Source organism: Pleurodeles waltl, chromosome 2_2, assembly GCF_031143425.1.
Source record: "Pleurodeles waltl isolate 20211129_DDA chromosome 2_2, aPleWal1.hap1.20221129, whole genome shotgun sequence".
NCBI classification, from domain to species: domain Eukaryota; kingdom Metazoa; phylum Chordata; class Amphibia; order Caudata; family Salamandridae; genus Pleurodeles; species Pleurodeles waltl.
This window is the reverse complement of record NC_090439.1, coordinates 251,765,044-251,837,132: the sequence shown is the minus strand read 5'-3', so window position 1 is coordinate 251,837,132 and position 72,089 is coordinate 251,765,044.

Sequence of the window (72,089 nt, the reverse complement as noted above, 5' to 3'; positions counted from 1 at the left end):
CAGAGAGATGAAACCTGCGTGTTTCAAACAACCCTCCCCTGTGTCAGACTGTCACAAAACACTCCTATGCCTAAAAAGCAAATCCCTCCAGTCTACTTGGGGTCATGGAGGCTCAAAAATCCACATGTTTTATAGTTGTCAGTCCACTTGTAAACACAGCAAAGAACGTTAAAAACAGCCTAAAACAAAAGTGGCTTGTCAAACTCCTTGAAACTGGCTCCAGCAAGCTAGCTAATGGATTTAAGCGTCCATAGCTCTTAGAAACCCATCCCCGTATACCTTTCTTGGAGGCCAGCCAAAACTCACATGTTTTAAACTGCAATGTTGTTGAGACAGGGCAGTACTTTATCCAAAAGGCCAGAGGAGGTGGCCCTGCTGATTCCTGGTGATGACAGGCGAAGACAGGCTTGGTCTTGACCCGGTCTTTGCTCGGGTGCCACCCAGGCCCATCCCACGCAGCTGGAGCTCTTGAGGCACTTTAATAGTGCTGATGAAAGGGAATCAGCCTCATCCCCATGGTCAAAGTGGTAGCGTGAAGCTGGGACTAGAATTTTCTCTGTAGCATACTCCTCTGTGACCACAATATCCCCCTCAGAGAGGGAGCCTACGAGGTGCTTTAATTGCGCTGATGGAAGTGAACCAGGCTCGTCCCCAGGGTCAAAGCAGTGGCGAGTCCTGGTGCAGAAGTCCCTTGGTAGCGTCCTCCTCTGTGGCCACAATAACCCCTTCTAGATAAACATATATTTAAAATTTTGTCTAAGCTTTATCATATGGAAATCCCGCAGTCAGGGTGGAGATCTATACATGGTAAAGTATAGGAAAATAATAAAAACCTTTAACTCAAAATAAATATTTAAAATATTGGCCCAGATTTATACTTTTTGCTCCAACACTGCGCAAACACAGTTTTGCAGCAAAAAAGTATAGCCCTGGCTTGTGTCATTCCATAGTGCCAGCCAAGCCCAATATTAAAGGAATGGTGCAACCCAGGATAAACTTGGGGTAGGGTCTTAAAAAAAAGAAGTCAGCTGGGTGGGGATGGTGGTAGGGAAGGAGGGGGTTGTGCGTCAAAAAATTACGCTATCCTGGTTAGAAGCAAAAAAATGCCTCTAACCAGACTATCACCATTTCCTGGCACACAACCACCAAAAACATGACTCCTGTCTTAGGAAAGACAAGTGTCCCCTGGGTATGGCCAATGCACCCTGTGCCATGCAGGGGGCCCCTAGTGTAGCCCTTGATGGCAAAAATAAAATAAAATATTATGTGGACTTACCTGGGATGGGGTACCCCATCCTGTGGTGTCCCTCTGATGGGGGTGGGGGTGTTCCTGCGGCATGCGGAGGCCACCTGTGGACCCATTCCATGGTGTTTAACCATGGAAATGGGGCCACAGGTCCCCTAACACCTGGTCTAACACAGGGACTAAATAATGGTGCAAAGCATGATTTGCACCATTCTTTAGCTTCTCCTCCCACCCGTGTGTCACTTTAGCACAGGGGATAAATATGGGGCTATGAGGATAGCACCATTTTTTGAATGGGAACACTTCTCTTGCATCTCATTCACGCAAGGTAGATGCACGCATCCAAAAAATGGTTCAAACTCCTATATTTTGACTTTAGACATATCTAACTTCAAAATATAAATGTGGAGTTACGTTTGCGCTGAATTTGGTGTAACAAAATGACGCACATTTGGCGCAACAGAAGTATACATATGGGCCATTGTCTATAAAATGTTGCATTGAATACCATATAAATGACTACAAAGTTAATTAAATTACAACGTATTTTAAAATAAATAACATTTTAAATCAAGCAGAACATTGGGGCTACTCTTTGAAACATATCTTAAAATATTAGGACCAAAGTACAATAAATGTTTTTGGGGTTAATTTATTTTGGGAACTTGCAGTAGGAAAGATAAGAACCATTTTCTTGCACATATTCAACCATTTGAACAGAAAAGAGCCTGATTGTAAAGCTGTCTTCTCCAACAACATGTCTCCTGGTGCAGGCACCTTCCATAAGCTAGATAAACATTCTAGTGTTTTATTTTCAATTTAACTTTATTCAGTACAACAACCATAAAAGCACACAAAAAGAAACAAATAAAAATCAATTGCATGATATCATATAATGCAAAAACAATCGATCAAATCCATTAAAATCACATAGATAACAATAAAAATATATATAATATAAATATAATATACATACATTAAAAAGGACCCTACGAGTCATTAAGCAAATTACAAAATTATGACTCCCAGTAAATATTAGTATAGCTTTACTATGGGGTAAACAAAATACACACTACTAACCCAGTGTGATATGTAACTCTAAAAAAAAAACCACACATTTCCTCTGACTTTAGCTCTCCTAGCAACGATTACCTAAAAAGGTGGTGCAGCGGTTGTAAACCATTAAGAGCTCTCAGAATCAACTCATTATCCACAACACTGCCTATAGCACCTTGCACCCATGATCTGACCTAATAAATGTATCATATATCAATAAATATAATGCAGCCTGATCATTAAAAACAATAAAAAAATCAATCAGCTTTAGTGAACCCATCGATTCTTCAGAGGCCTTGATACTCAAAAAGTCCTTTTGTTAGTAACTGCATAGCCAGCCATTAGATTGAATGGTTATTAGTGTCCCTTTGAGAATTGGTCTTGGTCACAAACTTATAGTTAATCAATTGATTCTCACCTAAAGATTTGGCACGCTTATGCCATACTGAGACAAGGAATCAGCTTACTGAGTATACAATTGGATCTGCAGTACCACTCGAAAGTCTGCAATCCCTGGAGATAAGCAGAGAGGTCACAGCCATTGATACCTTGCTTTGCAGTAGCCTGGACAGACAATAATAATATGACTCAGTATCAAACCCACATACAGGACATAAAGCAGATACACACCCCTCGGACCAAGCCCTATAAAAAAGTTCAAAGGAAAACGCCCATACCTAAATTGCAGGTAAAGGCTCTTAGCCAGAAGGGGAGATACAATGTCCAGGAAGGACTCAAATAACAAAGCAGCATCAACATCTAGGAATCTTTCTACTAAGTGGCCCAAATTGGTCCTCGAATGTTGGTGCTCCAAAATGTAACACCAATATGCCCACTTGACAACCTGTTTATCCGCCTTGTGAATCCACTCTGGAGATTCTAGGTCTTTATTATAAATATTTGATCTTCATGGGCAACAGTTACAGGAAGGAGGTATAGTGATATGTGTGTGGATACTGCATCGAGGGTTGTCTCTGGTACTAGTTATGAAACTTGTAGATATAGACCAGATAGGAGCTAATCAAAATGCAACATTTTTGGTTGTGCACAGTTGTCTCATTACATTATGTCATATGGCAAAGCACATGCAAGTGCAGCATGCTTTTTGAACTTATATAGAATTTGCTGCTTAGTGTTTTTTTTTTACAAAGGCAGCAGGAGCCGGGTGTTTTTTTTCTGAATAAGATACAACTAGCTTCATGATCTAGTGGTAGGTCTTGTCTTTCTATATGTGTTTTGTTTATTTTACTTCTAAAGCATGCAGTAATGTTTGATAAAAATGCATACAACTTGTAAAAACAAATGTGTGTTTTGATTGCTGTATGAATCAATGATTCTAATAAAGCTTAACTGAACTGAACTATTTTACCATAATAACATACATAGATAGATAAATGACATTTTATTGTATTCATCAAAAAGATTAAAATAAAAAACATAACATATCACAATTAGTGCAGGTAATAACAATATAGGAAGGGGTGCAAAAAAGCAGCTTCAATTAAATTTTGTTTTTTAAAAATGGCTTTGGAGAAGGATTTCACTTGAAAGGTTGAACTGATTTTCTTCATTGACATTCCTTAGTAAAATAAAAACTACTTAGATCAGTAGACCTTGACAGATTCCCATAACTATGTTATCTTTGGAGCATATTGCAAAAAGAGTCTGGCATACTTTTGCTGGTGATCTATTTAAATGACAAATAGAATTTGATTTAAAAAAAATCAGTACACTTTCAAACAAAACAGGAACAGTATTTTGAGATTTGCATTAAATAGTTTTAGTAATTAAATCTAAAAAATAATTTTCTATTTGACATGTATTCATACTATCCCTGTAGTATAAAATAGTTACGTATCAAGCTAAATGTAGGTCTTCTTTTAGGATGGCTTTCTTTAGCTCATAGCCATTACATAGCTACGTATACCAACAGTAAATATTTGTGGGCTAAATGATAGCGTCAAAAGAAGGAAGCCCACGATTTAAAAGCTTTACGGGCAGACATCTTATGCCTATAAGAAATGCACATTGAGTGAGCAAAGAGAAATTTACTAAAATCTCTGGGATTTTCAGTTATAGTGGGAACAACGTAAGAAACCAGGACTCGTGGAATTTCAATTCTGGCGCAACGGCAGGTTTCTTGTTTTAGACTCAGCTCGGCTGATAAACTTTGATGGTGGGTTATTAAGCAGTGCCATAACTCCAAGAGTCCCTTTACACTACTCTCAGTATATGGCTCAACAATGAATGACCGAGCAATCTTTGATTGGCTAACTGTTGAGTTAGTTCTTTGGCTAACACCATCTATATTTGCCAGATATTTTAACTTTAATATGGCTGGGGGTCTTCTAGATGCAGGGGCCAACTCTTATTCTAGCCGGAAATCCAAAGTACTTAAATCAGTGTTTCATTTGGGGAAGGATCATGGACTAACTGACATATGGCATAAAATTAAATCCCCATATACCAGGGGATCGGAAAAAAGTGGCAGTATTTAGTGTCATGTTTTTTTAGTAAGGAGGGGCAGAAGAACGCAATTTAATTTTTGGGATTTCCCTATGACAGGGAGGACATTCAAGCTGCCCTTAATGGGCTGGTTTCTGGGAAAATGCCAGGTACTGATAAAATCCTGTTAGAGTTTTATAAAGTTTTCCTTTCTTCACTCAGGCCAGTTATGGGGGTAATGATTTTGCAGATCCAAAAAAGGGCAACTGACCTCGGAATCATGGTTCTCGCAAATATTGTGGTCTTCCTAAAGAAAGGAAAACCTCCACAGGAGCCTGGGGTTTATAGACCACTTAAGCTTAATAATAGTCATGCTAAAATAGATTCAAAGGTGCAAGCAACAAGGCTAAGTCAAATTATTGGCAGATTGGTTTCTCCTCAATAACATAGATTTAGCTCAGGGCTGGGGACTACGAATTACATCTGCCAAATTATTATGCTTTTTTGATGTTACGCCCGACTTAGGGCACATATCGCTTTAATTTTGTTGGACGCAGAGAAAGCTTTTGATAGGGTTTCCTGAAGTTACTTCCGGTTGCAGTGGTACAGGGTCAGAATCTGTTCATCAATACCATAAGAGCGATCTATCACAGACCTACTGCTAGGATGCAGCTTATTGAGGATCAGTCTGACCCAATACAGATTCAGGGAGGCACAAGGCAGGGGTTTGCTTTTTGCCTTACATATTTATCTCCTGTGCAGGAAATGCGAGTCTAATAGTTTACTATATTTGCCAGATATTTTAACATTAATATGGCTGGAGGTCTTCTAGATGCAGGCGTCAACTCTTATTCTAGCTGGAAACCCAAAGTATTTAAATCAGTGTTTCATTTGGGGAAGGATCATGGACTAACTGATATATGGAATAAAATTGAATCCCCATATCCTGGCTTCACATACTTCTCTGTACTGCTTAAGAAGCATGTTCGGCTTGATTATGTTTTGATTTCCCGCAGCTTACTTAAAGGAGGTAAAATAGAGACATTATTCCAGGTTATATCAGATCATAACCTCCTAGTGTTGCACAACGTGGCCTTAGCCAGTAATTAATGGTATCTCTTCAAGGCAAGTGGCAGAGATGTTTTTATCCTGGAGGCATGAGTACAGTGAAGAGGTGGGGCACCTGCTGTCAGTCCGTTCTAGATGAAAGGAGTCACAAGGGGAGATTGTTGTCATCAGGGATAACCAGGGTGATTTGGTCAATGATCAGGGTGAAATAAGGCAGGTATTCTGGGATATTATGAGAGGTTATATTGAGATGAGCGGCAGGGGATCGGAAAAAAGTGGCAGTATTTAGTGTCATGTTTTTTTAGTAAGTAGGGGCAGAAGAACACAATTTAATTTGTGGGATTTCCCTATGACAGGGAGGACATTCAAGCTGCCCTTAATGGGCTGGTTTCTGGGAAAATGCCAGGTACTGATAAAATCCTGTTGGAGTTTTATAAAGTTTTCCTTTCTTCACTCAGGCCAGTCATTGGGGTAATGTTTTTGCAGATCCAAAAAAGGGCAACTGGCCTCGGAATCATGGTTCTCGCAAATATTGTGGTCTTCCTAAAGAAAGGAAAACCTCCACAGGAGCCTGGGTTTTATAGACCACTTAAGCTTAATAATAGTGATGCTAAAATAGATTCAAAGGTGCAAGCAACAAGGCTAAGTCAAATTATTGGCAGATTGGTTTCTCCTCAATAACATAGATTTAACCTGGGTCGGGGGACTACGAATTACATCCACCAAATTATTATGCTATTTTGATGTTACGGCCAATTTAGGGCCCATATCGCTTTAATTGTGTTGGACGCAGAGAAAGCGTTTGATAGGGTTTACTGAAGTTACTTCCGGTTCCAGTGGTACAGGGTCAGAATCTGTTTCATCAATACCATAAGAGCGATCTATCACAGATCTACTGCCAGGATGCAGATTATTGAGGATCAGTCTGGCCCAATACAGATTCAGGGAGACACAAGGCAGGGGTTTGCTTTCTGCCTTACATATTTATCCCCTGTGCAGGAAATGCAAGTCTAATAATTTACTAGCACCAGAGCCAACCTAAGGTTGTAATACCAAGGTTCTTGCTTATGTGAGCGATGCGGCTATTGTCACATCTAACCCTGGTATGACATTAAAAGAGATTGAATAGGAGGCTTTAGCATTCAGGGAATTGTCTGAGTAGTCACTGAATCAGGGCAAAACTCAAGTTGTGATTAAGAAATATACACAATTTAAAGATATACGGATTGTGTAGAAGGCTATCTAAGGGCAGTCAATGAATAGTATTGTAAATATCATGCATCTGTTGTTTTTATTTCCCAGTTTTGCATTACCAACTTGGAACAACAATGAAGCCCGTCCTACTCTTTACCACTTGAACTCGCATTCTTTTCTTTTTATCTTGGCTGAATTCCAGTAACGTTAGGGGCACGTTTTGCACTTTAGGTTGTGAACTGCACTTTTCATTTTTCAAGAACACCAATGATGTAATATTCAATTTCGAGTTCCGGACGTCTTGGAAAAAATGTTATGCCACATTTTGTACCATTTAGCACTTTACTCTTTGATTGGGAATTTCTCCGTTTTTTTTAATTATGAGCAATGTATCTGATATCATTATTTTTTCTGCTATTATGCTGAGCCGCTTTTATAGTTATGGTATCTGTCAGGCCAATGGTATGTTTTCTTTTTGTTATGCTCTTCTTGTGTTCCATTGTGAAAACTTGTAATACGTTTTTTAAAGAAGCAAATTTTAACTAAAATGTGGTACTGAATAAACCAGTTTAGAGTAACTTGAAGTCGTGACCTTCAAGTAAGCTCGTATTTGGGTATTGGATCTGTGGTCCGGGTGATTTATGGGAAGTTCGTTCACAATCGATTGTAGTTCTCTGCCTGTCTGGGAAGAAGGTGCAAAATGTTCAGTGTTGGAGAGAGATGTTGGAGGGCCTGATGAAGTTCTGGATTCTTCCAAAGAGTAAGGTCAACAAGGAGACAGAAGTGAATGTTTGAACATAGGGACAGGTTCAGAAAATGTATGTGTGCACATTATTTCAAGGTAGGTGTGCAAATTTGCCATGTTAAGGCACAACTGTCTGGTCCTGATTGCCGTTGTTCAGTATATATGAACATTTATTCTGAGCTGTGGAACAACAGATTCCAGAACATATCCAAAGACTGAAGATTTTCTGCAGTCCTTTTTAGCTTCAGGATCAGAAATATATAGTTTCCTGATTAAGTGCAAGTGGGTGGCAATTGCAGTGTGGTGAGCAATCACAAAGGCATATCATTCTGTCTATTCGGAGACGGTTGCAAATGATTTGCATACCCAGTGTGTCCACTTACACATTGAACCACAAATAAAGGAGCAATTATATATTGTGTAGTCCTTGTAGTGTGCAATTGACGGTATCTCCTTGATTCTCCCTAATTGGTTGTGCTGTGTGCAAGGAGTGCTTGGCCACATGGAGGTGTGGCAGCCTTAAAACTAGGTTTCCCCTTCGAAGCATGTAGCTCATAAAGCTGAAAGGTGATCAATAAGGTTAGTGGTAGTCAGAGGTATTGTCTCCATTTCCTTGGCTGCCCATCTGGCCTACTCTTGTCTTGTTTTTCTCCCAACAGAAACCATAGTAAAATCAATGGAAATCAGTGCAGGTAATGGATGCCTTTGGAAATGGTGGAAAAATCCCACAATGTTTGTCACTATTGGTCTTTTTTATTTGGAAAATGGTCAAAGTTATGCTGATTCTCAAGTGCATGCATTTTGATTTTAGGGAGCGTGCCCAAAAGACATAGGGCCTCATTATGAGTTTGTTGGTGGGACCAACAGACCTCCAAAGTGGCGGTTGCCAAAAGACAGCCATATTGGAAGTCTGACAGACCGCTGTATTATGAGTTACAGTCAGAACTTCCAAAATCCAGACAAAAATGCCAGCCCACCAGTATAGTTGAGGACAGGAAATAGGCAGTCTTACTACCAGCACTGACAGCCCATGAAGTACCCACCAACCATATTACAATTCAAAAGTTGCAGTGGTGGTCAGCCATGCTGGTCCGCCAATGGTGGTCTGAACCACAGTGGTTCGCGGCCACCAAAGTAACATTGGATGGATTTGAAAACAATGCAGATGACACACATTGCCACACTTGACACAACTGCAAAGCACACTATAAAACACACCCCTTAACACACCACAATCCTTTGCATCTCCCATGCCTAACATAGAAGACAGAGTGCATCCAAAAACCACTAAACAGCAGAATAGGCACCCCTCCAGCTTTGCCTCAACCCACCTATATTCCTAATCACAGCCATTTGATTATAAACTCACTGTTACTTGCTCCTTACTTTTTATCACCACAATGTCACCACAGAAAAATCCTTGTTTTACTGAAGATGAGTTTAGAGTCATGGTGGATGAAATCATAAGAGTAGAGCCACATTTATTTGGAGCCTAAGTCTAAAACACTACTATCACAAGGAAAAGGGAAATGTGCCAAAGGATTGCTGACAGAGTGAATTCTGTAAGGCCCATCCCACGCACAAGGGACCACATCAAGGAAGAGGTGGAACTACCTCAGGGTGAGGGTCTGTCCCATAGCATCAAGGTACCAGCTGCAGGTCCAGAAGACTGGAGATGTTCCCTCCCCTCCCTTACAGCTCACATCCTGGGAGGAGAAGGTCTTGGCCATCCTGCATCCTGATGGCTTGACAGGAATACAGGGGAAAGTGGAGTCTGGTAAGTCACAACACAATCCTATCTCACTAAAATGTATTGTCATGAGTGCTCACTGTTAACCTTTTGCCACCTTCACTTTCATCACACTCACCAGCCCAGAGTCCATCTACCCATAGTCCCCTGTCTGGCATCTCACTTGTGAAGTAGACTTACCCGGGGGAACAACATCTGTGTATAGCGTGTGTAGTACAGCACTACAATTCCTAGCAGGCACAGTTCTACAATTACAAAAACCCAACCAGAACAGTGTAATATTCTATAAATCAACTTGTTTGTCAACTCCCCATTGAAGTGTACACACCTGAGAGGATGACCTTTGTATAGTGTGTGTAGTAAAGGCACTGACATGACTACAACTCCCAGCAGGCGCTGTTTTTCTGACTTCACTCACCCAGCCCAGTGTTCTCTGAACCAAATACCCTTGTCACCTGGTTGGATAACATCTGTATACTGTGTGTAGCATAGGGACTGACAAGACTGCTAAGGCCAGGAGATTCTGTCACTGTTAATCCACTCAGCCAGCCCAGTGTCCCCTGCAACTAATACTCCTGCGTCACAACTCTCTGTTGAAGCCTACTCACCTGGGAGGATACCATTTGTGTAGTGGGTGTAGTACAGGGACTGACAGGACTGCTAAGGCCAGTAGGCTCTGTCACTGTCACTCCACTCAGCCAGCCCAGTGTCCCCTGCAATAAAGACCGCTGTGTCACAAACCACTGTTGACTTCTACTCACCTGGGAGGTTAACATCTCTATACTATATGTAGTACAGGGACTGACAGGACTGCTAAGGCCAGGAGGTTATGGTATTTGTTTGTCAACTCCTAATTGAAGTGGACTCACCTGTGAGGATAACATATGTATGGTATGTATAGTACAGGGACTGACATAACTACAACTCCAAGCAACTCTAAATACCAGAACAGTGTATCCTACTCAAATGTAACTTGGTTGTCAACTCCACATTTAAGTGTACTAACCCTGGTGGATAACATTTGTATAGTGTGTGCAGTACAGAGACTGACATGTCTGCTACGGCCAGGAGGCTCTCCACTCAGCCAGCCCAGTGTCCCCTGCAACAAAGACCCCACTGTCACAACCCTGTGTTGAAATCTGCTCACCTGGGTGGAAAACATCTGTTTAGTGTGTGTAGTACAGGGACTGACAGGACTGCTAAGGCCAGGAGGCTCTGTCACTGTTACTCCACTTAGCCAGCCTAGTGTATCCTGCAACAAAGACCCCTGTGTCACAACACTCTGTTGACGTCTGCTCACCTTAGAGGATGACATTTGTATAGAGGGTGTAGTACAGGGACTGGCAGGACAGCGAAGGCCAGGAGGCTGTGTCACTGTTACTCCCCTCAGCCAGCCCAGTGTACCCTGCAGTAAAGACCTCTGTGTCACAAACCATTGTTAAAGTCTACTCTCCTGGGAGGTCAACATCTGTATACTGTGTGTAGTACAGGGACTGATAGGGCTGCTAAGGCCAGGAGGCATTGGTACTGTCACTACACACACTAGAACAGTGTCATCTTCTCTAAAGTCCAGAATACTTTTAACTCTCATATGATGTGTACTCACTGGAGAGTAGATATATGTGAGGTATTGGGGTGCAGTGAGAGTGACAGGACTGCAACTCACAGCAGGAACTGTACCCCCAACTCCAAGCAACAAAACAGTGTTCTCCCCCAAAATACCCCTGTGTACTAAATCATCACTGAAGTGTATTCACCTGGGAGGAAACCATAAGTATAGTGTGTGTGTAATACAGGAAGTAAAATGGCTGCAAATCATAGGAGGCTCCCTCACTGTCACTCCAACCACCAGTCCAGAGTACACGTGGAGATATACCATTCTGTGAGAATTCATATGTGAAGTCCACTCACCTGGGGGGATGACAAATAACAAGTACATGAAGTACGGGGAGTGACATGACTGCTAAGACCAGGAGGCTCTGCCTTTCCAACTCCAACTCCAAACACAAGCACAGTGTGCATCTGTTCAAATGTCCTTGTTTGTTAACTCGCAATGGAAGTGAGCTCACCTGGGAGTATGACTTATGCATACTGTGTGTAGTACATGAAGTAACATGACTGTAAATCCCAGTAGGGCTAATCCCTACAACTCCAATTACCAGGTCAGTGCCCATATTCCATAAGGCATTTGAAGGTTAACTCCCAAATGACGTTTACTCACCTGGGTGGGGCCAAAATACAGATCATGGTGCTCTCTGTGATGTGGCTAACCACCTAGATCCATCTGCCAGTCAGGTAGGCCTTAAAAGGATCAAAGCCACATCCTGCCAGCCACAGTTTTGCCTGCACTGGTGGTAAGATGTAAGTCTATGCCCCTCCTCCCAAGTGCTAATGCATTCATACATCCTAAAACTGGTTTACTGAAATGGAATTGGTATGTTTCACTTATGTTAGGTCACTTCAATTTATACCATATGTACCTGTCACATAATGGAAACCTGCTAATCCCATGTGTAAACAGCATTTGTTAAATGTCACTGTCAACTATTGGAGGTAGATTTCAAAATATAACCTGTAACATTGTACATCTCACATCAACAGGACGAGCTACTACTGGTGACTCCGAGACTACTGAAGAGACTGCCACTACCCCCATGAATGAAACTTTCAGTGAGGACAAAACTCCTGGAGCATTGGATGGCAAGACACCAACCACTGCCAGCAAGCAACCTCTTCCTGAAGGAAATCCGGTGTGCCACATATTCACTCTGTTGACTAGTCTTTAACCTCCTCCCATTTTCATGGTAGTAGGACACTTGATGTTGGACTTAAAATCTTGTGGCATCTACTAAATGATTAGATTCTCCATGACTGATTCCTTCACATTCTGTTTGTGTTACATCACATTATTTCCTGCACCTATGTCAATGAACTCCCATATCAGAAAAACATTGCTTGCTTGCTTCTGTACGACATTTTGAAATGTTGAGATATAAGCCCATGTGATGCACATGAGGAAGACACAAGATGGTAATGGAAGGAGGAACATGTCACAGGCAGTTCCATGCTGAGGATTACTAGCAACACACTGATACAAGTGTCTGGTCACACCAAATATTTTATTGCACTGTACAACACATAAACTGTTAAAATGTCACGACTGTCATAGCCAAGATATACCAAGTTACTGCCTCATTAATGACTCATAATCCCCAAATCTGTGATGAACCTTACCTGAATCAATCCATGTCCACTTCCTATGTCACAACAGCATCAGTTACCTGCCAATGTCACAACTCTGAAGTGCCCTCATGAGGACGTCAGGGGGAAGGTACCTGAATAAAACCACTACAAGTAGTTTAGGTCTGAAATTCATATCTATGACCAAATGCTCATATCAAACATCAGATGATACACTTACATTGCAATGGGACTGACACAAATGCAGCAGATTATCAAGGTAGTGAATGTTCACGTATGATTTAGCAAATAACCCTTAGCTGTATACTGCAAAGCATGAGATCCCCTATCTATTGGAAAAACACCCTACTCCACACATCCTGACAACTACAGTCATTCATACAGTCACAGTAATCACATCACAATACATACTTACACTCAGGTAATGTAGTGATTGATGAGATCTGCCCTCAAGTCATCACTTTCATCCTCATCAGTGTCATCCTCACTTGGCATTTCAAGATTCCCACCTGGTGGCACTGATCGCGCCATCATCTCAGACGTATGGGATATTTCTCCTCAGAGCAGTATTGTGGAGCATACAGCAGGCCACAATTATCGTACACACTTTTTCAGATGAGTAGAGGGGGGCTCCACCTGTTTTGTCCAAACACCTAAATGTGGCCTTCAGGAGCCCTAGAGCCCGCTCCACAACACGCCATGTTTTTCTATGAGCATCGTTGAAGCAGACTTCTCCTGGCATATTTGGATTCCTCATCGGCGTCAACAACCATGGACGGTTTGGGTGTGCAGAGTCCCCTGTAATGGAATGGGACAAATCTGCAACTTTGAGTCCCTCTCATCAAATTTGTTGCAGCAGGCATTATACACACAGAAACAAGACCAATGTGACTTACCAACTAGCCAGGCCCTCTATGGGTACAGTAGTGACATAAGTTGGGAGATTGTGCTGTTCTGCCTAATTTAAGCATCATAGACTGAATCCAGAAAACTGGCACACACCTGTGAAATATAGCGATCCCCAAACAAACAACTTGGACATTGATAGAATGGAAGCCCTGCTGTTGAGGTACACTTGTTTATTGCCATGCGGTGGGACCAAGGCAACATGTGTACCATCAATGGCTCCCACCATATATGGGATGCATGCCAAACCACATAAGGCAGCCTTCACTTGGATGAAATCCTCATATTGAGAAAACCTTTTATAGCTGTCCAGGTGTTTCAACATTGCAGAGAGTACATCCTTCAAACCCAGAATGAACATGGGCTAGGACATCCCAGCAGGTAGGGCCACTGTATTTTAGAAGGACCCTGTGGCTAGGAAGTGCAACACTTCAATGACTTGCACAATGAATGTTATGCTTGTTGGATTATGAATGGCAGGCATCAGATCTGGCTCCAACTGACAACATAGGTCAACAATGGTTTGCCTATTCAGATGGTAGATCTGGTAGATGTGGCGATCTTCCATTGTCTGAATGTCTGGCAGTGAACGATAGGCAGGAGGTTTTCTGATCCTCCCCCTCTCTGGGTACCTATTTATGACAAGAAATTAGTATTGTCATTATCCAATGTGTCCCTTGCTAAATACAGGATGTATGTCAATGAGAATAGGTGACAAGGCATGTATTAAGGTGTAGACATGATACTCAGTAAACATCACAACTGATAATCACACAGAAATTACACTTTACTCCCTTGTTTTGCAACACATGTGCTCACATCACATATCTGGTATTCAATATTTGGTGTATTAAAAATGTCACTCAGACTGTGAATTGATGTCCCAAGCTTACAAAAAATGACCTTTGTCGGTATAGGGGAGACTGTGCCCCAATCCAAACTGCCATATGTGCCTAGCAATGTACAACAATGATGTTTGAGTAGTAGGAACTACATGGCAGGACAAGACAAGCACTCATTACTGCAAATACAAACATTTTCGGAGGTGTGACAAATCATTTTAGGCTTCTAAAATGGTGGCTGCCTGACCTACTTCACTGGACAATAGGAGATGCCTATGACTGGCAATGGAAGTCGTCAAGGTGGTAGGTGGTTGCCACTGCAGCGGACACAGCCATAGGCGAACGATGTTGTCAATGGTGGTTGCAGGCCAATGGCTGTGTCTGCCAGTGGTGACAGCTGTGTATATGGCAGATGTGACCGCCAGGATCTGCAAAGTCCCTCATTTGGCTCCTGACACTGCTGCCAGCAAGATCTCCACTGCCTGAGCTGCTGTGTACTGCCTCTGGGAGCAATCATACACATACACAAGGAGATAGGGCCCCAGCCTTCTCACCAGAGAAGTTGAGAAGCTGGTGTCTGATGTCATACCCCTTTATGGACAAATCTATGATGCACCAGAGGAGCTGGTAAGTACAATATGTGCACATATTGGGTGGTCATTACAACCCTGGCGGACGGTGTTAAAGCGGCGATAAGACCGCCAACAGGCCGGCGGTAAACATTTTGCAATTACGACCGTGGCAGAAACTGCCAATAAAGACAGCCACTTTAACACTCTGTCCGCCATGGCGGTACAAACAAACACCGCGGCGGTAACCACCAACAGACAGCTGGGAGACAATGTACCGCCCACACTATTATGACAGGCCAATACGCCACTTTTTCCGGGGCGGACTCACCGTGGATAAAAACACGGCGGAAACAGCCATTTCGAAGGGAAAATGCTCACCTCTACACACTCCACGAGGAAGGAGGGCACCATGGAGCCGGAACTTCATATTCTCCCAGCGCTAGTCTTCCTGCTCTTCTACGAGGAGCATCAACTGCGGAGGCGTAGACCACGGTGAGTACTGCACCTACGACATAGGGGAGGCAAAAACAAAGGGACACACACTCTCAACACCCCAACCCCCACCCCGACCCTCACCCACTAAAACACACACACCAATGCTTATCTATACATTACAGTAACACCCCCAACCCCCCAGGAAGAATGCAAAGACAAAAGGAAATGAGTGTAACCATTGTAATATATCTACAGTAAGCAAATATATACGTATATATATATACACAATAAACAAAATATACACCACGATTAGTAGTGCAGGTTTTGCACCATTCATAGTCCGGTGACCACTGGGCCCAAAATGCATGGGCGAGGCCCACACAAGATACCCGCACATGACGGAGAGAACACTGCAGGGACATCAGATAGAAATACAACAGGCACCTCAGGGGGAAGGGAAGGGGGGGCACCTCAGCCGGATGAGTGCACCACGCTAGATCCACGAGTGGCCTCCATGCCCATTGATGTATCCTGGGGAGTGCAAAGCCCCAGTGTCACAAGTCTCTACAGTGGGTGGTTTGCCCGCTGTACCATCCTGGAGAGTGCAAAGCCACAGTCTCACAAGTCTCTACAGTGGGTGGGTTGCCCACTGTTCCATCCTGGGGAGTGCAAAGCCACAGTCTCACAAGTGGATGCATGTCTCCACTGGTTCTGGAGGGGGACTGGTGCCCAGAGTGCTTCATCCTGTGCAGGACAGATGGAGTGGATGCAGGTCTCCACTGGTTCTGGAGGGGGACTGGTGCCCAGAGTGCTTCATCCTGTGCAGGACAGAAGGAGTGGATGCAGGTCTCCACTGGTTTTGGAGGGGGACTGGTGCCCAGAGTGCTTCATCCTGTGCAGGACAGACGGAGTGGATGCAGGTCTCCACTGGTTCTGGAGGGGGACTGGTGCCCAGAGTGCAGCACTCACCCCGTGACGGTCCCAGTTGCGTCACTGCTCCTGCCGCAAATGGGCTAGCGGTGCTTTCCATGGCGGTCTTTGCCCTGTTCAGCGGTGCTTGCCATGGCGGTCTTTGCCTTGTTCAGCGGTCTTTGCCATGGCAGTCTTTGCCCTGTTCAGCGGTCCTTGCCATGGGGGTCTTTGCCCTGTTCAGCGATCCTTGGCCTGTTCAGCGGTGCTTGAGTTGCCAGTGTCTGAACTGTTCAGCGGTCCTTGCCATGGCGGTCTTTGCCCTGTTCAGCGGTCCTTGCCATGGTGGTCTTTGCCCTGTTCAGCGGTCCTTGGCCTGTTCAGCGGTGCTTGAGTTGCCAGTTTCTGACCTGTTCAGCGGTCCTTGCCATGGCGGTCCATCATTGCCCAGCTGGCCTGTGGATGGCGGTCCTTCATGGGTCAGCTGGGCTATGGCTTGTGGGGCCCTCCTGGCCTACTGGGCTGTGGCTTGCAGGGCTCTCCTGGCCAGCTGGGCTGTGGCATGCGGGGCCCTCCTGGGCAGTGACGATGGGGCTGGCGGTGGCCTCCTGGGCAGTGGGGATGTTGGCGGTCTTCTCTGCCGTGCTGCTCCTCCCAGACTTTGGAGATTTCTTCTGCCCCTTCCCCACCATGGGAGGAGTCACAGCTGAGTCCACACTCCCCCCGGGACCCCTGTGAGCAGCTTGGCTGAATGGAGTCTTCCCCCTCTCCCGCCGGGCACTGTCCAACTTCTGGTGCTTCACGGGGGGGACTGGCTGTGCTGTGGCTCCGTGCCACACTGGCTGCCCTGGTGGCCGGTGCACTCCACATACCTGTAACAACAGGCACCGCTGGTCCCGGCGATTTTTTGGCTGAGTTGCAAGTACGGGACCTATGAGTTGGATGGGGGGTGGTGGGAAATAGGTTAAGGGGGACAGGGAAAGTTGTTTGGACACACTGGGACGGGTAGCTGGAGAGGGTTTGGGAGTGGAGGAAAAGGTGGTGGTTGTAGGAGGTGTAACTTTTGTGGATTTGGGTGCAGGTGCATGCGCTGGAGGCTGTCGTGAGGTGGATGGCTGTTGGGTGGGTGTGTGCCTGCGTTTGTGTATCTTCGGAGGGGGCGTCACAGACACACTGGGAGAGGACACAGGGGACGTGTAAATGGTAGTGGGGGTGGTGAGTGCACGTGAGCGGGGTATGCTGGTGGGTGTGCTGGTGCGGGACGTAGTGGCTGTAGTGGTAGTGCATACAGGTGTGAGTGTAGACGAGACTGGGAGGGAGGAGGGAGACGAGGAGGAGGGGGACACAGTGGAGACAGTGGATGTTGGTGTGTCTGTATGTGTGTGATGCTTGCGTGAGTGCCTGTGGGATGTGTGGTGCTTATGTTTGCCTGAGCTTCCCTCTTGTGGTGAGGTGTGTGCAGGCTGGTCTGATGGTGTGCTTGGGATAGGCAGAGGTACAGGGGATTGGGTCTGGGTGGAGGAAGTTGGAGGGGGGAGGCTAGACACAGGGACAATAGCTGCCATCAGTGCTGAGGCCAGAGTCTGAACGGTTCGATGAAGGGAAGCCTGACCAGAATGAATGCCCTCCAGGAATGCATTTGTGTTTTGCTACTCCCCTTTCTACACCCTGGATGGCATTCAAAATGGTAGACTGCCCAACAGTGAGGGACCTGAGGAGGTCAATGGCCTCCTCACTGAGGGCAGCAGAGGTGACAGGGGCAGGGGCTGAGGTGCCTGGGGCGAAGGTGATGCCCACCCTCCTGGGTGAGCGGGCACAGGGCGACGGCAGATGGGCTGCTGGGAGGGCGGTGCTGGTAGGGGGGGTGGCGGCTGTACCTGTAGAAGGGGGGGCACAGATGTTGCTGCCACCACAAGGGAGCTCCCATCGGAGGATGAGTCTGTGTCGCTGGTTGCAGATCCTGTGACCGCCGTGGTGCTCCCCTCGCCCTCCATCCCACTGATGTATTCTGAGTCTGTAGTATGGGCCTCCATGCCCATGTGGGATGCAGCTCCCTCGTGCTCCGGTGCCACTGTACCTCCGCCTGATGATGCTAATGCACACAAGATCAGGGAAACCACAGAAAAGGGGGGACGACAGAAGAAAGATAGTTTGAGTTCATGGCTTACCGCTACCGTTGGCAGGCAATACAAACACAGCAGCCCCCTGCACTACGTCGCGCTGTTGGGCTCTACAGTGCAATTCCTGGGAAATGGCCTACAAGGCTATGGACAACATCTGCATACATAGATGACACAGGGGCATGACTAGCTGTACTTGGCACTCTACAGAGGTGGGGTGGGGTGCCACATGGCCTGCCTTACGGAGGGGCCTTGCCTACGGGAACTTGCCATGGCCTAGGGAAACCCACAGCCCACCTCCCCCACCAAGACACCTCCACTGCGCGCAAAGTCAGCAGAATGAGAGTGTACTCACCCCCTTGTGGCTGCTGTGATGCCCTCAAGTGCCCATCCAACTCCGAGTAGGCCACAGCCAGGATCCTGAACATCAGGGGGGTCATGGTGCGACGGGCACACCTCCCACGTTGGGAGGCAGACCCCAGCTGAGCCTCCGCCGTCTTCTTGCTCCAGCGGCGAATGTCCTCCCATCTTTTACGGCAGTGGGTGCTCCGTCTGTGGTAGACCCCCAGGGTCCAGACGTCCTTGGCGATGGCACACCAAATATTATTTTTTCTGGTGGGCTCTGACCTACATGAAATGTACAGGGGAAAAATAGAAGTTATTACCAACTGCACTGTCAAAGTGCTTGGCCCCCATCCCTACCCTTGCCATGTGGCACATGCATTCACCATCTTTCATGCACGCAGCACTCTCCCCCCTTCCTTCTTACATCCAGCCCTCTCCACACAGGCATGGCCCATACAACATGCTCCCTGTGTACTTACCTGTTTGTCTGGAGGACTGTAGAGTAGCGTGTACTGGGGGAGGACCCCATCCACGAGCTTCTCCAACTCCTCCGATGTGAAGGCAGGGGCCCTTTCCCCGGACACTCGAGCCATTGTCTCTTCCAGACCGAGGTCACAGCAGCACTTGCAGTGTCGGTCCTCTTCTGTCGAAGATCAGGTATCGAGTGATTGAACAGATAGAAAATGGCGGTCACGTCCGCGGCGGTGCGTAGTTAGTGCGTGTCTAACAGTTGTCCCTCACCATTTGCAGGTGACTCTGGTTACCCCAACCTGTCATGGCTACTGACCCCAGTGAGGAATCCCAGGACAAGGGCAGAGGAACGCTACAATGAGGCCCATGGGCGAACTAGGAGGGTGATCGAGCGCACCTTCGGCCTCCTGAAGGCCAGGTTCCGATGCCTCCATATGACAGGTGGATCCCTATTCTACTCACCAAAGAAGGTGTGCCAGATCATCGTGGCCTGCTGTATGCTTCACAACTTAGCTTTGCGATGACAGGTGCCTTTTCTGCAGGAGGATGGTCCAGATGGCGGTATTGTGGCAGCTGTGGAGCTTGTGGACAGTGAAGACGAGGAAGCAGAGGAAGAAGACATGAACAACAGGCACTCCGTGATCCAGCAATATTTCCAGTGAGACACAGGTAAGAGTACAGACCTGCCTACTACATGTACTTTAACACTACTACCTCTCTACTGTCTGTCGTTTTCACCCGGTGTATGGCCACTGAGTTGTCACTTTCCCTTACGATTTCACAGATGTGGGTCCCACTGTGTGACATCTGCTTAGATTCCTCATGGACTAGAGCTGTGTGACATAGGTATGTTGACATTACAATTGAAAGAGCATTTTGTCACTGTAATTGCTAATACACTATTTCTAAATCACAGACAGACTCCAGATTGTTTTGTGCTGTAAGTGTGTTTATTTAAGTGCTCAATATTGGAGGGGTAGTGAAATGGTGAGGGGTGATGGTGGAGAAATGTCCATGGCAGAGTCCAGTCTATTAGTCTCACAGGTGCATTGCCCAAATGGGCATAGGGAGTGGAACTGGGCAGTTTAAGTATGGACAGGGTGACAAAGTGAGACAGTAGGATGACAATCAGGGTGGTCTCATTTCTTGGCTGGGGTCCTGGAGCTCAGGGACCGTTTGCGGGTTGGTTCTCCCTCTGCAGGGGGTGGGGTGCTGGTGTGGTGGTCCTGTGGCGGGGCGTCCTGTCCACTAGCGCCGGCAGAGGTGGTGGGCAGTTCATTGTCCATGCTAGTGTCAGGGGCCCCTTGTAGTGCCACAGTGTCCCTCCTGGTGTTCACAAGTTCCTTCAGCACCCCTACGATGGTGCCCAGGGTGGAGCCGATGGTTCTGAGTTCCTCCCTGAAGCCTATATACTGTTCCTCCTGCAGGCGCTGGGTCTCCTGAAACTTGGCCAGTACCATTGCCATCGTCTTCTGGGAGTGGTGGTAGGCTCCCATGATGGAGGAGAGGGCCTCGTGGAGAGTTGGTTCCCTGGGCCTGTCCGCCCCCTGTCGCACTGCAGCCCTCCCAGTTCCCCTGTGTTCCTGGGCCTCCATCCCTTGGACCGTGTGCCCACTGCCACTGCCCCCAGGTCCCTGTTGTTGTTGGGTTGGTGGGTTATCCTGGGTTCCCTGTAGTGGTGGACACACAGCTGATTGACGTGACCTGGGGACGGAGGTATGGTCCCGCTGGATTGGTGCTGTGCTGGTGTTTCCAGAGGGGGGAAGGTCTGTGGTGGCCTGTGACTGGGTGAGGTGAACCGACTGTCCTGAGGTCCCCGATGGGCCGGGCTGGTCATCTATATCCAGTTGGACAGAGGTGCTGTCATCACTGTGGGCCTCTTCTGTTGGTGGTGTGGACATGTGTGGACCCTCCTGTCTGGTGACGTTGGGTAGGGTCCTGCAGGGGTATAAAAGGATGGTTATTACATCTGTGTGTGTCATGGTGTGCAATGGGTGGGTGAACGTGTACCCCACTGCTTGCATTCCTGTGTGGGACCTTGTGTGATGATGGTTTAGGGGGTTGTATGGGTATGTGCAGTGGGCATGCTTTAGTGATGTGTGTCCATGCTTTGTTGCATGCAGGGCTTGGTGTTGGGATGGGTGGTTTGTGATGTTGTTGGGGTGCTGGGGGTGAGGGCATGCAGGTAGGGTGGGGGATGTAATAATTAAGATTTGTCTTACCCGAGTCCATTCCTCCACCTACTCCTGCGAGGCCCTCAGGATGCAGAATCGCCAAGACCTGCTCCTCCCATGTTGTTAGTTGTGGGGGAGGAGGTGCCCAACTGCCAGGTGGTGTCTTGAGACCACGGAACGCACCTTCCCCCGTAGGTTGTTCCACCTCTTCCTGATGTCCTCCCGATTTCTTGGGTGCTGTCCCACTGCGTTGACCCTGTCCACTATTCTTTGCATAGCTCCATCTTCCTTGCTATTGAGGTGTGCTGCACCTGTGCTCCGAATAGCTGTGGCTCTACCCGGACGATTTCCTCCACCATGACCCTGAGCTCCTCCTCCGAGAACCTGGGGTGTCTTTGCCGTGCCATGGGGTGGTCTAGGTGATGTGTGGGGTGGAGTGTGTGGTGATAACTGTGCTGATATGTAGTGGGGTGTGTGTGAGGTGTGTGGAAGTTCTGTGGGTGATGGTGTTGTGTCCCTGTGGATGCTGTTGTTTTTGCTGGTGATGTCTCTCTCTGGCCTTCTTTTGGAATTTTTGGTTGTAGGGGTTTCTGGGTGATGTGGGTTTGTGTTTTATATTGTAATGGGTGTGGGGGAGGGGTGTGTGTATGTGTATCAGGTGTGTGTATTTTGAATTGTCCAATGTGGCTGTGTTTTGTAAGAGTGTGTGTATTTTGAGCGCATGGATTCGTGTGTCGTGATAGTGTGGGCATATTTCTGTTGGCGTGACAGTGGAGGTTTTGTTTTTGCCAGTTTATCACTGACCTTTGGTGTGGCGGACTTGTGTGGGTGTCTGAATTTTGGCGGATTCTGAAATGTGGGTCATAATAGCTGTGGCGGAATTTCGCGGCCGCGGCGGTGTGTTGGCGGTCTTCTGCACGGCGGTAAACGGCTTTTACCGCCAATGTTGTAATGAGGGCCATTGTGTTGAGCTCTCCTTGACTGGAGGAAGGCTGTCCTGGGTGATTTACTGTGCCTGTTGGTAGATGAGGTCTCCTCAATGGTAAGGAGAATCTACAGGATACATGCAAGGCATGGAGGTGCTGTTTCTGACAATGGCAGGTCGGTAACGGTGGTGGTGCAATCACAGGACACATGAAACAAATTATACACCTGGCCATACAGAAAAAGATGGAGGAGTGGGGAAAGTGAAATGTTTGTGCTTCCCAGATATGCATGCACCTTACCCTGCCATGGAAGAAAGAACTGTTAGATATTGAAAAGGCTGTGATACAGGAAGGGATAATGGCTGTGGTGGGTTTCCCAAACTGTCTGCAGGGAGATCACAAGTGAAAATATACATTTTCACATAGGCAGTTTTAGCCAGAGCTTTCATCGATTGACTATGTCTTGATGATGGGTGACCTGAACACTGATTTACAAAGGTAACTTACACTTTGGAGTGAGTTTACACATTTGGAAAAGCTTTCTACTTTCTGATATTCACAAACTCTAAGTGCAAGTTTGTTAGACCTGGCATCGTAAGGGTGGTGTTCATTTTTTTGCCTTTAACTCCTGTTTTGTTGCTGCATCTTTGTGTTGGCCTTAAAACTCTGAGCACTTTACCACTGGTAACCAGCACTAAAGTGTGGCAGCTTCTCCCCTAAAACATGGTAACATTGGTGCATCCACAATTGGCCTATTTAATTTACATGTAAGTCCCTTGTAAAGTGATTTACGATATAGCCCAAGCCTGTAAATTAAGGCCCAGATTTAAGAGGGCCTAGCGCCTCCTTGCACAATATTAGCGTAATTTTTTGTTTTTACGCTAATGTAGCCCAATGAGACCAAATTTGTCGCATCATATTTACAAAGTGGAGCAAGGCATGCATTGCCCCACTTTGTAGCCCCTTGCACTATATTATGCATTTGCCAGATATAATGTAAGCAAGGGGAGCATTACCCCGTTAGGGGGAGCGCAAAAATAGTGCAGTGGAATCTAGGATATTTAATTGCATCATGTTTTGTGGCTACTTTTAAAGCCTGAACAGAGTAGGCATTAAAAAGGGGCATACCATTGCTTTCAATGGGCCCTGTGTAGTGAGCAGGATTAGCACCAGAATTTTGGTGCAAATCCTACACAGTACATCAATAGTACCAAAAATGTTGGCTCTATTGCCCCTATCCTGCATATATTAAATACGGTGCACACATGGTGGTGGTAGGCTGGGTGCTAAAGGGTGCTAAACAAGTGGCAATGCATTAAATGCAGTGCCACCTTTCTTAAATCTGGCCCTAAATGCTACCAGTGGGCCTGCAGCACTGATTGTGCACTCACTTAGGTAGCCCTGTAAACACGTTTCAGGTCTGCCACTGCAGACCCTGTGAGTGCAGTCAACTGCCACCCTGACTTGGCATTTAAAACTTCTTGCCAAGCACAGAACTCCCCTTTTCTTACAAATTTCACCCCTAAAGTAGGTCCTAGGTATCCCATAGCGCAGGGTGCCATGCAAGCAAAAGGCAGAATATATACTTTTAAGGTACCCTGTCCTGATAATGAAACACTCCCCAAAGTTGTTTTTCATTACTGTGAGGTCTGCCCCCCTTATAGGCCAGCATGGGAAATCTCTTATAATACCTTTAAGCTGTAATTCCTAATCAGAGAGGCATCATTGAAATGGTAATAATAAATCCTCTTTACTTGTAAAGTTGGATTTATTATTACTATTTTAGAAATAACACTTTTAGAAAGTAGGCATTTCTCTGCTTGCACTGTCCTATGTGTCTACAGTCTATCTCCAATACAGGCCTGACTTGGGCTAGGTGACAGCAACACTTGTGCATTCCCTTCAGACATCCACAACACAGGATACTCAGTTGCATACTGATGGTCTTCCTGGGATGGAGGTTGGGAAGGGCTCACACTTATTTCTCAAACAGTAGTGTCTAGAGTCGACACAAAGAGGTTGATTACTCTCCACTGATAGTCTGGAGCCAAGACTGACCTGAAAGGGGGACCTTTGCAGTTTTCAAGAATTCTCTGCAGTCATCCCCCTTACATCAAAGGCTCTTACTAGCATAAGTACTGGGTCTCTGACCCTCTAAAATCAGTTCACTTCCAGACTCAAGGAAACTCTTCTGGAGTAGACACTGCTGTGCTGAAGGACTGTCACTTTGCTGTGTCTGACAGTTCCAAGAAACTGCTGCCCTGCCATGCTGAGCTGCCCTGCTACCTGCTTATCTATGCCTGCAACTCAAAACTCAATCCTCACCCAAATGTGACTCCAAGGACTTGCCAACTTGCACCTAGTTCAAAGCCAGGTCTCCGGGACATCTAAGTACTCCAGCGGAGCTTCATCACAGCTTGCCGCTCATCAAACCAAGATTTCAGCACAGCGTCATTGCAGCTCGCCACTCATCTAACCAAGATTTCAGTGCAGCTTCATCGCAGCCCGCTGCTCAGCTACCCAAGATTTCAGCACAGCTTCATCGCAGCTTGCAGCTTACCTAACTGAGATTTCAGTGCAGCTCTGCTGCAACCAGCCACTCCCTTTTATGCAAGAATTCAGTGGGACCCTGTTGCAGCCTGCCACCCTTCCAACCAAGATTTCACTGCAACCTTGTTGCGGCCAGCTGCTTACCCCTCTCAGATTTCTGAGCAGCATCACGGCATAGCAACAACCCACCCCTCATCGCACCGGGACCGCAGAGCTTCTTTAGTGTGGGTCGTCACCCATTTTGCTAACTGACGCACATGTGCACTATGCGCTGGCCTTCTTCAACCAGTGAGTTGCGCTTGTGTGCAACCCTGCTTTTTGCCCTCATGACAGGGGTGGTGTTTTAAACATACTCTATTTTTCAGTAGTGTTAAGCATACATAATTAGATTTTGTAATTGTTAGAAGAGACATCTTTTTGCTATATTACAATTTTTTTTTAGCTCTAAACATCTGGTATTTGACCTCAGGAGAAGCTGTGCCTCCTAAGTGGACCCCAGCTGAACGAGCTCTATTTTGCAAAGAAATCCATTTCTGCCTGAATGTTGCTATAGCTATTTTTGGTAAGTGAACCGTAAGCCAATTGAAACCACTCACAATGTTTTTGTGCTATTACACAGAGTTTAATCAAGGAATGCAGGAGTCAACCACTATTTTCCTACTTGCACCTCAAAATATGCGGTGTGCTTTTAACTTTCTATGATTCTTGCATCATTCTGTGCAGCGTGCTGTATCCTGCAGTGTACAGGTAATCCATTATGGGAAAATTCAATGGAACAGCACTCAGGCAGTGTTTAGCAAATGAATTGAATTACCTGACTGACCTCAATTTAACTTCTGTGAGGGAGCCAACACCCGAATTTGGTATGAAGCCCACATAAATGACACTGGGAAGTTTCTGAAATTAGCAAAAGCCTTGCAGGTCAAATCTCTTTGACAACACCTCTAGAAGAAACAGTATTCTTTGAGATGAGGACCTGCCTCATAACAGTTTACTAGACACCAACATAGAAATGAACAGAGATGGAGGATTTGTGGTGGTTGCTGTCTTTGATCGTTAGTGACAGTGACTGTCTTGACCTAGGCGAGGTTTATGGGGAAATGGAGATGTAATGAAGGAGCAAATGAGTTAGCATTTTGGATTTCTGTGGGTTCTGTAGTATAGAGAACACAAGCAGCTTTCATCAGAAAGAATATCCAAGGACAGTGTACTGTAAAATGTGAGTGTACAAGGCACAGAATTTAAGATTGATTTTCTTCAAGCTCAGGCACAGTCACAACTTTGTTCCACTCTTTAAATGGACCCATTCCCAGCATTTTGTGCTTACATCTGAATCTAACCCACTGATCTACTTCACTATGAAGGGAGTTATAGTGGTATTTTGGCTACTTTAACCAAGAATGCTATTTACCTGGTTGCCTTTTTCAGAGGTTCCTGTGTACTTTTTCGGATCATCATGTGTTTGCTAACATGTAAAGATTATGGGGGTCATTCTGAGCTTGGCGGGCGGCGGGAGCCGCCCGCCAAGCGGGAACCGTCAGAATACCGCTGCCCGGTCAAAAGACCGCCGTGGTTATTCTGAGTTTCCCACTGGGCTGGCGGGCGACCGCCAGAAGGCCGCCCGCCAGCCCAGCAGGAAACCCCCTTCCATGAGGATGCCGGCTCCAAATGGAGCCGGCGGAGTGGAAGGGGTGCGACGGGTGCAGTGGCACCCGTCGCGATTTTCAGTGTCTGCTTGGCAGACACTGAAAATCTATCTTGGTGGGGCCCTGTTAGGGGGCCCCTGCAGTGCCCATGCCATTTGCATGGGCACTGCAGGGGCCCCCAGGGGCCCCACGACACCCGTTACCGCCAGCCAGGTTCTGGCGGTCAAAACCGCCAGAACCAGGCTGGCGGTAAGGGGGTCGGAATCCCCATGGCGGCGCTGCTTGCATCGCCGCCATGGAGGATTCCCTTGGGCAGCGGGAAACCGGCGGGACACCGGCGGGATTGTTCCGTCAGAATGCCCATGGGAGCACCGCCAGCCTGTTGGCGGTGCTCCCGCGGTCGTTGGCCCTGGCGGTCCATGACCGCCAGGGTCAGAATGACCCCCTATGTGTTTATGCTACCTGACATCTACATACTTCAGCCTTAAAAAAGTCGTCTAGGACGAAACAAGTGTTGACTGTCTGCTTTTGCTGGAAATATAATAGCGGCTTTCTGCACACTTATTGGCAAATGGTCTAATGGCCCAGAGGTGTCAAGTCACATTTGTTGTTGAGGTTCATCCAGCCTACAGAACAGAAACATTTTATTCTTGGGTAACTTTTCCAGCAGTTGATGGGAACACAAACACATTTCATAAATATACACCTGCAAACATATCTGCACAATACAGAGCTTATGCATATTTAGAAATATCTCTATCTTATCAAGACATAGCAATCGGCTTGTTGGCGCCCTACCACATACAATATTACATGTTAGGTTAGGTCCTCTGAGCAATGACGGTCCAACTTGGCTTTTATTGGCCACATATACACCGCACCCTGATGCAGCAACCTTAGCAGTAGCCAAGGTCTGCCGCTTATATACAGAACTCAACAAAATATATAGACTATTAGTACAGTTTGCAATGCAAACATTAAATACTGACCCAGCATGTGCTGCCCCAGCACAACCACACACAGTTACGCCAGGCATTAACCCTGCAATTGTCCATTCACCCGCCAAACAGGAGAAAATTCTGTTTTGGTTAGCTGAAAAACCAACCGTGCTGGAAGCAGTTTTTCCCCATATTGGTCCTCAGGATTAACATAGAATCCTCACTATGTGCTTGCCATTTGGGATGGTTCCCACATTAGACAACTGCAACGCATGGGGCACAGTATTTGCCATGCTCTATACTACCACACATGGTACACCAACACTTGCCAATCTTCTGGTGGTGTTAAAACAAATTCAATCAATATGGGGCTGCCCCGGCCCTGGACTTGGGAATGTAATTAATGGGATTTTTTGACAATGTGTCTTCAATTATATTAAGTAACTTTAAAGGGGAAGCATTTGCACTAGCAGTGTGAATGTGGCTCCGGAACGTTCTTGTACAGGATCAAGAAAGTGAGCTGCAAAGATTATTGCTGAGACCTACTCCAGCATTGGTCGAGATAGTCCGGTGGCCTGACCAATGAAACCACAATTACAAGGTAGTTCTAATAAAGATTCTACTAAGCAACACCTGAAGGTTCTAAAAAGTGCTGGGATAAAAAATAACAAACACCTAAAAAACAAAGGGGAGAATATCTGCATTTGGAGACCCCCCAAAATAGATATAGGGGGTCATTCCGACCCTGGCGATCCGAGACTGCCAGGGCCGGGGACCACGGAAGCACCGCCAACATGCTGGCGGTGCTTCCCAGCCCATACTGACCGCGGCGGTAAAGCCGCGGTCAGAAAAGGGGATCCAGCGGTTTCCCGCCGGATTTCCCCTGCATGGGCTGAATCTCCATGGTGGCGCTGCAAGCAGCGCCGCCATGGAGATTCCGACCCCCTTCCCGCCATACTGTTTCTGGTGGTTTTTACCGCCAGGAACAGGATGGCGGGAACGGGTGTCGTGGGGCCCCTGGGGCCCCTGCACTGCCCATGCCACTGGCATGGGCAGTGCAGGGGCCCTCTAACAGGGCCCCATAAATATTTTCACTGTCTGCTTAGCAGACAGTGAAAATCGCGACGGGTGCAACTGCACCCGTCGCACCCCTGCAACTCTGCCGGCTCCATTCGGAGCCGGCTTTCTTGTTGCAGGGCCTTTCCCGCTGGGCCGGCGGGCGCTCTTTTAGCGGTCGCCCGCCGGCCCAGCGGGAAAGCCAGAATGGCATCCGCGGTCTTCTGACTGCGGAGCGGCCATTTGGCGGTTCCCGCCAGGCGGGTGGCTCCCGCTGCCCGCCAGGGTCAGAATGACCCTCATAATCTTAGAAATAGAGATAGTATAAAATCGCCTGACAGATATCCATATACAGAAACACGCCAATCTCGTTCCTTTAAGGACTCATTGGAAAAACGCAGTGAGAGGGTGGGCAGTTAGAACAGCGAATAGAGTATGTGAAATTGAGAAAGGACTCACAATGCTCGTCTGAAGTTTCTGTTAAGAAAGAAGAGACACTTCCCCAACAGAAACCCTAGTTTCAAATGAAAAAAGTGACAGCAGTTGCAATACCACATGCCACTCAGGAAGAGGGCTTTACTAAAGAACAGGAAGTGGGCACTGGTACTGCTAGACATTGCAGCAGAGGTCACAGTAGTTCACCAGGATCTTCGAGAGCACTTGGAGGTAAAAGCGTGTCTCCACACCCGACAGAGTGTATAAAGTAACTATATAATTGTAGGGAGACCTTGAACGCATAATAGACACTATCTTTTGGGACTGTATTATCATCATTTATGACATTTTACTGGCCGGAAAAGACTGGCCACCAAAATTTGTCTGTGATCTCCCATATGGAGAAGTTATTGAAAAATCCTCCTCTTCCCTTGTTCCCAGAAAGCTTGTGGAAATTCAAGCCATTGAATGGGCAGTGGCGCAGGCACCTGCATTATATCACAACCACGTAGAGTGGGATAAAGATTCCCTCATCATGTAATTCCAATTAAATCCCAACCTCAACCTCAACCATAATACCCAATAAAACATGAAGCAAAAGCACCCATGAAGAAAATCCTCAAACAATTAAAGTACTACGGCGTAACTGAACCTTGTGTCTCACCAATGAACAATCCATTGTTCCCTGTTGCTAAACCCGACCATTTATATAGAATAGTCTTCGACATTTAAACAGTCATGCATGCACATTTGCTATACAAAATACACACATCACAGCCCTGATAAACAATATAGTGCACAAAAAATAGAAAACAGCCCTGGATATCTCCAACGGGTTCTTTTGCCAAAACATAGCGCCTGAAAGTAGGGACTTAACACATTTCAGCACTTTAGGCTCACAAACAAAATCTTATGTGGATGATATCTATCTTACAGACGATGACCTGATGCAACATATAAGATAGGTATCCTGCATTGTTGTAGGATTTGTTGAATTTGGCTACAAATTTAATTTAAAAAACTAAAATAGTCTTCCTTAGTGTCCTGTTTTTGGGATACGAACTTTCCGATGAAGGCAAGAGCCTTGCGCACCAATTTTTAGAAAATGCGCACAATTACAATCTCCAAACACAATAAAAAAACTCCGGTCTTTATTGGGATTTTTAAATTTTGGTAAAACATACATTCCAGACTATGCACAATGCATTAAACCATTTAATGACTTAATACATCCTGACTTTACCAGTAAATACTGGACTGTCGAACACACATGCATTCTCAGGCATTACAAAAAGACATGTTTGAAGCTAAACACATACATACAAGGGTCAACAGAAAACACCTGGTCACCAGAGTAATTGCTGGTGCCATTGGCTTCACCTACGTAACATTCCATGAGGGCGAGACCGTACGGATTACATACAAATCACATCTGTACTCTACAGCTGAAGAACACTTTGCTCCCAATGAGAACATTCTCACTGCTTTTCAGATGGCTGTCATTAAAGAGAGACCTCTGGCCCAAGGGAAACGTATCATTTTCATTTTCCCCATCACAGCCCTTGAGACTGTTACAAAAGCTAGCGTGCCTAACGCTAAAGCTTTACATCCACGTAGGATCTAATGGGCAACGTCTCAGACTGCCACTGATGTAGACTATGGCGGCTAGCTTTGGCAGTTTGCCTCTCGGCCTATTTTGACCGTTGGCAGCTCTCCGTCCTTTTACGGACGGAGAGCCGCCAACAGCCATACTGGCGGGAGACGGGGAAGTGGAGGTTGCTCCACCTCCACGCCACCCCAACAGAACACCGCCCAGCGAATCACGTCCTGTGATTCGCCGTGGCGGTGTTCTATTGGTGGTGTGGTGTCGGCAGAGCTGCCCCCATGGCTCCCGTCCCCTCCCGGAGGATCGTCGGACCAGGTAAGTTGATCGTCCGTGAGGGGAGGGGGGTGGGGGGGTGCTGTGTGTTGTGTGGGTGCATAGGGGTGTGCATGTGTGTATGTAGAGGGGGTGTGTGAGTGCGTGTATGCCTGCGGGGGTGTTGTGTGTATGGGAATGAGTGTGTGTATGTCTGTGGGTATGTCTGTATGGATGTGTGCATGTATGTTTGAATGTGAGTGTGCATGTATGACTTTGTGTGTGGATGTAGACATGTATGTCGGAGTGTGTGCATGTAAGTATGTAGGTTGTGCCTGCGTTCGTGTCGTGTGGGTATGGGTGAAGTGATTTTGGGGGTCGGGGTGGGGAGGGGGGCCCTGCCACGTTTGGGGGGTGACAGGGGTGGTGGGGGGTAGGGGAGGGAGTCGGGGGGGTGGGGGAGACCCCTATCAGTGCCAGGGAAGGAATTCCCTGGCACTGATAGTGCTTACCGCCATGGATTTCATGAACCGGGTCCAGATACCGCCAGCGGTATAGTGACGGTCGCCGGGCTGGAGACTCAGGTCTCCAGCCCGGCGGGCGGAACAGAAAACCGGCGGATGACCATGGCGGTAACCACCATGGTCATAATTCCACAAAGTAAGACCGCCAGCCTGTTGCCGGTCTTACCACCGGTTCTCCGCTTTCCGCCAGGGTCATAATGACCCCCTATATCTTTGACTCAAAATTAAAAACCCAAGAGTTTTTGCAATATGACCTTGAATATCCAGTTCTGACAAGCACATTGCCTATTGAACAATATCATACAAATTTGTACACTGATGGTTCAGCCCAACCAGCTGTAAGCATTAAACTTTAATATTACACCGCTTGCGCAGTCGTGAGTGGATACACGAAAGATGGCAAGTTCCATCCACAACATACTTACACACATACCCTAGGGGACTGCACTGCGCAACTTACAGTGCTCAAGGCTCCGTGATGGCACTGGAACATATGGATCCTGAGCAGATGATGCTGATTGTCTATGATTTGTACTATATTGGGTGAAGTGATTTTGGGGGTCGGGGTGGGGAGGGGGGCCCTGCCACCTTTGGGGGGTGACAGGGGTGGTGGGGGGTAGGGGAGGGAGTCAGGGGGTGGGGGAGACCCCTATCAGTGCCAGGGAAGGAATTCCCTGGCACTGATAGTGCTTACCGCCATGGATTTCATGAACCGGGTCCAAATACCGCCAGCGGTATAGTGACGGCCGCCGGGCTGGAGACTCAGGTCTCCAGCCCGGTGGGCGGAACAGAAAACCGGCGGATGACCATGGCGGTAACCGCCATGGTCATAATTCCACAAAGTAAGACCGCCAGCCTGTTGCCGGTCTTACCGCCGGTTCTCCGCTTTCCGCCAGGGTCATAATGACCCCCTATATCTTTGACTCAAAATTAAATCCCAAGAGTTTTTTCAATATGACCTTGAATATCCAGTTCTGACAAGCACATTGCCTATTGAACAATATCATACAAATTTGTACACTGATGGTTCAGCCCAATCAGCTGTAAGCATTAAACTTTAATATTACACCGCTTGCGCAGTCGTGAGTGGATACACGAAAGATGGCAAGTTCCATCCACAACATACTTACACGCGTACCCTAGGGGACTGCACTGCGCAACTTACAGTGCTCAAGGCTCCGTGTTGGCACTGGAACATATGGATCCTGAGCAGATGATGCTGATTGTCTATGATTTGTACTATATTATCTAGTCCTTCAATGAAAATCTGCATTACTGGCGCCAGAATGGATTTAGAGATTCAAAAGGAAACACCATTAAGCACAGACTTCTGTGGGGAAAAGTAGCAGATCTGATAGAAATGCTACCCAAACTCCATGTTGTACATACACTAGGACATCAGCATGTTGGAATTCATGTTGCAGGCAGTACCTTGGCTGATGAAGAAGGCAAATCAGGAGTAGCTACGGCTTCTGTTGCTGCAGTAACTCAATCTAGAACGAAATTAGATGATGAAACACTGGCCTCTGTGAAAGCTTCAGCTGACGGCACGCCGTTACCAAAAGCATATCCTGCTAAATATTCCCACTGCATATCCTGCCTCAATACAGCCCTAGCAGTTATACCAGGGGTGGGAAATCGTGTGATTCCCAAAGAAGACCAAAGACCAGAATTGATCAAAGCAGTCCATGAGGGAGTTGCTTCTGCCCATGCTGGTGTGACAGTGATTTCACTGTTACAAGCATGTTGTTGGTGGCCAGGTCTCTACAAACAGACCAAGCAGTGTGTCCTTTGTTGTGACACCTGTATGTAAGTAAAAGGATCCACCGTCAAATGCCCACCACAGAGACCCCTCCTAATCTCCAACAAACCATTAAAATGTGTGTACTTTGACCATTGCTGTCCCTGACATCTCATAATGCATACAAATACATCTTACTCGCTGTTGACTCCTGCTTTACATTTCTATGGGTTTGGCCACAACGCTCAGCTGACGCTCGAGCTCTTATTAAAGATTTGCAAGTCTTTATCGGCACATATGCTGTTGTGGATTTCCACTTGGAATAGGGCCCAGCTTTCCCCTCAAGGGCTTTCAGGGATGCCATGGCTTCATTAGGGGTCCAACTGCATTACTCGTCTTTACTTCATCCAGAGGGAAATAGCATCGTGGAGCAAGGAGACTGAGATTTAAAGCAATCCTTAATAGCCAGAGTATTAGGCATGGGTTGTATCAGGCTTAAACACCTGTATGGAGTCCAGAGAGCACTTAACAATCTGCCCAGAATGTCCCTGGGAGGGCGTACTTCATACAAATGCCTGTTCGGAACACAAATGTATGTTCCAGACCTTCATGGTCCAGGTGTGGAGGCGGCAGAAACATCTTTTAACATAAATGAATGTGTCGCTATCCTGCACGACTTACAACAGCTCTGTGACGACAACACATCTGTCAGTGCCGCCTCCTTGGGAATAAAGGATGTACCAGTAAAATCTAGCAGCTGGATTTTCAAAGGTTGGGGATCTAGTATGTGAACAAAATTGCTGTGAAAAGGAGTTTAGTCCTTCTTGTTGTGCACCGGTTCCACCCCTGGGAATACATGGTACCAGAACTGTCATCTTACCACCGCTGCCTGGTTCTAAAGAAAATTGCTTTGTCTCTATTAACAATGTAAAACTACACCATATGGCCGATCCTGCACAGCAGACCTAGGGGTAGTAGCTTAATCCCTCTCACTACAGACCAGAATGTTCCATTACAGGTTGTAAGCAGCAACGCTGATACCTCTCCGGACTTGGGGAAGGTGGACAATGAGCTTTCATTGGTTCCCCTAACTACTACAACAAATAACACCAATAATATAAATAGATTTTATTCAAATTCTACACAAACAGATGGCATAGTCTACTATAAACCTCCCAGGAAGTCTTCTGCAAGTTCTCCTCTTCCAAACACGGCTCCAGTTTTTGCACTAACTGCTTCTGGATACGTTGCTGACATCAATGACACTTTCACTGACTCATCTGCCTCTACTTCCACAGAACTGTCAAGAGCATGCAAGCTGATAATTTCACTCAAAATTAACTACTTTATTCTTCCATGGAACTATCTATGGCTCTTACTAGCTACACTTGCCTTTGTCCTTTGGATTGGGTTTGTCATTGTTTTCGTCTTACTTAAACATGGTCATTACCTTCCTGAACGCTCTACAGTTGAACTGGTAGATGAGGTCTTAAAACCAAATTTTTCTTCGCACAAAGTCCACAGAGACTTGTCCCTAGTGAACATTTCTGCCATACCAATTCATGATGGGATAGTTTGGGATAAAGTCTTATTTGATATATATGGGCCGATGGAGGTAATTCAAAGTCCATATGTATTCAAACGGGAGTGGTTTCTGATGATTGGGCTGTGAGAACAGTTGATTCTATAATGTCTGAGCTACAGTATTATAAAGTATTTGAAAATGAAGATGTGTACCAATCCAAAGAAAATTATGGAGATATGTTCTGTTATAATTATTATGGACATCATTCAATTCACAGAGCATGTACCCCAAAGACTATTTTTAATTACACACAGTGGAAACACTGTCCAACTCCACCTGTGGGGTGTTCCAAAACGTGTACTGAAAAATTTGCATATTTTTCTGGGCACAATGTTAAAAATGCTGAGTCGTATTATTTCAAATTGCCAGTGATGGAAAGTCAGCATATTTTATTAACAGACACAAAATTGATTTATTCTGATTCCTTTGTTTCCCGGTTAGCTATAGAAGGCCTTGATTAGTGGTTGAAGTTGATAGAATTGAAAAATGTGTGGGGAAGTAAAAATTGGCAAATAAGGGGAGGCAAGCTTTATTTAGAGCATGCCTCATACCTGTTCAAATGATAATTTTAAACAAAACAGTACAACGAGTTGTTTAGGCTTAGCAAAAGAATTGAATGTACCCAGTATTCCTGTCCCTGCAAAATTGTACAAATGGCAAAAGTATATAAATGCATCTGAATGTCAGCTCCATGAATGGGTCCAGAATGAAACATTTAACACATCACTTTCACGTCCTGGTGGGTGGTTATTGTGGCCGTAGACACCAAAGGATATCATACACGTTTTGTAAACTCCATGTTTTTTTTTAGAACAAATAGGTGGGACCCTCGCTATGTGTCCTCAGAACACTCGGGCATTGTGACAACATATAGGGCCTCATTCTCAACCGCCAGGGCAGAGTGCCGCGGAAGCACCGCCAACAGGCTGGCGGTGCTTCATGGGCAATTCTGACCGCTGCGGTAAAGCCGCGGTCAGAAAAGGGCAACCGGCGGTTTCCTGCCGGTTTTCCCCTGCCCCAGGGAATCCTCCACGGCGGCGCTGCAAGCAGCGCCGCCATGGGGTTTCCGACCCCCTTCCCGCCAGCCTGTTCCTGGCGGTTTACACCACCAGGAACAGGCTGGCGGGAACGGGTGTAGTGGGGCCCCCTAACAGGGCCCCATTCAGATTTTCAGTGTCTGCAAAGCAGACACTGAAAATCGGGACGGGTGCCACTGCACCTGTCGCACACCAGCAACTCCGCCGGCTCCATTCGGAGCCGGCTTCATCGTTGCTGGGGCTTTCCCGCTGGGCGGGCGGGCGGGCGGCCTTTTGGCGGTCGCCCGCCCGCCCAGCGGGAAAGTCAGAATGACCGCCGCGGTCATTTGACCGCGGTGCGGTCTTCTGGCGGACTCCGCCCGGCGGGCAGCGCCCGCCGGGGTCGGAATGACCCCCATAGTGTAGGGAAGTTATGCCAGCAATGATTGAAAAATTCCTTACTAGATGCTATTAAAAACACCTCCGTTTTCTGTCGCACGACACAGATTTACAGGATTTCCCGTGAGGCCTCAGAGGACAACGCAGAAAACACTTCTCATATGCACTACATAATGAAATTTGGAAACTTTCCTAACAAAAAGCGACTGTCCGGTTAAGGCAAATTGATCAGGAAAATTTACAGAAAGCATTAGCCTTTGTAGATAATGGTATTAACACCTTGGCCGACAGGATATACACCTTAAATTATACTATATCCTCTGCAATGGACATAATACAGCGTGACATGTCATCTTTACACCACAGACATAGTCAGCTAAGGTCCATTATGTAGTTAGGATGGACACTACAAACACTGAAAGCAGGTCATATTCTCTGGCAACAAGTTAGCTCAAGGTAAATATTGTCAAAATGTAGTTTAACATGATAACAATAAATAATGGCTTAGAAGGAAGGAACTTACCTCATGCTAAACATCGAGAAATTAGAAAAGTTGCCTTTTACTGTGGCTCAAATACCATCTGCTGAATGCCTCATGCATGGGGTTATAAATCTGCCTATTTCAACACTTAAATTTACATCCTGTATAAACACATTCCAACAGGTAGATATGAAACGCTGGAAAATAGTTACATACATGAGTTGTGGGAGCTTCCCTTTTGGTACAAATATTTCAATGGCATGAAAGAGGTCTTCCTTAGAGATAGTGAACATGAGACTTCTGTGAGCCATTCAATGGTTTGTAAACAGCTGTCCTTGCACAGGGCATGTAATGCCTCGGCAGCGAACTTGGCTTGTTATCTGAAGAGAGTTCCATTTCCCTTGATTAGATCTGCATTCCAGGGGCTCTTAAATGGCAGCTATGTGCTCCTCAACAGTGAGAGCTGTTGTGGAATGCGAGCCAGAATAGCTTATGTCGTTTCAGTCTCCCAAATTGTCACATGTTGTGGGAATGTCCTTTTTCCCCCACACAACAAAGAGGAGTAGCAGACATTTGGCTTCATATTGTTACTTCTGATGTGATTTTGACAAGATGAGTAGATTCAAGGCTTTAATGTTTCAAAAGGATGTGGTGCTTACATCTGCATGTAAGAACTATGAGTTTCAAGTTGCAAGGTCATCTGCAGACATTCACTCCCTTTTAAGCACACATTTTCTGGGACACTTTGGTGAACTTGTGGAATGAACATTCAATGCGTCCAGTACTACTGAAATCACATATTTCTTTAAGGCTGTAGGTTCTGGTTTCGTTCACACCTTCTCCTCTACATTTGGCTTAATACATTCAAGTATTTTCAAGTATTTTCGGGGGATTTCCGATTACTTTGGCTATAACAGGTGGCATCTTGATGTTGCTTCTTTTTCTGCGCAATGGCTTTCCCTTCACAGCAAGGAAGATTGAAAGTGCTTTCACCAGCACAACTGTGTCATGAACACATGATGCAGTATTTCAGAGCACCACTCCTGGAGAAATTGGAGTGTGAATGGTCTCTGCCATTCAGACAGGTTTTGGATTGTGTGCAGCCCGTGTTTCAATGCCATTGGTGCCCTTTCAAATGTGCACTGAAAATCTGTCTTTCTACGCAGTGCTTACTTTCTTTGGATGCTGATCTATTGATTTTCTCGATGAGGTTTCTTTACCAGACACTGAGGGTGCTTTTGGTACGGGAAGCTGCCTGTGAGTTGCCCTTTGTGGATACAGCAACTCTTAACTTAACACTGGGCACAACACGGAATGCTTCTGCCTAGGCTGGAGCTCGGGCTTTGAAACACGAGTCCTCTGTGGTTTTCCTAGGCAATGATTTGGATACTTTACCACTGGCAGAATTTGAACATTTCCTGGTGTCAATTGTCCCTAATATAATAAATGACACTGAACTTTGAATTTGGCTTTCTTTGGCACCACTATTGAAGTTTTAAATTGTCCTTTCTTTCCTTCATGCTCAAGTGTCTTTTTAACTTGCCGTTATTGACATTTATTTTTATGTGCCTTTATAAATATATTTTATGAGGTTTTATTTTTTGTTATTAGGCTTTTTAAATCACCTTTCATCCGGCAAGAGGAGGGTGTTGTATAGCTATTTTAGCCATATACTAGAAACATTATTTTAGCAAACTAGGCCTGCCATTGTTCACTCTAGCCTAGGTACATTTTATTCAGCAACGCTTTATTTTTCCAGCAATAGCCACATTTGCTGTGTTGCTTGATTTTTTTCTATCTAATTGTTCTTTCACCTAGGAAAGCATTATGTTCTCAGTAGGACATTAATTTCACAGTGCTTTCTTCAAGGCTGCAGTCAGATAGGTTTGCCAGCAAAAGTGGTACGCTGTGTCTTCAACATTCATATAAACAAACATATTCCTATGTGGGAACCCTTTCTTAAAATGTCAAGTGTTTTATTATAAAAATACTCCTTTGTCCTATACCCGTTAGAGGAAAATTCCACCCAGGTGACCACGACTGCATGCTGATTGCTGATTGCCTCACTACAGCTGCTTGCTTAGACTGCCAACCCCTGTCCTACATGAGGACGGTGTCTTTCTAGACTACAAGCTTCCTTATTTAGGTACAAGGGATGATGTCTTCCCAGGGGGGAACCTGAAGGGTAGACTAAGTCTTATTATGCTGTGCTCTAACATAGCTTAGATAGGAGAGCTATATATCACTCCTAGTGACAACATGGTGGGACTGTTTTTGTGTTTTACTCTCCTTGTCACAATTCTACTTTTACTTTGTCTTAACATCCAAGTTATTGCGATACATGCCATTTTACCTAAGATACAGTTACTTCAATAAATCCCTGTTGAATTATATTGTGCCTCTGTCTGTCTTTGCCTGTGTGAGACTAATGCAACTGAGAGAAAGGGATGAGATCTGTTTGACCACGATTCTCCTGAGGAGTCTTTCTTGTCATGCGCCCGATTGCCACTATCATCCCTGTTCTTGGACAAAGGTGAGGTGCTGCTACTTAGCAGGAAAACATGTATTAGGCTTAAAGGGGTATCATGGTGTGGAATTGTACTTAGTAACTCACAATCTATGCGATTCTGCTGCCAAAATCCAGTACCCTCATTAGGATAATGAAAACCTATTCACTTAATTCTAATTCTGAAAACTATTATGTGCTTCTTTGAGGGTAGATAAAAAGCCATTGAAATTGAATAGGGCTGTTGCTTCTTAGTTGGATATTAGCATGAGAAATCAATTTATTTTACCTTATAATTGTGCCACCACTCAGAACCATCACAATGAAGTTTCACAAGATCTCTAGGATGGATGGTCGACTGTGCAGCATCAGATATGTTAATTAGAAATGTTAAAAAGTGTTTATGCATTTTAAATAATAAGAAAAATTTAGAAATAAATGACATAGAGAATTAATGTGCACGTTTGAAAATGTGCCCACGGAGAGTGGTCACCAAGATTCATGAATTATATTAAAAAGTGACTAAAAATATGTGAAATGTTGAAAATGCGTAATAATGATGTAGTAGTATGTCATATTGAGATATAAAATGTATGTTTTGCATTATATTGTTGAGCTAACTTAGCCGAAGTTGAGGCCTAGTTTTGCCAGGCCTCATGCAGAAGCTGAATAATCATGCAATGCAGAGAAGCTAATGTGCTGAACTGACACTGAACCGTTTGTTGTTTAATAAAGTCTGCTTAGTTCGAATTTTCTACAACGAACCAACAGACAGAAGATGATGGAATCAGAAAATGTATCAATGACTGTGTAAAGCAGACGGGATGTACTTTCCCAGGACTCGAACAATAGAGACACTGACTGGAGAAGAAGATGCAACATTTTCAATACCTGATGAGCCGGATGATGAGATCATCCTACATTGAACCAATCGAAATCTTCAGAACTGCTTAATATTAGAATTCATGGATTTGGGAAAATAAGGTTATTCAATAGAGTAATAACTGATGATTAACTGACTAATTAGACATTGGGGGATAGTCTGGGGGACTTTGATATAATGTTGTGGCAAAGGGAGAAAACTTCACAACTGATGAGGAGATGTTGGGGGCAGATGCACAAGAACGAAGAGATTCTATCATTGGGCTCATGCTCTTGAGAGCCCGATGTGATGCTGATCGATTGATGACCTGAAGACGAAGACTGACTTTGTTGCTGAACCATACCGTGGATAGGTAGCTATGGCAATGAGACTGATTAACCTTTGTGCCTTTTCTTTCTAGGTACCAACTGCGCTGTTTTTATATAGTTTCTCTTAGCTAGATGTTTTTCCAAATTCATGTTCTAAATTGTTTTCGCATGAAGTCCCACATGCTAATGCTAATCTGGGTTAGGTGAGTTTCCTATTCTGAGACGTTAACATATACAGTGACAAATGACTGACGGACAGATTTGCTGAACTCTGCTACTCATGTTGCCATATTCATTTTTGTTGGCTTATGTTGAAGCACTGGAATGTATGTTTTCTCAAGTTCTTAATAGATTAATGAGTTAATCTTGAGTTGAATGAATAATGTTTGAATTAATCCCATGAACTAGTATTGTAACCAATAAGGAAATACATTTGCTAAAACTTATATTGAGTTGTGGTTATTCACGAAATGTTTGATGCTATTAAACTGCTGATTAATGCTTATTTAATGACTATCAATTTGTTTATTGATTGTTCATGGGCATTGGTTACTACATAGCTAGGATGCTCCATGCGAATCAAAAATGTCATCGATCTATACATGTCCCCTTATAAATTTACTTACTAAGGACCAGGTGCGCTGGCAACTGTCATCCCTATAGAAGTAAGAAAACATTTACACTAGGCTGAAATATGGAATATGTACAACAATCCTTACTGATAAAGTTTAATGAATTGATTTAAGGAACTTATCTGTACTTAAAATGCTACATCTTGTATAAGTAATAGTTTTCTGGATTTTTTCAAAGTGAACCTACCCTACCTTATGTATTTTATGTGCAAAGGAATGCTCCAGTTACGTGAAGCCTAGTTTTCGATCAAAGTGAAAATAGCAAAAATACTTTCTGTAAGCTTTATATGTCCCTCATGAAATCCTCAAGCTATTGTAAAACAGTTGTTCAATGTGCATTGTTAACTTCCACATTGACATTCTGTTGTCATCAGTATGTTAATTAATGACAACATACATGAAGATGCTTCCACGTGTCGAAAGACCCACTTTGAAGGAATAGTTAAGCACATATTGATGCAATGGCTGTAAAACATGTTCAGAAAAAAATAAATTACTTGTATTTTTGTCCTGAAAAATAGCTTAGTAAGCCCATTTGTACTCCTTGTTTACTACAGTTTCTTACTACTCAGTCTGTTTTACACAGACATGACACATTATCAGTTTCCTCCTCTATAGCAGAAATGAGATCCTCAAGACCTTTAGATTTTAAAAAGTTCCTACATCTCACCATGACTGAATTTTAGATTTTATGTGAAACTTCGTTACAGTGAAAATATTTGAAGTTGTGCTCAACAGATTTAAACTAAAGCCGGTAATGAGGCTTTTCCATTCAATTTCTACGCTGCAAATCAAAAACGTGATTCATTTTTACACATCTTTCAGTGGTCAAACAACGAGTGGCCTGGTAGCAAGACGAGATAATCCCGCAACCAGGACTACTGCACCTCTAACGGTTAACCTGTCAGTTGTAACGGAATGGTAAATTGGAATGGAAGAGTGAATAACATGGGAGAAGTGGCGTTAGGGCACCATTTTTCCTCAACTTTCCTCAGTTCCGGCCATTGTTCGGGACATACTTGGCTTTTTTTTTCACATATTTTCCTTGGAAGTTTTCAGGCGGGTATGTGCTTGGAAATACTGGGACAAATGTGAACTCTTTTAAGTCTAAAATGTGTGTTTTTACCCGCAAACGGGAATCCTGCGTTCTTCAAAGTAATGAGTTGCAACAAGCTGTTTATTTCACTGTACATACAACCCAATACATATGATTAGCCCCTAGAAAGAACAGATCAGCTATGTGTCATCAAAGGTTGGTATGGATGACTCGTTTCTGACTATCAGCAAACCATTGTGGTTACGTATGGGACCCCTCGAAACACATATTGTAAAGCTTCACAAACGCCTTAATGGTTCTATTTCACTTAAAACATTTAGATAATTCTTATGCTGTACAGTTACAGGTTTGCTCTGTAAACACTGCTGTTCGGAGTAAGCAGCACTTATTGAATATTGCAAGGTACTGTCTACAATTTCTTATTAAACAAGTGGACCGCAATTCTTTTTTACAGTACTTTGTGTCATATTACATAGATCTGCTTTGTACAGTAATGTCCAAATTATAACCATACAGCTCCCTCGTTGTTCATGTACCTTCAAAGCTGACTGCACAGGTGTTGTTCAGAGCTAGTGGATTTAAAATGGGGAATAACTTTTTTTGGACAAGGATACGTTCAGTGTAAACCAGTCTATTCCAACGTAGTTCCAGTATGATCTCATTAGGATACATGGAATGGGTTAAATTGTCAGCCAATGGAGATGGAAACTATCGGCTACCCAAGAAATTACTCATATCCTGTCTCGTCTGAAGGAACAATTCGGGATAGACCCGTGGAAACACCTGTCTCCTGGGAGGGGAAGGTATGCACTTCATATTCTTGGAGAGGGAGTGAGTAGGTACACAATGCTTCTCCAATTTCAAGTTAAGAGTTTGGTGACACACAGCAAGAGAATATGACCAAAGGCACAAAATCCCACTTTATACCATTGAACTCTGCAATTGGCATTGGGAATCCTGGGGCCCCCCTACAGGGTGTGCGTAGTAAGGAGGGGTGGGGCAAGAACCAATTAACTGATTATCTAAATAACATTTTACATTTTATTTGTTACATGCTCATCACCTTTAATTTTGAATGTGTAATACATTTTCATATATTATAACTGAATTTTGTTCGATAATTGGATAACGACAGTGCTTTGAAGTTTACACATTGATTTACCCTAGTGAATACAACAGAGATACACTTTAGAAGTCCTTGAAGATATATTCAAACATATTCTAACAATCTGCTGCAACAGGTGGTCCCATAAAAACTCATATGCTTCTTTTGCAGACTTTACATTACTTCTCTTAAACTTTTCTTTGCTCCCCTAAGTTATATAAATCACAGATATCACCACATTGACCTTGCTATAATGCATTTGCAAACTCCTCAATTTATAATCAGTGAGAAATTCCAAATATTATTTCATTTTTCTGTGCCCGGCAATGTTACCTTGTATTTGAAAGAAGATAAAACTGCACAAGCATTTTTGTTGCCTTTGCAAATGCTGAAGCAGATGTCTTAATTAGAAATTATTTAAGAATGATTACGTATTTTGAATAATGACTTATGTAGAAAAATAAATAACGTAGAAAAATAATGTGCACGTTTGAAATTGTGACCTCGAAGAATGGCCACCAGTGTTCACGAAATGTACTAACATTATGATTAATCCACATGAAATATAAAAAATGTGTTAGATTAATGTAGTAATAAGTCATATTAAGTGTTACGAATTATGTTATTGCTTATTAATTGTAGGCCTTAACTTAACGAGTGTCTTGGCCTAGTTTGCCACTCCTCATGCAGAAGCTGTATTTCAGAGTGAACTAACTGAAATGCTCATTGTTTTAATAAAATGCTTAGCCGAATCTTTCTATGGGAATCAACCGACAGGAGATGAATACTCTAGTAATTTATATAATGGTGTGTAATGTGCATGAGGTGTATTTTCCCAGGACGTGAACAATGAAGACACTGACTGGAGACGAAAATGCAACAAAATTGATACCTGACGAGCCAGATGATGAGAACATCATAAAGCAGACCAATCAACTACATGTGAACTGTGAAATATTAGAATTCATAGATTTGGTGTAGGGACATTTTATTGGGCAGAGTAATAACGTATGATTAATTGACCAATTGGAAATTGGTGGATGGTTTGGTAAACTTTGATATAACAACGTGACAGAGGGAAAATGCAGGAGATCTTACCCTGTTATGAGATGCGATATTTGGAGAAGAGATTTTAGATTTTGTCATTGGGCTCATGCTCTCTAACTGAGAGCCTAATGCTTTGCTGATCGATTGATAACCTGAGGACAAAAACTGATTCTGCTTGCTGACCCATACCGTGAATAGGTAGATAAGACAAAGACTGAATTGTATTTGTATGCCTTTTCGTACTAGTTACCAACTGTGATGGCTTGATACTTATCTTTAGGTAGACGTTTTTTCCAAATTTGTGTTCTGAATTGTTTTGCATGAAGCCCCACATGCTGATGCTAATCAGAGTTAGTTGAGGTTACCCACATGACGAATTATAAATTGTAGAGACAAATGGTTGACAAACTATTTTGCTGAACTTGATGGATATCATAGCTTTGCTGAATTGGGTTTTACTAATGTTCTGTGTTGATGCCTTAGAATGTCTTTTGATTCAAGCTTTGATTAGATCTCGTCTTCTGCGACTTGCTGATTAACAAGCATTATTAAAATTGTTTTGATTTGAGTTGATGATTAAGATTCATGACTTGGGCCCTCATTACAACCCTGGCGGTAACTCCCGCTTACCACCGTGCAGAAGACCGCCAACATACCGATGCGGCCGTGGAATTCCGCTACAAGTATTACGACCCACAGCTCAGACTCCGCCACAATACAGACACCCACACAAGTCCCCCACACCAAAGGTTAGTGATAAACCGGCGATACCAAAACCGACACGTCACGCCAACAAGAATATGCCCACACTATCATGACCCACGAATCAACGCAGCAGACTTTCAACCGCAGTAAACCATTGGCGGTACACACCACCGCGCTCAAAATACACACACATTTGCAAAAAACCACAACATTGGACAATTCGAAATACACACACCTGATACACACACACATACACACACCACACCCACACACCCAATCCAATATTAAACACACACCCACATCACCTACAAACCTTCACTACCAGAAATTTGAAAGCAGGCCAGAGAGACACTACCTTAAACAAAACTAGCATCCACAGACACACAACACCATCACTTACACAACATTCGCGCACCTCAAACAACACACACCAACACATCCCCTCACACATCACAACACACACCATCTCACACATCACCCACACCACATCATGGCACCTCAACGACACCCCAGGTTCTCTGAGGAGGAGCTCAGAGTCATGGTGGAGGAAATCGTCTGGGTAGAGCCACAGCTATTCGGATCACAGGTGCAGCACACCTCCATTGCAAGGAAGATGGAGCTATGGTGGAGAATTGTCGACAGAGTCAACACAGTGGGACAGCATCCAAGAACACGGGATGACATCAGGAAGAGGTGGAACGACCTACGGGGGAAGGTGCGTTCCGTGGTCTCCAGACACCAGATTGCTTTACAGAGGACTGGTGGTGGACCCCCACCTCCTCCCCCACAACTAACAACATGGGAGTAGCAAGTCTTGGCAATACTGCATCCTGAGTGCCTCGCAGGAGTAGCAGGAGGACTGGACTCTGGTAAGGCAAATCTTTACTACTTTATCCCCCACCCTACCTGCATGCCATCACATACCCCACCCTTACCCTCACACCCATCACCCCAACAATCCACAGATACCCCTCCAACATAACACAAACATCCCAAAAACAAGCCCTGCATGTAACACCATTGCATGGACACCCATCACCAAAGCATGTCCAGTACAGATAGCCACACAGACCCCAAACCAACTATCACACAAGGACCACGCCAAGAATGCAAGCACTGGAGTACAGGGTCACTCACCAATTGCACACAATGGCACACACAGACGCAATAATCATGCTTTTACACCCTTAAAGGACTCCTACCCAACATCACCGGACAGGAGGTGTCAGACATATCCAGTCCCCATAGAGGAGACCCACAATGATGACAACAGCTCTGCACAACTGGATCAAGATGACCAGTCCGGCCCATCACGGACCTCGGGACAGTTGGTTCCTCTGACACAGTCACAAGCCACCACAGACCCTCCCTCCTCAGGAAACACCAGCACAGCACCCACCCAGCGGGCCCATCCCTCTGTCCCCAGGACACATCAATCAGCAGTGTGTCCACCACTACAGGGAACCCAGGCAACCCCACTTACACAGGATGATCAGGGGACAGAGGCACAGGACAATAGGGAAGCTGGGCGGACTGCTATGCAACAGGGGGGGACAGGCCCAGGGAACCAACTCTCCATGAGGCCCTATCCAGCATCATGGGAGTTTACCATCATTCCCAGGAGACAATGGCAATGGTACTGGCCAAGTTTCAGGAAACCCAGTGGCTGCAGGAGGAACACTACCTTGGGATCAGGGAGGACTTGAAGTACATTAATAACACCCTGGTCACCATTGCAGGGGTGCTGGCAGACCTTGTCAACACCATGAGGGACACAGTGGCACAGCAAGGGGCCCCTGACACTAGCCTGGACGATGAACAGCCCTCCACCTCTGCCGGCGCTAGTGAACAGGAGGCACTGCCTCAGGAACACAACACCAGCACTCCACCCCCTGCAGATGGAGAACCACCCCGCAAACGGTCCCTGAGATCCAGGAACAAGACAGAGAACATTGCCAAGACCCCCGCCAGGAAATGAGACCCCCCTGAATGTCACCCATCTGTCCCACTTTGTCACCCTGTCCATCCTTAAATTGCCATTGCTCCACTTCCTATGCCCCTTTGGACAATGCACCTGTGAAACATATAGACTGGACTCTGCCATGGACATTCCTCCACCATCCCCCCAGCCCATTTTACAACCCCCTCTAGCACAGAAATAAACACACTTCAATCACAAAACAACCTGGAGTCAGTCTGTGCTTTCACAAATGTGTAATTGCAATAACCATGGAATATAGCAATGTTAATTTACTTGTGCGCATACCGATGTAACACAGCTGTAGGCCAGGAGGAAATATAGCAGAGGGCACAAAGTGGGACCCACATCTGTGAAATGGAAAGGCAAAGTAACAAGTCAGTGTCCATGCACTGAGTGAAAATGACAGACTTATGCTAGCTCCAACATTAGTATGAGATGTGGGAGGCAGTGACATCTTCTTACCTGTGTCTCACTGGAAGTACTGCATGATTATGTTGTTTCCGTTGTCGATATCCTCTTCTTCTGCCTCCTCTTCTTCACTGTCCACAGGCTCCACAGCTGCCACAAAACCACCAGCTGGCCCACCCTCCTGCAGAAAAGGCACCTGCCGTCGCAAAGCCAGGTTGTGCAGCATGCAGCAGGCCACGATGATCAGGCACACCTTCTTTGGTGAGTAGTATAGGAACCTGTCATATGGAGGCACCGGAATCTGGCCTTCAGGAGGCCGAAGGTGCATTCGATCACCCTCCTAGTTTTCCCATGTGTCTCATTGTAGCATTCCACTGCCCTTGTCCTGGGATTCCTCACTGGGTTCAGTAGCCATGACAGGTTGGAGTAACAAGAGTCACCTGCAAATATCGAGGGACAACTGTTAGACACACACTTACCCTTAGGGACAACCCTATACCCAGACACCTATTTACACTATATTGGGTCCTTGGCCTCACCTATTAGCCATACACGGTGCCTCTGGAGTTGCCCCATCACATAAGGGATGCTGCTATTCCTCAAAATGTAAGCGTCATGCACTGGGCCAGGAAACTTGGCATTCACATGGGAGATGTACTGGTCTGCCAAACACACCATCTGCAAATTCATCGAATGGTAGCTCTTCCAGTTTCTGTACACCTGTTCACTCCTGCGTGGGGGTACTAATGCCACATGTGTCCCATCAATGGCACCAATGATGTTGGGGATATATCCCAGGGCATAGAAGTCACCTTTCACTGTGGGCAAATCCTCCACCTGAGGGAGCACGATGTAGCTGGGCATGTGTTTCAGCAGGGCAGACAACACTCTGGACAACACGTTAGAGAACATTGGCTGGGACATCCCTGATGCAATGGCCACTGTTGTTTGAAAGGAACCACTTGACAGGAAATGGAGTTCTGACAGGACCTGCGCTAAAGGGGGTACCCTGTGGGATGGCGGATAGCTGACATCAGGTCTGGCTCCAACTGGGCACACAGTTCCTGGATTGTTGCACAATCAAGTCTGTATGTGACTACGATGTGTCTCTCTTCCATTGTCGACAGGTCCACCAGCGGTCTGTACACCAGAGGATGCTGCCATCTCATCACCTGTCCCAGCAGACATGCCCTATGTAGGAGAACAGTGAGCAGAGAGTTAGCCAACACTGAGATATCACAAAGTGTCATTTGCAGAAATGTATTAATCCACAATGTGACTGTAACTGTGTGTATTAGAGGCCTAGATAGGTGTGTCGCAGTTATTATTAATGCTATGTGGCCCCCTGAAATGGCAGCTGCCTGACCTGTAAGGTGGGACAAGGGGATATGAGGAAACTGCGCTGGCGTTGTACACCGTCGCGGTGGGCGGTCGAAGACCGCGGCGCAATTCAGCATTGGTTAACATTGGGCCCTTTGGGTCCGAGGAGCCAATGACCATGTATGCCGGCAGTGATGGTAAGCACCGCCGCGGACGTGACCGCCATTTTTTTCTGTTCACTGATTTGATACCTGACCTTCAACAGGAGAGGACCTACACTGCAAGTGCTGCTGTGACCTGTGTCTGGAAGCGACAATGGCTAGAGTGTATGGGGAAACGGCCCCTGCCTTCACTTCGGAGGAGTGGGAGAAACTAGTGGATGGGGTCCTCCCCCAGTACACACAACACACACACACTGTACGGTCCTCCAGACAACCATGTGAGTACACTGTGAGCATGCTTAGTGGGCAATGCCTGCTTTGAGTGGTGTGGCTGGAAGATACGTGGGGGGGCTGAGGCCTACATGTGCGGATGGTGAGTGTATGTGCGTCATTGCATGGGTGGGAACTGGTGGGAAATGAGTATGACAGTCCGGCCAGGTGAGTAATGTCCTTTCACCATGTACCATTCCTCTAGGTCAGCGCCCACCAGAAGAAGGCTATTTGCTGTGCCATCACCAAGGACGTCCGGACCCTGGGGGTCTACCACAGACGGAGCACCCACTGTCATAAAAGATGGGAGGACCTGTGCCGCTGGAGCAAGAAGACGGCTGAGGCCCAGCTGGGGATGGCCTCCCAACGTGGGAGGGGTGCCCATCGCACCATGACCCCCCTGATGTTCCGGATCCTGGCAGTCACTTATCCGGAGTTGGATGGGCGCTTGAGGGCATCAAAGCAGCCACAAGGGGGTGAGTACACTCTCATTCAGCTGACTCTGCACGCATTACAAGGTGTCTGGGTGGGGGAGGTGGGCAGTGGGTTCCCCTAGGCCAGCGCGATCTTGGTAGGCAAGGTCCCTTGTGAGGCAGGCTATATGCCATCCAAACCCCACTAGTGGTAAGAGCCATCTAAACCTAGTCAGGCTCCTGTGACTTCCAGGTGTGCAGCAATTGGGCTTAGGCCTCGTACCCCATGGGCATGTGAAAAACCTAGGAACTATACGTGCTTGGCGTAGTGCAGAGAGCTGCTCACTGTCTGTTGTGTCCGCCAATGGTAGTGGTGTTGCATGCACTGAACATGTCTTTCTTCTGTCTCCCCCCCCTTTTTGTGGTCTCCCTGTTCTTGTGTGCAATAGCATCATAAGGCGGAGGAGCATTAGCACCGGAGCAGGAGGGATCTGCATCCAACTTGGCCTTGGAGGGTGAAGCTACAGAGTCTGAAGCCACCAGTGGGACGGAGGGTGAGGGGAGCTCCACGGCGGGGACAGGAGCCGAGACCAGCAACAGCGACTCCTCCTCTTATGGGAGCTCCCTTGCGGTGGTGGGCCCCTCTGTGCCCACCGCATCAACAGGTACAGCTGCCACCCCCCCTATCAGCACCGCCCACCCAGCAGCCCCTCAGCATCTGTCCCGTGCCCGCTCACCCAGGAGGGTGGGCATCTCCTTTGCCCCAGGCACCTCAGGCCCTGCCCCAGTCAGCCCTGCTGCCCTCAGTGAGGAGGCTATTGACCTCCTGAGATCCCTCACTGTTGGGCAGTCTACCATTCTGAATGCCATCCAGGGTGTTGAGAGGCATTTGCAACAAACAAATGCATACCTGGAGAGCATTCATTCTGGCCAGGCAGCCCAACAGAGAGCATTCCAGGCCCTGGCCTCAGCACTGATGGCAGCCATAGTCCCTGTGTCCAGTGTCCCCCCTCCAACCTCCTCCACCCAGACCCAATCCCCTGTACCTCTGCCTATCCCAAGCACACCATCAGACCAGCATGCACACACATCAACACACAAGAGTGGCTCAGGCGAACATAAGCACCACACATCCCACAGGCACTCACACAATTAACATACCCATGCACACATACCAACATCCACTTCCTCCACTGTGTTCCCCTCCTCCACATCTCCTCCTCCCTCCCAGTCTCGTATCCACTCACACCTGCATGCACTACATCCTCAGCCACTACCTCCATCACCAGCACGTCCATCACCACACACCGCTCACATGAAATCACCACCCCCACTACTGTTCACACATCCCCAGTGTCCTCTACCAGTGTGTCTGTGAGCCCTCCTCCCAAAGTACACAAACGCAGGCACACACCCACCCAACAGCCATCCACCTCACAACAGCCTCCAGCCCATGCACCTTCACCCAAATTCAGCAGACGTACACCTCCTACAACCACTACCTCTTCCTCCATTCCCAAACCCCCTCCATCTACCCATCCCTGTGTGTCTAAAAAACTGTTCCTGGCTAACATTGACCTCTTCCCTACACCTCCCCCCCGTCCTTCCCCTAGGGCCAGGCTTTCCAGGTCCCAGCCCAGCACCTCAGTCACCACATCCCCAGGCACAGTGGTGCCAGCAACTGCGGGGTCATGGAGTGCGCCTACCATCAGGGCTGCCGGTGGTCCACGTAGCGAGGCAAGGACATTCCACCACCTGCCAAGGTGAAAAAGGTGCCCACATCCCGGAGGGAGAAGCTGAAACCACCAGCCACCAAGGGGTCACCGAAAACGTAAGGGGATAGTGGCAAGACAACTGCGCCCCCGTCCAAGGTGGGGAAGTGCCAAAAACAGAAGGGCAGATCAGGAGAGGGCATGGTGGCACAGACAGAGTGACCAGTGTCACTCCTTCTGTCCACGTCCACGCCAACCTATACAGCGGCGAACACCGCCACCTGCACCGCCACCTGCACCACCACCTGCACCGCCTCCGGCACGTCTACAGCCACTACAACAGTCCCCCAGCCTCTTCCCTGGTGGGCAGCTGTCCGATGCTGCAGGCATCCTGTTTTCTCCCTCAGCAGGTGCTAACACATGCCCCGCCGCCAGCCCTGCCACCACAGACCCCGCCGCTAGCACCGCCACCACAGACACCGCCATCAGCACCACCACCACAGACCCTGCCGACAGCACCGACACCACAGACCCCGCCGCCAGCACCGCCACCACAAACACCGCTGCAAGCACCCCCACCACAGACACCGCCGCAAGCACCGCCAGCGGCCCTGCGACGTCCTCGGACAGTGTCACCAGCGCTGACATGCCTACCATCCCCAGTGGTTAGTCGTCCGAGGCTGGTGGTGAGTTCCAGGACCCTGGGCAGCTTCCATGAAGCATCACAGTCATCACTGTTGGCACCTGCTGGTGGAATGCGAAGCTGCAGCAGTGTGGGGTATGTCGCTGCCTCCATGGCGTATCATGCTACCTGTAACTCGCCAATGTCGTGCAACGCACACCCAGGTGAGTGAATTGTACTGGCAACACTGCACGTGGAGCACTCTGGGCACCTAGCCCCCTCCAGAACCGGTGGAGAGATACATCCACTACCTCAGTCCTTGGCAGGATGGAGCACTCTGGGCACCAGGCCCCCTCCAGAACCAATGGAGAATCACATCCACTACCTCAGTCCTTGGCAGGATGAAGCACCCTAGCCCCCCCCCCCCCAGAAACCAGTGGAGAATCACATCCACTACCTCAGTCCTTGGCAGGATGAAGCACTCTGGGCACCAGCCCCCTCCAGAACCAGTGGAGAGATGCATCCACTACCTCAGTCCTTGCCAGGATGAAGCACTCTGGGCACCAGGCCCCCTCCAGAACCAGTGGAGAGATACATCCACTACCTTAGTCCTTGGCAGGATAAAGCACTCTGGGCACCAGGACCCCTCCAGAACCAGTGGAGACTGTTATCCAATTGAGAGACTGTGGCTTTGCACTCCCCAGCATAAAGCAGTGGGCAAACCACCCACTGGAGAGACCTGAGAGACTGTGGCTTTGCACTCCCCAGGATAAAGCAGTCTGGAAACCACCCACTGGAGAGACTTGAGAGACTGTGGCTTTGCACTCCCCAGGATAAAGCATTGGGCATGGAGCCCTCTCATGCAGCAGTGGCATCATGCGTTCATCTGGCTGAGGTGCCTGTTTCATTTCGATCTGATGCCCCTGCAGTGTTCTCTCTGTTTCCAGTCAGGTATCTAGTGTGGGCTTCGCCCATGCATTTTGGGCCCAGTGGTCCACGGACAATGATTGGTGCACTATCTGGACTTGTGTAGTTGGTGTACATAATTGTATTTATTGGATTTTGATCTTTGATAATGAGATTTCACATGATTGCATTCGTTCAAATCATTTCCTTTTGTCCTTGCGTTCTTCCTGGGGTTGGGGGGGTGTATGTGTAATGTTGCTGCATGTATTTGTGTGTATGGTGTTGTGGGTGAGGGTGGGGGTGAGAGTGTTGCGTGTTGCGTGTGTGTGTCACTCTCTTTTCCCTCCCCCTTCCCCTGTGTTGTAGGTGCAGTACTCACCGTGGTCGTCGCCGCCCTTTTTTGGTGCTCCTGATAGAAGAGAAGGAAGACCATCATCGGCAGTGTTTCCGCTGTGTTTTTGTTTGCGTTGGTTCCACCCCAGAAAGGTGGCGGATAGGCCTCTTGTGATACGGTGGGCTGTACATTGTCTTCCGCCTGTCTGTTTGCAGTTCCCGCTGCGGTGTTTGTTTCTACCGCCGTGTCAGTCAGGGTGTTAAAGTGGCTGTCTATGTTGGTGGTTTCCGCCATGGTCATGATTCCATTTTTTTCCGCTGGACTGTTTGCGGTATTACCGCCGCTTTAACGTCGACAGCCAGGGTTGTAATGAGGGCCTTAGTATTGTTAACAAAACATAATTAAAGGTGTGGTTATTCATGGCTGAAGAGTCATGGTGTGTGAAATTTACTGACTTCATTGATTGTTGATTTGACTAATGGTTATTTATTATTGTGTGTCGATTCTGTGCCGAAACCATGGTGAGAACATCCTATACGAATCAAAATGTTCACCGACCTATATACATTCCCTTGTAAGTTTACTTATTAAGGACCGACTCGCTAAAAGTTATGGTAGCAGACTGATGGTTTGTTTCTTTAGGGACTTGCCATACGTGTTCGATACAGAGTGACAGGTGTTGGCAGTTGTGCTAGAAGACTGATGGACAGGTGTTCTTAGTTATGGTAATAGTTTAAAGGTTGATCCATACGAGAATTCAGTATTATTTTGAAATTTGGATCTTGTTTTTCAAAATGGCAATTGTAGAAAGAATGATGTTCCCTTAAGCCCAGAAATGACTTTCCCAGATCCTGGATCCTGCTAGTAGTGTTGGTTATGTTCCCGGCATTCCAGTGATAGAGTGAGAGAGATAGGTTGCGCTTGCACAGCTTATGCAAATCACAGGTGAATTATGACATATGTGAGGGAGTTTAGGGAGTCTGCGTACTACAGATGAAGTTTTAGTAGGAGTGTGTGTACTTCACAGTATGAGAGTAGGGAAGTCGTTGAACTTCATATGCGTGTGGCGCTTTGCGCTAAAAAATAGTCCACGTGGTTGTTGATGTACAGACCTTGCGTGGTCTAAGACTGCGGAGTATATTGGAAAAGTGTATGAGACTCTTGGTTATATGTTGTAATGTGTCTGGTTTAGTAGGCTGTGGTCAACGAACAGTGTGTATGTTAAGTGGGCAAGAGAAAAATTCTGATTGAGATTTGGCGAGTCCTATGTGCACCAGGACAGACCCATTGATTGGTGAAGAGCAAAAGTTACGGGTCGAATTTTGCATGCGAATCCAGGAGACCGAGAAAGAAGAATAGCTGCCTGAGCGAATGGGCCATTTGTGAAAATCCGTAAGGTTTTTGAAGCGTTTGTGTTACCTGGTTATTGGATTTTGGTTAGTGCTTGCAATAATTTGCATTAGTTGTGTGTGAATTGGAGTTTAGGAGGACGAGCCGCAAGACTTTGTCAGCCGCAGTGTGTGTGAATGTGACGTCATTGGAGCTGCACTGGGATAGTTCGGTTAATGAAAAGGGTCACGCACGGATTGGCAGCTGTCCGTGAGAGGCAATTGGTTGAGAACACGGGTGAAAGGAATCCTGGGAGTAAAAGTAATTTCCTGATCTGAATTTGAATAAACAAAAAGTAGAAAAGATGAAGTTTTTCAAAGCATTAAAGAGTGCCCTAAAGGGAGATACTTACATTAAAGCGAGCGTAGGAGAGCCTACACCACCAGAGAATACTCCAGCTTACATTGTAATGGAGGAGCGAGGTGTCACGCCCTGTCTTAGGTTAAAGCAGTGGTGCAAGTTGACAGAGAAAAATGGGAGCTTGCCATTTCCTGAGAATGAGACGTTCAATTTGAGAATTTTGGAGCATTTGCGCATGGCGCTACATGAATTTAGGCCCCTTCGAGACTAGCACAGATTGAGACATTAACGCTCTGGGAGCTGGTAGCTAGACAGCAACAGCAAATGAAATTTGAGAGGAGAGTGAGAAAGGTTGAAAAGTCACAAGCAGAGGCAAGATGGGATTGGGAGCAGAAGAAATGGAGAGCAGTAACATTGCAGGGCGTTAAGGTGTTTCCAGCAATTACGCAGGAAGATGAGACGGACGTAAAGAACACAGCAAGAAAGTCTAATAAGGGTTCATCTGAAAGTAGGGAAGCAAGAAAGCCTTCTATAGTAGAGAGGACTCTGATACGGAGGATCTTGTTACACAGATACTGAGAGATGGACCACCACCATATGCGGTGCATGATGATGGTCCGAGTACTAGTGCTGATCCAACAGCTCCAGCATAGGCAATGGGGACAGTGAGTCCGATACAGGTTAATACTAGCCAGACACAGGGTGTGGTGCAAGGACCTAATGTGTTGACGACTCTAGTGGTTCAGGCACAGATGCATCTGCCACCCAAACAGAGAATCTACCCAGATGTGCCTGTCTTAGAGACGACTTCAAACTTAGTGGTACCTATGTAGCAAGTGGTTCCAAGCCTACTGTTGGTTCAGAGTGAACCGACTCCGATTTTATTGCACCAGGTACAGCTGCAGTGGATGCCGAGGTTTACGCCAATGACAGGGACACAGTCGGACTTGACACCGGTTATGAATCAGAGCATTGGAGTTTCTCTCCCACAATGTTTGAGGGCTAGACCAGCCCCAGATGCAATATCGCTGCCGATTACTGTTGGTCCAGCTGTACCATTATTTGCGCAGAAGAAACCAGGCATGAGTGAACAAGGAGAGATGTCACAGAGTTTAGTGAGGAGGGGACCAAATGAACAAGTGCAGATAGTCTCTTCTGTGGGGCAGACCTTTGAGGGGTCAAGATTATTGTTGGACCTTAGTCCACTCTGTGCACTTCCAAAAGCTGTAAGTGGACCTAGTGCAGGTCAGAGCTTGAAATTATTGACACCACAGGCATCAAGTGCAGTAGTACAGCAGGTGCTATTGATGAACGCGAGTAACATTTTGTTACAGGGTCTGACAGCTCAACAGTTGACCGAATGGTTGGACAAGCTGAATACTCTGCAGAATGCTTCCAAGGGTGAAGAGCAGATCAATTGTGTCAGACGAAGTATAGAAGCAAGTGAAGTGGTAGAGGGAACAATGGGGGTGAATAGATTAGAGTCCTACACAGAGGCAGAGTTGAGAGACTTATGCCCGAGAATTGCAAGAGAAGTGAGCAACGTATATCAGGTATCAGCAGATTTGCAGAGAAGCATGACATAGAAATTGAGAAAATGAAGCATCTGAAGAGAAGCTACAGATTGGATTTTGAGGCAAAAAAAATTGAACACATGAGGCCAGCCGGAATGAAGGCACATCTTAAGGAATTACTGCAGAGTGCTCAGGTTTGGGAAGCATTAGAGAAGTGAGAAGGCAGATGGGCAAAGAAGAAGGATAAAAAGAAACAAGATTCTCTAAAGGTGCCTGAGAATGTACAACAGGGCAAGGATCTAGTAAAGATTTTACCAATGAGAGAGATCCAAGGAGGACAGTTTGTTTATGTCCCTTGGCATAGAAGTGATATTCTTTCATTCACAAACGATTACCCAAAGCTCTGGGAAAAGCTGATAGAGTGGTCTCAGCAGACGGACAGATTTGTGAAGCTCTCGAAATGTTTATGGGAAGACTTGAATACTTTACTGGAAATAGTGGTTCCGTCAGACTTGTGGGTCGAGTGTAAGAGAGCCGTGGATTGTCTGACAAGTGAGCCAGAGAGGGATAAGAGTACAGGTGCACCATCTCCTGAGGTAATAGAACATTATTATAAGGTGATTGAGTTCCTGAAGATGAGGATTTCACCCAAAACATTGATTGGCAGAGGATTGACAGGACAGTGCAGTAGGTGAAGAAATCGATACATTATGAGAGGTTGTTAAATGCATTTAAGGAGTATAGTGGCAAGGAAGCGATTGAGACAAAAGACATGCTGCATTTTGTGTTCAGGTTTGTGGAGGGACTGAGACCTGAGATAGGTCAGATGCTTAAGAGTAATTTGATTTGGTGGCAGGCGAAGCCGATTGGTGAGGTGTTGTAGAATGCAAAATACTATAGTGATGAGATTGAGTTGAAGCAGACAAAGTTGAAAGAGAAAGCAATGGTGATGAAGATTAAAGCAGCTCAAACAGGAGTACAGGGGACTTTTGTGCAACAGATGCCACAGCTGCAGGAAAATTTAATTTTCCAGCCTCAGATGAGAGGTAGAGGTCGCGGAGGCAATATGAATCGTGTTGCATTTTTTAACACTGTAGTGGTTCAAAGTGATGAGCAAGGAATGAAGAAGTTATTGCCGTGTCACGTTTGGGGGGCCGTGGGACACTGGAAGCGGGAGTGTCCGATGATGGTGCAAGAGGGTGTTGTTCAGCAAAGTAACAACGTCAATGCATTTCAGACTATGAGAGGACTGAGATTAAGGGGTCCTAATCCAAATTTTCAGAATAATGTGAATCAAATGCAGAATTTTCAGCCTATGCAACAGGTGCAAATTCCCTGTGCAAAAGTGTCACAGTTGCAGCCGATGCAGCAGCAGGTTACCATGGTACCTAGACAGCAAATGCAGATACCTCAAGCCCGGATGGAGCAGCAACAGATGATACTCTCTCAACAGGTCACAGGTCAGAGACAAGACAGAAGTAGTAATGCAGTACACCAATTCCTGTTACATAGTGAGAATGAAAATATGGTGACTGGATGAGCGATAGTTCTGATGAGGAGCCATGAGTGCTTGCAACTTCTCTAGAAGTAGATTAGAGAGGACCCTATGTGAGGGGAAAGGTTAGGGGTCACAAAGTTTCATTTTTGGTAGACACAGAAGTTACACGCTCTACAGTGAGAAGTGCAGAAGTTCTGAATTTACCCCTTTCAGGTCGAACAGTTCAGATTGTAGGGGTAGCAAATCAGTATTTGACAAACCAGATTACAGATCCAATGCAAGTTGAGATTGGCAATATCCAGGGGGGATACATAAATTTGTAGTCTGCGATTCGAGTCTGGTATCTCTATTGGGATGGGACTTGCTGTGTAAGACAAAGTGTTTGATTACTTGTTCAACTGACGGAATTGAGATCCAGACAAATAGTGATGATGAGGAAGACCCATCCCCAGAACCCGAGTGTGAAACTACAAATGAGGAATACCCCTTGACTGAATTTTTCCCGATGTTCACAGTGAAAGAGCTTCATTCCTATTTGCAGGAAACAGTGCAAGAAAGTGTGTGGGATTTGGCAGGGAAAGAAGTGGGTTTTATCAAGGGAATGGAGCCAATTAAGGTCACCTTGAAGCCGAATGCAGTGTTTCCACAGCTTCCCCAGTATAATATGATGCAAGAAGTCCTGATCAAAGTGGCTCAGATAATTGCATATTTTGTGAAGCAGGGAGTTTTGAAGGAGGTGTTGAGCAGCCCATGTAATTCACAGATAATGGGTTTGAAGAAGCCATGTGGAAAAGTACAAATTGTACAGGATTTGAGAAAAAAAATGACATTGTGGTCAAGTGTTGTCCCATAGTGCCCAACCCAGCTGTCATAATATTCCAGATTCCATGTGATGCCGAGTGATTCACAGCAGTTGATCTGTCACAGGCATTCTTTTCTGTGCTTCTTCATGAGGATAGCCAATTTCTCTTCAGTTTTAAATTCCTAGATCGAGTCTACTGCTGGTGTAGACTTCCTGAAGGGCACACAGAGTCACCATCCTTGTTTAATCAGATATTGAAAAAGAATTTGGAGTCATTAGAATTACCTTTCTAATCGACTCTGGTGTAGTATGTTGATGACTTATTGATCACATCAAAAACAGGGGACGAGTGTAAGTACGACTCGATGGGACAGTATGGTCACAAAGCGTCACCATTGAAGTTGCAGTATTATCAGAAGGAAGTGAAGTATTTGGGTCACCAGATTAAGAAAGGGTTGAGAAAAATAAGCAGAGAAAGGATCACATTGATACTGCAGATAACCCCCCGACTTCACAGAGAGATGTTAGGATGGTGGGTTATTGTTGCCACTGAATTCTGAATTTTTCGGAAATCTTAAAACCATTGGATATCACAGACCCCATAGTGTTAGATGAGAATCAGATTAAAGCGTTCACTTAATTGAGAGAGAGTTTGTGAAAAGCTGGGTATGCCTGACTACACAAGCCATTCACATTGTTTTGTCATGAGCGTGATGCATGTTCATTTTCTGTCTTGACGCAGGTCCATGGAGGTGCTCATCACCCAGTAGCATATTTTTTAGCTACCTTGTCCCGGTTGCAGCAGCCGTGCCAGGTTGTTTGCGTGCAGTTGCCGCAGTTGGTCAGAGTCTTTCACAGTGTGAAGGAGTAGTGATGGGATATCCCCTTACTGTAATGGTCCCTCACTCGATTGAGATTTTACTGGCAAGGACGAAAACCCAGTACTTGACTGGTGCTAGGTTGACTAGCTATGAGATGAATATTTTGGGTGCTCCAAATGCGGCACTGAAAACATGTACAGTGCTGACCCCAGCAACATTACTTCCAAGTGATGCTACCGAAATTGAAAAAGAGGAAGATGTTAAACATGATAGTCTCAAATTAACTGAGTTGTGCATGAAAGAGAGACCTGACATTAGAGACACCCGATTGGAAGAAAATGACCAAATTGTTTTTGTCAATGGTTCTTGTCTAGGAGACAGCACAGGGACAGTGAGAGCAGGATATGCAGTGTGCACAACTACAGGTAACTTAGATGCTTTCTTGCTTCGAGGAATGTATTCTCCTTAGGTAGCAGAATTGGTCGCTCTTATAACGGCGTGCCATGTTTCTGCTAGATTGAGAGTCACTATCTACATGTATAGCCAATATGGATTCGGAATAGTTCATGAATTTGGTCTATTGTGGTTGCAGAGAAGTTTCATGACCTCCACTGGATCACCAGTGAGAAATGATGAGAGAATAAAGGAATTGTTATATGCGATTCAACTGCCTGAAGAAATTGCTGTGGTGAAATGCAGTGCACATCTGAAGTCACAGGACTACGTGTCACTAGGAAATGGATATACGGATCAAGTCGCAGGTTTTGTGCATTGAACTGCATATCATTCAAAGACAAGTGCGAATTGTTCCCTGAAAAATATACTACATGTACAAGCTTTGCATTAAAGGTGATCCACACATTAGAGGAGTTACAAACTCTGCAGAGTAATGTCAACAAGGAAGAGAAACGGTCATGGAGCAAAATGAAATTTGTTCAAAGACAGGATGAGTTGTGGGTATCTGAGGAGGGTCAGATGGTTTTGCCAAATAGCCTATTATCTCAGATGGCGAGGTACTTTCATGGTCAGACACACATTGGGAGGGATGCCATGGTACATTTGTTCAAAATTGATTGGTTTAACCTCAAGTTTAGCTCCAGTTCTTCCTTGCTCCTTTTCCTGTTTGGGTGCTGTAATTTGCTCCTTTTCCTGTTCGGACAGCTGAAGCAGTATGCCATCATTGTGTCATTTGTCAGCAATTAAATGTGGGGAAAGGAACAGTGGTACATTTGATCCACATTGGAAGAGCAGGGGGTCCATTCCGCAGAATGCAAGTGAATTTCATTGAGATGCCTGCATGTGGAGGTTTGAGATATGTGTTGGTGATTGTATTCATCTTTAGTCATTGGATTTAAGTGTACCCTGCATGAAGAAATGATTGTTGCTTAGGGAACTGATACCACGTTTTGGATTTCCGATCTCTTTACAACCAGATAGGGCAACGCACTTCAGTAACGAAGTATTTAAATTGTTGTGTGTAGCACTGAAAATTGGGCAGAAGTTGCATTGTAGTTACAACCCTGAAGCATCAGGACTAGTGGAACAGATGAATGGTACCTTGAAGACAAGAATTCCAAGATATGCGCAGCTAAAAATTTGAAATGGCCTGATGCACTGCCTTTGGTGTTGATGTCAATGAGAAACACACCTGACAGGAAGATAGGATTGTCACCCCACGAGATTCTCACAGGCAGAGCGATGAAGTTGCCAGCAGTTCCAGGCAATGCACTTGTCAACATTACATATGACATGGTACTGGATTACAGCAAGGGTCTGGCTGATGTAGTCCGCTCTTTCTCTCAGCAGGTGGAGGCCACCACACTGCCACTGATCCATTATCCAGGGCACAACCTGAGAGCTGGCGACTGGGTTATTGTCCGAAAACATGCTCACAAGACGTGCTTGGAACCTCGTTGGAAGGGTCCATACCAAGTGGTTCTAACGACTATGACAGCTGTGAAGTGTGATGGAATCCCAAACTGTATTCACACGAGTCGAGAGCTCATTGAGGATGGTTCCCTCACTCCTGTGAGAGACGAAGGTGAAGATCTCTAGGAGGGTGCTGAGGAACCTATCACAACTGAACCAGCAGGAGAGCATAGTACTGAGGGAGCTCTCCAAGAATCAGACGATTCCGAGAGACAGACAGAGATAGTGCCAGACCAAGAAGGGGTAGGAGTTGAGCTGGATCAAAGTCAAAGTGATCCGACTCCTGAACCTGTTGCAGATCCGTCAAGAGAAAGCACCACAGAGAAAGAAAAAGATTCAAGTTCAATCCTGAAGAGAATATTAACAGAGGGTACATGAAAGGGGGATAAGTGGCCAAATTTGCAAGTGGAGAAAAGGAAAGAGGTGATTGTCGAACCAACAATAGAGGAAGAAGTAGATACTACGAGAAAGGAGGAATTAAGTGAAGGAGAGTTGAATAGTGATCGAAAGTTTAAAAGAAAAAAAATAGCAAGTTAAAGATACGCAGGTCCTGAATAGGTGTATGCAACTACAAACCAATGGCAACAAGAGTTTATGGGGGTCATTCTGACCTCGGCGGTAAATGGCGCTTACCGCCGGCCAGAAGGCCGCCATAATACCGCCGCGGCCGCGGTAAACCGCCACGGTCATTCTGACTCGCAACTGCCAAACCGCCGAAAACCCGACATCCTCAATAAACCGCCACACCAAAGGTCAGCGAAAAATTGGCGCTGACCAAACCTCCACCGTCACTCCAACAGAAATACGCCCATACCATTCCGACCCACAAATCCACGCGGCGGTCTTTCAAACGCGGTATTCCATTGGCAGTACACACCGCCGCGGTCAAAATACACACACCCATAGAAAACTCAGCCACATTGGTCAGTTCGAAATACACACACCTGATACACATACTAACACCACTCCCACACACCCAACACAATATAAAACACACACCCACATCACCCACAAGCCCCTACGACCCAAAATCATTGACGAAGGCTAGAGACAGAGCACAGAATAGAGAATCCCACAACACAGAGGCACACAACACCATCACCCACACAGAATCCACGCACCAAACACCACACACCACCACACGCACCACACTCATCACCACAAACGCCACCCCACACCTCAACCACACCACCCCATGGCACCCCAATGACACCCCAGGTTCAGTGACGCCGAACTCAGGGTCATGGTGGAGGAAATAGTCCGTGTAGAGCCCCAGCTCTTCGGGGCACAGGTGCAGCACACCACAATTGCCAGGAAGATGGAGCTATGGCAAAGGATAGTGGACAGGGTTAACGCGGTGGGACAGCATCCACGCAATCGGGAGGACATCAGGAAGAGATGGAACGACCTACGGGGGAAGGTGCGTTCCATGGTATCAAGGCACAACATAGCAGTGCAGAAGACTGGCGGCGGACCCCCACCTACTCCCCCAGAATTTACCGCGTGGGAGGAGGAAGTCTTGCACATCCTGCATCCTGAGGGCCTCGCTGGAGTAGGCGGAGGAATGGACTCTGGTAAGGCAAATCTTCACTACTGCTTCCCACCCCCACCCCACCTGAATGCCAAATCATACCCCCACCCTCACCCCCTCCCCCATCACACCAACCCCTAGCAAAAGCCTCACCATCACAACCCACCCATCCCAACACCAAGCCCTGCATGCGACCACAAAGCATGGACACCCATCACCAAAGCATGCCCACTTTACACACACATCACCCCCACAAACCACCCTCACAAAAGCCCCCACAAGGAAATGCCTGCACATGGGTACACGGACACCCACCCATCACACAAAATCCCACACACAGAAGCTATAACCATACCTTTATACCCCTGCAGGACCCGAACGCCACCACACCGCCACGGAGGGTCCAGAGATGTCCATCCCACCCCCAGAAGAGGCCCCCAGCGATGACAGCAGCTCTGTCTCCCTGGAGCCAGACGACCAGCCCGGCCCATCGGGGACCTCTGGACAGTCGGTTCCTCACAGACAGCCACAGGCTACACCAGACCCAAACCCCTCTGGGAACACCAGCACAGATCCCACCCAGCGGCCCATGCCTCTGCCTCCAGGGCACGTAAATCAGCGGTGTGTCCACCACTACAGGGCACCCAGGTTGACCCACCACCCCAACAACAACAGGGACCTGGGGGCAGTGGTAGTGGGCACACCGGCCAGAGGACAGAGGCCCAGGAACACAGGGGAACTGGGAGGGCTGCTGTGCGACAGGGGGGGGACAGGCCCGGGGAACCGACTCTCCAAGAGGCCCTCTCCTCCATCATGGGAGCATACCACCGCTCCCAGGAGACGATGGCGACGGTACTGGCCCGGTTCCAGGAGATCCAGGAACTGCAGGAGGAACGGTACATGGGGTTCAGGGAGGAACTGAGGAACATCGGTTCCGCAATGGGGACCATCGTCCTGGCCCTTACCCAGATCGTCACCACATTGTGGGACCATGTGGCACCCCAAAGGGCCCCTGTCACTAGCCCAGGCCAGGAACAGCCTACCACTTCCGCCGGCGCCAGTGGACAGGAGGCCCCCACACAACGACAGGCCCCCAGAACCCCACCTCCTGCAGAAGAAGAACCACCCCGCAAGCGGAACCTGAGATCTCACAAGAAGACAGAGTAGGATTGCAAGACCCCCGCCAGCCTAAGATACCCCCTGATGTCATCCCACTGTCCCACATTGTCACCCTGTCCAACCTTGAACTGCCCCTGCTCCATCCTTCCACAGGCATATGGACAATGCACCTGTGCGACTGAGAACTGGACTCTGCCATGGACATTAATCCACCCCCACCCATCCCCGCTTCCCAGTCATTTACCTATATCTAGCACTTAAAATAAATCACTTATTCCACTGAAATAAACAGGAGTCTGCTTGTATTCTTAACAAATGTATTACACATAACGGTTCAATAATGTCCAGTTACTTTGTGATGACAACATACCAATTTCAATAAGCTTTAGTCCATGGGCAAACAAAGCTGAAGTCAGGCAGTGGGTCATACAGCTCTGAAAAGGGAAGAGAAAGTCACAAATCAGTTAACAGGAACTGGGGGGAAACACAGACAGTGGAGACGCATGAGGCCTTAAGTAAATGTAAATTGGGGTGGCTGTTTCTTACCTGTGTGCTACTGAAAGTATTGCTGTATGACTGTATCCCTGTTGTCCGTGTCGTCCCCGTCGTCTTCCTCCTCTTCACTCTCCAGAGGCTCCACAGCTGCAACAACACCACCATCTGGACCATCCTCCTGCAGAAAAGGCACCTGGCGTCGCAATGCAAGATTGTGAAGCATACAGCAGGCCACGATGATCTGGCACACCTTCTTTGGTGAGTACCTGAGGGATCCCCCTGTCATATGCAGGCACCTAAACCTGGCCTTCAGGACCCCGAAGGTCCTTTCTATGATCCTCCTAGATTGCCCATGGGCCTCATTGTACCGTTCCTCTGCCCTGGTCCGGGGATTCCTCACTGGGGTCAGTAGCCACGACAGGTTGGGGTAACCAGAGTCACCAATTAGCCACACACGGTGTCTCTGTAGCTGTTCCATCACATAAGGGATGCTGCTATTTCGCATGACATACACGTCATGCACTGACCCAGGGAACTTGGCATTTACATGGGAGATGTTCTGGTCAGCCAAACAGACCACCTGGACATTCATTGAATGATAACTTTTTCTGTTTCGGTACACCTGCTCACTGTCTTTGGGGGGAACCAAAGCCACATGGGTCCCATCAATGGCCCCAATGATGTTGGGGATATGTCCAAGGGCATAGAAATCACCCTTCACTGTAGCCAATTCGCCCACCTCAGGGAAAATAATGTAGCTCCGCATGTATTTCATCAGGGCAGCCAACACTCTGGATAAAACCTTAGAAAACATAGGCTGAGACATCCCAGATGATATGGCCACTGTTGTCTGAAACGACCCACTTGACAAAAAATGGAGTACTGACAGAACCTGCACCAGAGGGGAATCCCTGTGGGTTGGCGGATGGGGGACATCAGGTCTGGCTCCAGCTGGGCACATAGTTCATGTATAGTTGCTCTATCAAGCCGGTATGTAAGTATGATATGTCGTTCTTCCATTGTCGACAGGTCCACCAGCGGTCGGTACACAGGAGGATTCATCCTTCTCCTCGCAAGTCCCAGCGGGCGGTGCCTAGGAAGGACAACATGGAGCACAGAGTCAAGCAACCCACAGGTTTGTTCACACAGCTTGCACAGTACACAAATCGCTATGCATGGAACGGCTTGTATGAGTGGCAATGCAAGGCCTAGGCCTGTGTGAAGCAGTAGAAATCATGCCATGTGGGCCCTTGAAATGGCGGCTGCCTGACCTGTGAAGTGTGACAGTGGAATGTGAGGTCACTGCGCTGGCGTGGCACACTGTGGCGGTAGGCGGTCGAAGACCGCGGAGCAAACCAGCATTGGTTAACATTGAACCCTATGGGTCTCAGGAGCCAATGACGATGTGCGCCGGTGGTCGCGGTACGCACCGCCGCGGTACGCACCGCCGTGGGCGTGACCGCCATTTTCTATCTGATTAATCACTCGAGACCTGATCATCCACAGGAGAGGACCTATACTGCAAGTGCTGCTGTGACCTCGGTCTGGGAGATACAATGGCTGCTGCGACTGGGGAAAGGGCACCTGCCTTCACTTCCGAAGAATTGGAGAAACTTGTTGATGGGGTCCTCCCCCAGTATGCGCTACTCTACGGTCCTCCAGACCAACAGGTTAGTACACAGGGTGCACGCTGAATGGGCTATGCCTGTGTTGAGTGGGGTGTATGTAAGATGGTGGGGAGGGGAGCGAATGAGGAGTGCAACGCACAACAGATGGGAACAGGTGCCACATGGCAAGGTTGGGGAGGGGGGGCCACTCACATCTACCATGCAGAAAAGTGATGATATTTCCTTTCCCACCCTGTACATGTCAAATAGGTCAGCGCCCATCAGAAGATCGACATTTGGGGTGCCATCGCCAAGGACGTCCAGGCCCTGGGGGTCCACAGCAGACGGGGCACCCACTGCCGAAAGAGGTGGGAGGACATCCGCCGCGGGACCAGAAAGACCGCCGAGTCTCTGCTGGGGATGGCCTCCCAACGTAGGTGGGGTGCCAGCCGCCAATTGACCCCCCTGATGTCCCGGATCCTGGCGGTGGCCTACCCCGATTTGGATGGGCGCGTGAGGACATCACAGCAGACACAAGGGGGTGAGTATCAGCACATTCTGCTATCTTTGCGCGCAGTGGAGGTGTCTGGGTTGGGGAGGAGGGCTGTGGGTGACTCAAGGCCAGGGCGCTTTCTGTAGGCTAGTCCCCTCCGTTAGGCATGGCCCTGTGCCCCCTCACCCCACCTCTGTAGGGTGCCAAGTACAGCTATCCATGGTCCAGCTATCCATGTGTGCATTTGTCGTCCATAGATCTGTAGGCCTAGTCACAAGAACTGAGTAGTGTACCCCGATTGCGCAGCGTAGTGCAGGGGGCTTCTGTGTCCGTCCTCTCCGCCAACGGTGTTGCCAATGCATGCACTCAACCTGTCTTCATTTCTCCCCCCCACCCATTTTCTTTATCTTCCTGTGCATGTGTGCATTAGCATCATCAGGCGGAGGAGAAGTGGCATCGGCGTACGAGGGAGCTGCATCTCACATGGCCCCGGAGGGCCATGCAACCGACTCCGAGTTCACCAGTGGGACGGAGGGCGAGGGGAGCTCCACAACGAGGACCCGTGGAGACGTCAGCGACACCGACACGTCCTCGGAAGGGAGCTCCCTTGCGGTGGCGGCAACATCCGTGCCCACCGCCACAACAGGTACAGCCGCCACCCAGCGCACCAGCCCGCCCTCCCAGCAGCCCCTCAGCCTTCGCTCCGTGCCCGCTCACCCAGGAAGGTGGGCATCTCCTTCGCCCCAGGCACCTCAGGCCCTGCCCCAGTTACCCCTGCTGCCCTCAGTGAGGAGGTCATTGACCTCCTCCAGACCATCATTGTTGGGCAGTCTACCCTTTTGAATGCCATCCAGGGTGTAGAAAGGGAGGTGCATCGGAGCAATGCATACCTGGAGGGCATTCATTCGGGTCAGGCTGCCCATCAGCGATCATTCAACGCTCTGGCCTCAGCACTGACGGCAGCCATTGTCCCTGTCTCCAGCCTCCCTCTTCTGACTCCCTCCACCCAGTCCCAGTCTCCTGTTCCTCAGCCTATCCCATCCACACCATCAGACCAGCCTGCACACACCTCAACACCCAAGGTCAACTCATCCAGACATAAGCACCACAGATCCCACAAGCATTCACACAAACAACATCCAGATGCAGACATGCCAACAGTCACTACCACCTCTGTGTCCCCTCCTCCTCGTCTCCCTCCTCCCTCCCTGTGACGTCTCCACTCACACCTGCATGCACACCACCATCAGCCAGTACTTCCATCACCAGCACACCCTCCATTACAGTCAGCACACTTGCAGTCACCACCCCCACTGCCATTTACACGTCCCCTGTGTCCTCTCCCACTGTGTCTGTCACCCCCTCTTCCAAACCACACAAACGCAGGCAGCCACCCACCCAACAGCCATCCACCTCACGACAGCCTCCAGCCCAAGCACCTGCACCCAAAGACAGCACACTTGACTCTCCTACAACCACATCCTCTTCCTCCACTCCCATACCCACTGCACCTACCCTTCCCATTGCTCCTAAAAAACTTTTCCTCTCCAAAATTAACCTCTTTGCATCACCTGACCCACCCCCTCCATCTGGTAAGAGTCCAAAGAGCACCTCAGCCACCACCAGCCCTGCATCTAGTATCACCATAGTGCAGGGCTATTGGAGTTCACCAGCTCCTAGGGAAGGAACATCGACCAGCAGCAAGGGGACAGCCAGCCCACCCCCTAGGAAGAGGACAAGAAAAATTAAGGGCCGGCGCGAAAAGCCTGAGACGGCTGCCACCAAGGAGAGTGGCCTTGCCACGTCACCTGCCACATCATCTAAGGGAGGCAAGGGCCAGAGAGCTGCAGCGAAGGAGGGCAAGGGCAGGAGGGCGGAGAAGACATGCAGCAGCCGAGCGCACCAGGAGGGCCCCACCAGCCCCATACCGGGTGTGACGGACGACACCCACGGGCCCAAGACTCCATCACAGGAGGGCCCCGCTACCGCAAGGTCGGAGGGCGACTAAGTGGGGAGTCTTGGCCAGGTCTGGCTCCCTTGAAAGACAGGACAAGCACCGCTGAACAGGGCCCCGCCAAGACAGGCACCGCTGAACAGGGCCCCGCCAAGACAGGCACCGCTGAACTGGGCCCCGCCGTGAAGAGCACCGCTGAAGAGGGCCCCGCCAAGACAGGCACCGCTGAACAGGGCCCCGCCGTGAAGAGCACCGCTGAAGAGGGCCCCGCCAAGACAGGCACCGCTGAACAGGGCCCCGCCATGAAGAGCACCGCTGAAGAGGGCCCCGCCAAGACAGGCACCGGTGAACAGGGCCCCGCCGTGAAGAGCACCGCTGAAGAGGGCCCCGCAAAGACACGCACCGCTGAACAGGGCCCCGCCAAGACAGGCACCACTGAATAGGGCCCCGCCGTGAAGAGCACCACTCTGCTGGGCCCTTCATCTCAAGCACCGCTCCGCTGGGCCCTTCATCTCAAGCACCGCTCCGCTGGGCACCGCCGTCTCAAGCACCGCTCCGCTGGGCCCTTCATCTCAAGCACCGCTCCGCTGGGGCCTTCCTCTCAAGCACTGCTCCGCTGGGCCCTTCATCTCAAGCACCGCTCCGCTGGGCCCTTCCTCTCAAGCACCGCTCCGCTGGGCCCTTCATCTCAAGCACCGCTCCCCTGGGCCCTTCATCTCAAGCACCGCTCCGCTGGGCCCTTCCTCTCAAGCACCGCTCCGCTGGGCCCTTCCTCTCAAGCACCGCTCCGCTGGGCCCTTCATCTCAAGCACCGCTCCGCTGGGCCCTTCCTCTCAAGCACTGCTCCGCTGGGCCCTTCCTCTCAAGCACCGCTCCGCTGTGCCCTTCATCTCAAGCACCGCTCCGCTGGGCCCTTCCTCTCAAGCACCGCTCCGCTGGGCCCTTCATCTCAAGCACCGCTCCGCTGGGCCCTTCATCTCAAGCACCGCTCCGCTGGGGCCTTCCTCTCAAGCACCGCTCCGCTGGGCCCTTCATCTCAAGCACCGCTCCGCTGGGCCCTTCATCTCAAGCACCGCTCCGCTGGGCCCTTCCTCTCAAGCACCGCTCCGCTGGGCCCTTCCTCTCAAGCACCGCTCCGCTGGGGCCTTCCTCTCAAGCACCGCTCCGCTGGGCCCTTCATCTCAAGCACCGCTCCGCTGGGGCCTTCCTCTCAAGCACCGCTCCGCTGGGCCCTTCATCTCAAGCAACTCTCCGCTGGGCCCTTCATCTCAAGCACCGCTCCGCTGGGCCCTTCCTCTCAAGCACCGCTCCGCTGGGCCCTTCCTCTCAAGCACCGCTCCGCTGGGGCCTTCCTCTCAAGCACCGCTCCGCTGGGCACCGCCGTCTCAAACACCGCTCCGCTGGGCACCGTCGTCTCAAGCACCGCTGGTCCATTGACAGTGCCGGTTCTGTGTCGAGCAGGTGTTCACGAAGCACTCTGGGCACCATGCCTCCTCCAATACCAGTGGAGTCGGTTATCCATCTGATGGTCTGTGGCTTTGCACTCCCCAGGATGGTACAGTGGGCATGGAGGCCCCTCGTGGATCTGGCGTCGTGGACTCATGTGGCTGAGGTGCCCCCCTTTCCCTTCCCCCTGAGGTGCCTGTTGTTTTATCATCTGATGCCCCTGCAGTGTTCTCTCCAATGGTATCCGGTCTCATGTGTGGGCTTTGCCCATGTGTTTGTACACATTGGCCCATGGACTATGGATATTTAACGGACTGTGCAGGACTTATTGACTATGTTTATACTTTGCACTATGTTCATTATTTCTTTTGTATATTTCAATTGGCATATTTACCATGACTTCAATGAACCTATTTTATACATAAATTTGAAACTTCAGTTTTAATTATGTCTTTGCATTCTTCCGGGGGGTTTGGGGGGTGTCACTCTGACTTGTTGCTCTGCATTGGTGTGTAGGTATTGGGGGGTGTTTGGGAGGGTGGGTGTATCGCGTATGTGTGTGCACGTAACCTTTCCTCCTCCCCCTCCCCTGTGTCGTAGGTGCAGTACTCACCGTTGTCGTCTGCGCCGGCGTTCGTACTCCTGGTAGATGAGCAGGTAGACAATAGCCGGTAGGATGTGTAATTCGGGCTCCATGCTGTCCTCCTTCCTCGTGGAGTGTGTATAGGTGAGCGTTTTCCCGTTCGTAGTCTGTTTCCGCCGTGTTTTTATCGGCGGGGCTCCCGCCCCGGTAAAGGTGGCGGATTGGTGAGCTGTGATAGGGTGGGCGGTACATTGTCTGCCGCCTGCCTGTTGGTGGTGACCGCCGCACTGTTTGTCGGTCCCGCCGTGGCGGTCGGAGTGTTAATGTGGCGGGCTGTGTTGGCGGTTCCCGCCAGGGTCAGTATTCCATTTTTTGGACCGCCTGCCTGTTGGCGGGTTGGGCGCCGCTTTATCACCGACCGCCAGGGTTAGAATGACCCCCCAAAAGTCTTTTTGTTTTGACAGGGAAGTTCCGAGTCAGTATTTTGAGGTGACCTGCAGAAAACTGATGAACTGAACTTTTGCAACAAACTGAGAAATATTTTTGAGAAAGAGACTGATGAAAATAACCGGAGAAGACATTGATAACTTGATTTGACTTTTTGAAACTTGATTTTGACAAGCTGCTAACCCATTTTTGACAAGGAGAATGGTTCCTGGAAGTAAAACTGAACTTTTGAAAGAAGAATTGTCTATTTTTTATTTTTGCTGCACGTTTTCTAAATTACTTCTGCTTTCTGATTCTTTACAGATCATGGCTGATGTAGATAAGCAAATTAGGGATGTTAGGTGCTGTAAATATATGAGCATTGGTTTGGCAATTATGTGTGGTATTTTGTTTATAGTGTTGATTGTGGGTATGTCTATTCTTGATGTGGAAGGAGCCAACCATACGTTTGCTTTTGAGACTACTACCTTAACAGCCTTGGAAAGATTCAAGTTAGAGGAGAGGTATCTGCATGACTTTACTAATGTTCAAGGAGAAATGTCTTCTAATGTTTTCTATTGCTTGCTGAGTGAGTATGTTGAGACGATGGATGCAAAGGATTGTCTTGCGTGTATGCAGATTCCTTCATCAGTTGAGGAAGGAGTCACTTACCATAGTCTTTCACTACGTATGGGATAAGTTGTAGTCTTTTACTCACAAGGTTCTATAATCAGGAGTACATCCAGTATTTCTACTCCAATCATCACCTTGTGTTTTCATTTTTTCCTATTATTAGATATTTGAGTATAGTAGCTAAGGATAATGACATAGAATTAGTTAGAGGATTCTTTGAACCTACACTAACGTTTGGTACAGCTTATCCTCATAAAAATAATCTTACATGTTTGCTTACACCGTTAGAGAAAAGTTTCTTAGATCGCACTGATGATAGGAGAAAGGCGCTAAAGGAGGAATTAGAAAAAGGTTCAGAGAAAAGGACTTAGAAGAATGGCTATGCTTACACTGCAATTAAGACACAAGGGACATTTGCTTTAGATGCATTACATGTAGGGAAGCTTTGTATATATAGGCCTAAATTGTGCACTGACACTTTATTTGTGGGTACGAGTGAATGTGGGCATGTGTGTTTGTTTCAAAGTAAAAGGCCATTTATGTTG